This window comes from Cyprinodon tularosa, unplaced genomic scaffold, assembly GCF_016077235.1.
Source record: "Cyprinodon tularosa strain WSP-4 unplaced genomic scaffold, ASM1607723v1 ctg42, whole genome shotgun sequence".
NCBI classification, from domain to species: domain Eukaryota; kingdom Metazoa; phylum Chordata; class Actinopteri; order Cyprinodontiformes; family Cyprinodontidae; genus Cyprinodon; species Cyprinodon tularosa.
In genome coordinates, this window is record NW_024039141.1 from 170,606 (window position 1) to 242,694 (window position 72,089).

At 39.8% G+C, this 72,089-nt stretch overlaps 2 protein-coding genes across 3 annotated transcripts; one reads left to right on the forward strand and one right to left on the reverse strand.

Annotated features, from left to right (window-relative positions):
• The first annotated feature begins 3,430 nt into the window (after positions 1 to 3,430).
• On the forward strand, positions 3,431 to 34,669 carry mapk9 (mitogen-activated protein kinase 9). Of its 2 annotated transcripts, none has more exons than XM_038299095.1 (12): positions 3,431 to 3,658; positions 19,354 to 19,500; positions 23,201 to 23,330; positions 23,604 to 23,662; positions 23,757 to 23,895; positions 24,668 to 24,833; positions 25,037 to 25,108; positions 31,041 to 31,223; positions 31,434 to 31,558; positions 31,643 to 31,706; positions 32,861 to 32,932; positions 33,026 to 33,162. In XM_038299095.1, exons 2-12 carry the CDS (start codon positions 19,385 to 19,387, stop codon positions 33,160 to 33,162), a joined length of 1,263 nt encoding a protein of 420 aa, XP_038155023.1. In that variant the 5' UTR covers positions 3,431 to 3,658; positions 19,354 to 19,384. The 2 variants fall into 2 exon arrangements, with proteins under 2 accessions (XP_038155023.1, XP_038155022.1); XM_038299094.1 differs by lacking the exon at positions 25,037 to 25,108 and adding an exon at positions 27,009 to 27,080 and having other exon boundaries at positions 3,432 to 3,658; positions 33,026 to 34,669.
• Positions 34,670 to 37,848: 3,179 nt separating this feature from the next.
• On the reverse strand, positions 37,849 to 41,741 carry si:ch211-247j9.1 (rho GTPase-activating protein 22). The gene is made up of 2 exons (XM_038299096.1): positions 40,578 to 41,741; positions 37,849 to 38,234 (listed from the first exon to the last, which is right to left on the reverse strand). Exons 1-2 carry the CDS (start codon positions 41,501 to 41,503, stop codon positions 37,997 to 37,999), a joined length of 1,164 nt encoding a protein of 387 aa, XP_038155024.1. The 5' UTR covers positions 41,504 to 41,741; the 3' UTR covers positions 37,849 to 37,996.
• Positions 41,742 to 72,089: the final 30,348 nt, after the last annotated feature.

Below are 72,089 nucleotides of genomic sequence, written 5' to 3' on the forward strand. Positions count from 1 at the left end.
CTTTGTAATGCAGAGGAAAATGTATAGTCACCAATTGATAAATAGTTATTTTGGGTCTTTGCCAAGCAGTTTAAATTTACCCTACTATTGTAGCGACTTTGATCCCCCAACAGAGCCGCTGCTGGCTGTTTTTTTTTTAACTGTGATGCATCTTCAAGAAGCCACCAGGAGCCCCACTTGTGTTTTCGTTCCTATTTGTTGTCCAGTTAGAAAATTACGTCAAAAGAAACGTTTTCCAAAGCTCCTCACACAAGTGCCTGTTGGGTACCCCCCTATTTCTTAAAAATCAAAGGACCACACCCCCTAATCAATCGCCCAAGGTGTAGGGAGATCTGAACACATGTGCTATCAAAGAAATAAACAAAATTTAAACTGTTCTCCTTGCCTTAAAAACGATTTTACTGTTACAAGGGATGTATGTAGAAATTTTAGTCTAGCACTATGACTTGACCCAGTTGGATTAAGGAAATCAACAAAAAACAAAAGTAAAACATCATCATCATCCATCCATCCCGAGTGGGTGCTGGTGCCTATCTCCAGCAGTCAATGGACTAGAGGCAGAGTCCACCCTGGAAAGGTAGCCAGTCCATCGCAGGGCAACACAGAGACAAACAGGACAAACAACCATTCATGCACAGACTCACACCTAAGGAGAATTTAGAGAAGCCAATCAACCTAACAGTCATGTTTTTGGACTGTGGGAGGACGCCGGAGTACCCGGAGAGAACCCACGCATGCTCAGGGAGAACATGCAAACTCCATGCTCGTGTATGAGGTGCCCCCAGGGACATAAATCAGAATTAACTTGCATATACACATATCAAATTATACTCTTCCATATAATATACTGAAAACCTCACACAAACACTAGTAAAAAGCTCTCACATAAACTAGTGAAAACATTGACCTCTTATATAATCTACTCAAAAGCTCTCATACAAAGTAGTGAGAACTGTTCATATAAACTGGTGAAAAGCTTTACTGTACCTTTCATACACACTACTAGAAAGCTTTCATATACACTATTAAAAAGCTCTCATATACACTACTAGAACGCTCTCATATACACTACTAGAACGCTCTCATATACACTATTAGAACGCTCTCATATACACTATTAGAAAGCTCTCATATACACTATTAGAAAGCTCTCATATACACTACTAGAAAGCTTTCTAGTAGTGTATATGAGAGCTTTCTAATAGTGTATATGAGAGCTTTCTAATAGTGTATATGAGAGCGTTCTAGTAGTGTATATGAGAGCTTTCTAATAGTGTATATGAGAGCGTTCTAATAGTGTATATGAGAGCGTTCTAGTAGTGTATATGAGAGCTTTTTAATAGTGTATATGAAAGCTTTCTAGTAGTGTGTATGAAAGGTAAAGCTTTTCACCAGTTTATATGAACAGTTCTCACTACTTTGTATGAGAGCTTTTGAGTAGATTATATAAGAGGTCAATGTTTTCATTAGTTTATGTGAGAGCTTTTTACTAGTGTTTGTGTGAGGTTTTCAGTATATTATATGGAAGAGTGTAATTTAATATGTGTATATGCAAGTTAATTCTGATTTATGTCCCTGGGGGCACCTCATACTCGTGCCACATGATTTCCAATGATGATTCTGCTTAGCAGTGTGATGAACCTCAACGTCTGTTGTTGTTTCCTGCGTCTGTAAGCCCTGATTAGACTATCGTTTGTCGTATCCACTTTGCAAAAGCCGACTCTGTCAGGTAAATTCACCAAAGGCTGGCTTCTTCGCCTGACTCTTCGCAAACAACAAAATATCAGAATTATAATCAAACTTCCTTAATATTACTGGCACTGCCTATTGATTTGCTTGTTTACCTCAAGAGAGCAGTAGTACCGTAGATCGTCACTAGGAGGCCAGAAACCATGCTAGAGAGTGTGTAAACGGTCGTAAGGAACCGCGATCGGCATGGTTAACTGATCTAAGCACGGCACGGAGAGTAGTGTAGATAGGGCTATAGTACGACGGGTCGCAGATGTTGTTGCAACTCCTGAATAACCCAAATTTCTCATCTAAAAATTACCAACTTCCATCAGGTGTGTGAAACAAGAATCGTATTGTAACTTTTAAATTGTAAGTGTTCATGTTGTACTAATGTTTGTAATGTATTGAAAGATTGATAGAAGAGGAGAGTAAGAAGATCAGAAAACTGATAGAAAGAAAATGGTATAAGAGTGGAGAAGGAAGAAAAACAATTTAAAAAAGTTAGGGAGCAGGCAGAAGTCAGAAGAGAGCTAGAAAGAAAAGACGATTGAGAGTGAAGAAGACAGAGAAGACTGAATGACCAGATGCCACTAATTTTATTAATCTTATGAAATACTAGCAATATTTAGAGACACATTCCTGGACTTTACAATTGGTTTTCGTTGTTTAAATATTAATACATTGATAAATGTAAAAGTAGATAAATGCATCACTGTCCCAGTTTCCTAATAAAATTTTGATTTTTATCTACGAGATGGAAATCTGGTCAACTTAGTGTGACTCCAAATCCAGGCCTCCATTGGTTAATGAATTTGATTTCCATTGATAATTTTTGTGTGATTTTTTATTTTTTTTTGTCAGCACATTCAACTTTGTACTGAACTATTTAAGTGTTTCCTTTGTTTGTTTGTTTTTTTATCAGTGTATAATGCTAAACAGGCTCAGTGGCGCAGTGGGTAGCACTGCTGCCTTGCAGCAAGAAGGTTCTGGGTTCCATTATCAGCTCGGGGTCTTTCTGAATGGAGTTTGCATGTTCTCCCTGAGCCTGTGTGGGTTCTCTCCGGGTACTCCGGCTTCCTCCCACAGTGCAAAAACATGACTGTTAGGTTAATTGGCTTCTTTAAATTGTCCTTAGGTGTGAGTGAGTGAGTGGTTGTTTGTCCTGTTTGTCTCTGTGTTGCCCTGTGATGGGCTGGCGTCCTGTCCAGGGTCTACCCTGCGTCTCACCCATAGACAGCTGGAGATAGGCACCAGCGACCCCACTTGGGATTTAGCATGTAAAGAAAATGGATGGATGGTTAATGCTAAACAGAGTGATCACTAATGCTAACCTTTTTTTTTTATTATTGAACAAAAAAAATTATTTACATTTACATTATTTACAAATAGGAATCACTCTTACATAAAAAAGAAGACAACATATATTATAAACTTAAATATTGCAAGGCAACAGAGATAAATGAATTAATAAACAGGCAGTATTATTACAACCAAAGGAAACATACAAAACTTAAGAAAAAAAGGAGAAAATTTGAAAAGAGACAGCTTCATTCTACTACAAGACAGTTCCTTACATCCCGTTAACTTTAGCATTTTGCTGATCAAAAACCAGAAATTTTGACATGTCACTACATAATGCTAATGCTAACCAAACTTTATCAACCAAGTTTTTTGTGTGGACGTGAACTGTACGGGATGACGTCACCTTCCTTCGGCGCTCTGGCTCTGCTGGTTTCGGCTCCTCTGAGCTTCTGCTGCCGCTGCTTAGAGTTTCGCTCGGAACCAGAGCTCTTTCTGCCTCTTACTGGTCGTGACTGTGGTCCTTTTTTTAAACACAATTCTCTGAAATTATTCGTAAAAAGGGGGGAGAGAGTTTGACCCACGTTTTGGATGCATGGGAGCTTCCTGGGAGCGGCGAAAGGAGAAGGTAGGTTGAACTGCTGCAGCTACCGCCTCCTCTCCTCGTCCCTCTTCGGACTGTCAGGGCTTCCAGCTCAGCCCCGGCGGCCCGATTACCGCATTGCTACCCAAGGAATGGCGTCAGACTGCTAGTTTAGGGCCCACTGACCGGTGTGTCCGGTTAAGCTTTGGCTAATTTCAGCTAATTTTGGTGCGACTGTAGTCCTGTGAATCACCCTCTCAGCTGTTACAGCAGCGAATACCACCAGTCTCAAACTATTTATTTTATTGCATGAATATCCTGTTATTGTGTCTCTGCTTAAATGTTATCTGTACCTTTGGTTTGGTTTGGTTGATATAGCTCAACGCCATCAAATCGACATAAACATGCAGACAGCTGTTTAACACAAACACAGCTGCAATGTGATGATCGCATGGACTATTTTCACCCTCATCTGGTTTATTTTCCATGCCAGATACATGTCAACGAATCAGCGTCTGTATATAGTCACTGAATTTACCTGTCATGTGTAGAGGAATCACAGAAGCATTCACTTCCACCTTAAGGTTAATCCTCCCCCCTCCTTAAATTGCCATTTGAAACAGCAGCTGCAGCATCATGGGTGTAGTTGTAGATGCTACATGACAATGACACATACTTTTCAGGTCATGTTAATCTGATATGAGCTCACCGACTCTCCTTATCCACCTCCCCACTGAGAGCCACGTCAGAACCCAAAGCTGGGCTCAGCTCATGAGTTATTGTTGAGGATGCTGAGGATTTTATGAAGGTCACAGCTCTCATCAGTTCTCCTAAACTAGTAAGGTTAAAAAAAGTATATACATATATCATGTCAATCCTATTCGTCACCATCAGGCATGTAATGGTATGAGATTTTTATGATTTCCTTGATGTGGAAAACCCTTTGTTCATATTTGGAGAGCACACAACTAATTCAAAACTAATACATATCAAAACGGCCTGCCATAGTCTGTTCAATTCAATTCAGTTTATTTCTATAGCGCCAATTCACAACACATGTCATCTCAAGGCACTTTACAGTTCACCAGATCATACAGTGAAATTGATTCAAAGTTTTCTATTTAAGGAAAACCATCTGATTGCATTGACTGGTTGAGTCGAATGGAATCCCTCACACTAAGCATGCTTGTAGCGACAGTGGAGAGGAAAAACTACCTTTTAACAGGAAGAAACCTCCAGCAGAACCAGGCTCAGTGTGAGCGGCCATCTGCAGAGGCCGACTGGGGTTCAAGGAGACAGAAGCAGAGATACAAAAAGTAACTGTAAAAGGCAGCCCCGTCCAGGAAACACACAGCCAGGCAGACGAGCTCCGAACCAACTTCCTTGTCAGAGGATGAAGAGAGCACATCCAGCCAGTCACAGTCAGAGAAACAGGATTACACTGGAAAAATAAGCCGATCTCCACCATCCATAAACAAAGGTGTTGGCAACAGCACAGCTGATATTTCTCTCCTTGGTAGAGCTGGATAAAAAAAATTGATTTAATCGATTTTGAATCGATTCCTTTACATTTTTGCAAAATCAATGTCTAGGGAATGAGATCGATTAGTTTCGATTAGTTGTGAAATGCGTGACGTTCACATTCAAATGAGCAGGAAAGATGCACTCAAGCTTACTTCAAGCCAGATAGCTGCAAGTATAGCCAATAGGTTGACTGAAGATTTTTTCAGTTTTCACAAACAAGTTTGCACTTATGAGACAGTTTTGGTCACATCTCAAGTTTAAATTGTCTAATTTACAAGTTTACACTTTTTGTTTAACGTGACAGGAAATATTAAAAAACATGAGTATTTTGAAACACAGTTGAACCACTTTCATTTTTGTAAAAGCAGATTGAATCGAATTTCATCGATTTAGAATTGTATTAATCAAATCGAATCGATTCAGGACTTTGGTGAAAATACCCAGCCCTACTCCTGGGTGTCAAACAGGAACAGATGAGGCAAAGCTACTATGAGAAAAGGCAGAGAGAGCATAACGTTAGAGATTAAACTAACAGATTCTGCAGAGTGGAAGAATAGAGATAGAATGAAGCAAAATCATAAAATAGGGTTCCCTATGTCCTCCAGAAGTCTAAGCCTATAGCAGCATAACTATAGAGATTGCTCAGAATAACCAAGATAAAAGGGGGGGAGGGGGGGCGACTAGTTTATTACTTGAATGGTATTGGATTAATGTATTCTATTTACCTGACAGCAGGTGAATGCGAAGAATAAAAAGGTTCTATCAGGTAGGACGTTTGCATCAACACATGGGGTTCCCCATATTCATTCTGTCTTCCATCATTCAGTACCTAATGGCAATTTGCAGCCGTTTCAGATGTTATCATCCGAACATATGGCCTTTTTTTTAGTGATTAGTCGCAAAGAATGACTTCAGATTGTACCTCTTACCTAGCAGTAGGTTGGTTGTTATCACCAAATTGTAATCCTTATCCTTTCCCTAAGGTTATTCCTTTTTTAGGAATAACCGCATTGAAACCATGTGACTGAAACATGTGGGATTCATTTGAATTAAAGCTTTAAAAAGCAGATAAGAAATAGACTGTAAATAAAGTAGGGCTGAAACTGAGGATTATTTTGCAAATTGATTAATCTGTCAATTCTTTTCTTGAGTAATCAATTAATAATCAGATAGCCAAACATTCCTTAAAGAAGATTTTTTACGAAATTCGACTTTTCCACTCAAGGCATTCTAAATAGAGCATATTGACAGAAGAAAACATTCTTTTTTTTTAATATTAAATGACATTTTTTTATATATTTTTTTACAATCTTGGTGTAATTACTGCTAAAAGGGGGTCAGCTAAAGGCATATTTTACAGTCTCTATACTCCAGTTAACTTATGAATTGATTTCTAAATTAGTTGACGATTATTTCAATTATCGATTAATCATGATTAATCCGATTAATTGTTTCAGCTGTAAAATAAACAAGATAAAGATATAAAGTAGGTATAAAGTAAATAAAACTTGTGGTTTTAGATGTGGCTGTTTTGTTTGTGTTTCTAACACTTAATGTGTCTAACCTAGTAAATTATTTTATTTTGCTCTTTGCACAAAACTATGAAAAAAATCTCTAGTAAATTAGGAAATGAAACGACTTGATTGGCTTTAAGGAGGGCAGAGACAGAGGACACTCTGAGTTTATTTAGGAAAATCTGCTTCTGAACAGCTCTGAGGAGGATGTTACTACGGTAACAGACACAGAAGTCGAGGAAACTCTTTGTAAAACTCAGATTTCAGGTTTAAAAACTTAGTTTTCAGTAAACTTGCTAAGTGAAACCTTAGTTAAACCTCTTTGTGTTCATTAAAAGAAGTTTGATAGTCTGATTTTTTAAAATATTTTTTTATTGTCTGTAAAAATCCCCCCTTGCATAATATTTACATGAATTTGTTTTATTTAAAGCAGGCACTTGGCCTGTTTTAAATCTCATGTCTTTTGTGCTAAACATGAATTGCAGTGGTTCTATGCTGTTTAGCAAAAAGACAAATCTCTCCAGTTTTAATCCTGCTAAGGCAAAAATCTCCATCTAGGTGTTAGTGAGACCTTTTTTCAGAATAATGTTGTTTCGTTAAGGCCTGAACACACTGGTTGCATTCGACTTTTTAATCTCTGATCCAAGTCACACTGACTGTGAAAGAGAGGCTGTGAGCAGATCTGAGCAGAATGTTTTCACTTGTGTCTCTGTGCTATACACAATTTAAAACAATTTCCCATATTTGACTTGGCAAGATTATGAAAAGTATTTAAATAATAAATAAAAAGCTACCAGCGCAGCTATAAAGCAAAGCGCCAATTAACAAGTCTGTGGAGCATCTCAAACCAGATCAGATAGAGAATGTTCCTACGCCTGTATTAAAAACATAATGAGATCTACATCTGAAGAAAAGAAAAAAACAGCAATAAACGCCTTGGGATGATTTATATGCTGACTGAGGCAGACAGAGGTTATTCTCGGAGAGATCTTTAAAGTTCTTCTTTCTTTTTGTCATAGAGAGGTGAGAGATATGCAGTGCTTACCTGCTTTATTTGCACTTCATTATTTTGTTTTTTTGTGAGGCTCAAATAGGATCAGTATTTTACTTTTTTATCCTTTTTTAATCCTGAAGTAATATTTTTGTTCAAAGGGATTGATAAACTGCACTTTCTGTCCCTCGTTGTTTTTTTTGAGGCTCTAAGATGGTCACTACTTTATATTTTCTGTCCTCCTGAACTCCTATCGTGGGTAAAGTATTCTCGTTTTGATTTTTTTATTCCTTGTTTTCTGTTCTGCTTATTATAAACAGAATACGCACCTCCATAAACTGACTGTTTCCCCGTGCGATTAACAGATTTTTTTTGGATTTTCCCTCAAAGCGTGTTTTACTTTGTAACCGCGTCTCTCTTCCTGTCAGACCCATGTAATTGCAGCTGAATTGCTGCCAGTTCTACCTAAAATAGACTATCTCAGTCGCACCTAAGCCCCCCTTGCATGAAATCATGTCGGCGGTGATCATCCCCATTGATTTTAATTGGCGCTAATCGCCACAACCTCGTCTGACACAATTTTCTGTCGGATCGGACACAACGACTTGGTGTTCTGGCCTTTACGACATTGGCATCAGTTATGTGTTCAATCCACCACTGTGTTCATTTTCTCTTTTTTTCACCCACTCTTGCAGATGCATGAATATAGTTTGGAGTTTCTAACTTTGTCATGATGCACTCATCACTAAGGGCTAGAAATATGATCACGATGGAGGCTGTGACTCATCCACCTTGCTAGTCACCTACAGTAGTCCAGATTTCACCTAGGAATATCAGATTTACCCTATTCTAAATAAATTATATTGAAATATGCACACATATCTGAAATTTAATCCAGATTTGTCAAAAACAAGAGAATATAATAAAATATCACACCATTTAGTTTCTGTTATGGAAATATAAGTAGTGTGCTGATCTATCTAGGCTTGATAGAAAACATACTGTAATATTATAATTTAGTACAGTCTTATCAGTCTGCTTTTTTCTACTCCTATTATTCCATCAAGTTCCACAGCAGGGGGGCCATATTCAGAGTCACTTCTAAATTTAAATCAACCAGCATCGCTCTCTGTGGGGAAACCTGGGGGAAATCCAATAAAGACCAAAAGAGTGAGGTGCTGCCATTGCCAAAAAATTACCATGACTAATACCTGACAGAGGGGACTACAAAAAAACTTCTTTCAGGTGAAGCTAAGACGGAAATGTGAGAGAGAATCCAATCGGCTAATGAAGCAGAGGAAAAAAGTGGATAAATATATTTGTTTTTTATCAAGGGATTTTAAAGGTAGGCAGAATGTTATGGAAAGACAGAATAGAATGAATATTCTGAAAGAAACATGAAGTTGTGAAGGGATAATCTAAAACAACAGATAAAAGGTACATACAAACAGTTTTTGAGAAATAAAGAATAAGAAGAAAAAAAACAGCAGCATATATACACTCATTGCTTTTTGGAAAAACGATGTAGGTAACTGTACAGGTGTAAAGCTGTTAGTTTCTTAACAAACAATGCTTGGATTTTCAAGGAACATCATTTTTATGTGCATCCATCTCCAAATGTTAAATTCCTAATAGAGATTTAGGAATAAAATTTTATTAGGCTGTTCATAACTCAAATGACAATACCAAGCAGGATATGTATAAACCCTTTTTTATTACCTTTCCTTTCTTTCTTGTTACGCTTTTATGGACTCACCAGGATCTTTATTCAGAGGGTGCTAAAATGATGTCATCACGCAGTTCTATTTCATCCCTACTGACCGCCAGAGGGCGGTGCTGAAAGCACTGAATGTTCCCTTCGGGCATGCGCAGTTCGAGTAATTATACCAACAGAGTCACACCTGTGACACCGGATGACCACTCAGAAGCTATATAGCCTGGTGTCATCCTTTGCTCTGCTCCTTTTTTCTTCTCGCAAGCGGTTCGCTAACTTCCCCGTTGTCTGAAGCCCCTGTATCTTGACCGGAGTTGCGGTTATTCTCCGCCCTCCCAGGGCTGCAACGGGTCGATTCTGAGGAATACAGAAGGTAAGTGAGTTGTTTGCTGGTGATGGTAGCGTCCGCGCCCCCTCTCCCGGCTCACGACTTTAGCTTTTTACCTACAGCTTCGTGCTGTTTTGTTTTGAACTGGTGACGGCAGCGTTTTCGCCCCTACTCCCAGTGTGAATAACTTCACTGCCGAAGTTATATACGGCTAACGTAGTTAGCTTCTTTAGTTTGTTGGTGTTATACCTGGTGACGGCAGCGGTTTTCGCCCCCTCTCCCAGTATATTCCCTACTTTTGCATCCTTTTTTTCACCGGTCTGCGCTGCTATAATTACTGACGGCCGCGGTTTTCGCCCCCTCTCCCAACCAAGTGTGGTCTACTTCGTTTGCCGAAGTTGGAGACGGCTAACGTTGTTAGCCTTTTTTGGTTTGTTTGCAGCCTTCTTCATCGGTCTGCTTAGTTATGAATGGTGACGGCAGCGTTTTCGCCCCCTCTCCCAAAATCAACCTTTTTTGCAGCCTTTTCGTTGGTCTGCTCTCTTAATTGGTGACGGCAGCGTTGTTCGCTCCTACTCCCAACTTAAGTTTCCATACAGCTAACGTTGTTAGCTTTTTTGGTTTATTGGTTTTATACCTGGTGACGGTAGCGGTTCTCGCCCCCTCTCCCAACCAAGTGTGGTCTACTTCGTTTGCCGAAGTTGGAGACGGCTAACGTTGTTAGCCTTTTTTGGTTTGTTTGCAGCCTTCTTCATCGGTCTGCTTAGTTATGAATGGTGACGGCAGCGTTTTCGCCCCCTCTCCCAAAATCAACCTTTTTTGCAGCCTTTTCGTTGGTCTGCTCTCTTAATTGGTGACGGCAGCGTTGTTCGCTCCTACTCCCAACTTAAGTTTCCATACAGCTAACGTTGTTAGCTTTTTTGGTTTATTGGTTTTATACCTGGTGACGGTAGCGGTTCTCGCCCCCTCTCCCAGTATCGGCTGCCTTGTGCTCGCAGCCTCTTTCGTTTCTCTGCTGTAATTGGTGACGGCTGCGTTTGCGCCCCCTCTCCCGATTTTCGATAACTTTCTGTTCTTTAAGCCTTGTCGGCCTTCGACATGGATGGCTCTCACAGCTGCATGGATTGTGGGGCTGCCCTGCAGGCAGAGGATGGCCACGACCTGTGCCCTACCTGCCTTGGACATGAGCACCTTTTGGAGGCGCTGTCTGAGAACCCCTGTATGAACTGCAGCTTTATGCCCCATGCAGTGAGGGTGGCCCGGTTGGCACAGTTGTGCCCCCAGGAGGGCTCGGACCTTCCGCCCTCTGGGCAGGTGGTTCCCCCCAAGCGTTCTAAGCGCCGTGGTGGGACCACAGCATCTGTGCCCCTCCCCCGGAGGAAGCGGGCCAAACCTGACCAGGGCCTGTCCACAAGGGTGGAGCAGTTGTCAGCAGAGCTGGCAGAGATGAAGTCCTTGTTGCAGACACGGCAATCTGATCCCTCGCTCCCAGTGGTTGGGCTCTCTTCCCCACCAATGCCCGAGCTGGTTGTAGAGGATGACGTTATCTCTCTGGCTGCTTCCGCTTCTCATTTTAGAGATGAGGAGGAGGCAGGGTCCTCTCAAGCCTCTGAGGCTGGTTCATTTTCATCTCAGAGTGCGGTTGGAGAGGCCGGTGACGGTTCCATGCGGGAGGTCATGTCTATGGCCCTGAAGCAGCTGCAGCTGGAACTCCCACAAGGAGAGGCATCCAGCTCCGGCAGTGCCTTTTTCAGACGTGGAAGGGCTCCTACTCCTTTTTCTGTACCTCCATCAGAGGAGTACTTGAAGGAGTTACACGCCTGTTGGCGGGAACCGAGAGCGCTGTCGCGTCTCTCATCGGATGGTCGTGTATTAGCTGCCATGCATGAGTCGGTGAAGGCCGGCCTGGACCGTATGCCAGCAATTGAACCAGCTGTTGCTTCACTGATTGTGTCACCAGATGAAGCCCTGCGTCCTGATGTCCGGTGCCCGCGGACTCAATGTCGGGTTACAGATGACCTCCTCTGTAAGGCGTACAATGCAGGAGCGCGTGCTGGCCGCCTTGGCAATTCTCTGGCGCACCTCATGTTTGCCCTGTCTGCATCTGTTCAGGACACTGGTGGTGCAAGTGCGGCGGTTGGTTATAGTGACGCAGCGCTGCAGGCCTTCGCGTTGATGACCAGAGAGCTTGGACGGGTCATGTCTTTCCTTGTCCAAGCTCGTAGACAGGTCTGGTTGGCACAATCTCCTCTGACTGAAGCATGCCGTAGGACCCTCAGGGGTGTCCCGGTTGTACCAGGGGAGCTGTTTGGATCAGCTGCCTTGGAGGCGCTGGAACGGACTGCTCAGGCACGTCAGACTAGCCAGCAGCTTTCCGGCCTTCGCAGGAGCATACCTGCCTTTCCCCAGCGTTCGGGCCGCCCTGCCACTACCCCCAGCGTTCAGCCACGACCTCAGACTGGTGGCAGACCTATTGGTTCCTACCCCCATGATGTGCGGCAGAGACCGAGGAGGGACTTTCGTGAGCCAGTCTGCCGCCCTGTTAGACAGACCCGGGCCTCAAATCCTGGACGCCCTCCCCCCAGAGCCCCCAGGGGCCGTGGGGATAGAAGATGATGCCACCGGGCCAGCCGTCGGACATTTTTCCCATCAGCAGCTGAATTTCTGGGCTGCTCATGCCGTAGATCCATGGGTGGTTGCCACCTTAACCAATGGCTACAGGCTCCAGTTCCGAAGGCGGCCCCCCCTCTCACACCGGGTCAAGATGACTGTCATCACAGACCCGGTGAAATCTCAGGCACTAGACCAGAAGCTTTCCGCCCTCCTGGGCAAGGGGGCAATCGAGTCTGTAGATCCTCTGCGGCAACCCAGAGGCTACTACTCCACATACTTCCTTGTGGCCAAGAAGACCGGCGGTTTTCGCCCCATTTTAGATCTAAGGGGACTGAATCGGTACCTGAAGGTCCTTCCCTTCCACATGCTCACCATAACGGAGGTCCTTCAGACCATTGTGGCGCGAGATTGGTTTACATCAGTAGATCTGACAGACGCCTACTTTCACGTGCCTATTGCGGCAGAACATCGCCATTTTCTCAGGTTTGCCTATCGGGGGCGCCATTGGCAATTCCGGGTGCTCCCATTCGGGCTCTCCCTTTCCCCAAGGGTGTTTACTCGATGCATGAAAGCAGCCCTCTCTCCTCTACAGGCCTCCGGAGTCAGGATTCTGCCATACCTGGACGATTGGCTTCTTTGTGCTCCCTCTCAGGTAGCTGCCTCTCGGGATACGTCCCAGCTTCTACTTCATGTGTCACTGTTAGGCCTCAAAGTCAACTTGGCAAAGAGTTGTCTTGTTCCATCTCAGACAACCACCTTTCTTGGGATGCATCTGGACTCTGCTACCATGATGGCCCGTCCATCTGTTCACAGGGTGGACGACATACTCCAGCTTGTCCGTCGATTCAGACTGGGCAGGGAGTTTCCCTACATCATCATCCTGCGAATGCTGGGCAAACTGACATCAGTCACTCGTGTCGTGCCCTTAGGGCTGCTCCTTCTGCGTCCTTTGCAGCGATGGCTCAACAGCTTTCGCCTAGACGCCAGGCTGCACAGGCATCGCTGGCTAATGGTGACCAGGAGCTGCCTCCATGCCCTAGCTCCTTGGCGAGACGGGACCCTTTTGTCCAGTGGTGTTCCAATGGGGCTAGTAGTGTGTCGAAGGGAGGTGGTCACCACGGATGCCAGCCTCATGGGCTGGGGTGCCGTGTGGCAACACAGAGCTGTTCGGGGTCTCTGGGACCCAAGGGAGCGCACCGAACACATAAATGTGCTGGAGCTGCGGGCTGTGCACATGGCCCTCAGGTGCCTTCTGCCCCACCTAGAGGGAAGGCACGTGCTGATTCGGACAGACAACACCTCTGTTGTTTATCATATAAACCACCAAGGTGGCACCAGGTCAGCACGTCTCTTGAAGGTGTCGAGGGATCTCCTGGAATGGGCGTTTCCCCGTCTGTGTACCCTGCGCGCAGCGTATCTGCCAAGACGGCAGAACCAGGTTGCGGACTCTCTATCCCGCCAGGCACCTGCTCCGGGAGAGTGGTCTCTTCACCGCGACGTAGTGCGCATAATCTGGAACCTCTTTGGGCAGGCAGAGGTAGATCTGTTCGCCACAGAGGAGTCGACCCATTGCCCCCTATGGTATTCCCTAACCGGGATGGCGGGCGCACTGGGCCAGGATGCACTGGCTCATCCATGGCCGCAGGTTCTCCTGTATGCCTTTCCACCCCTCTCACTGATTTGGCCGACTCTGGAGGGTTCTCGAGCAGGGCCACAGAGTGTTGCTGGTAGCTCCGTTCTGGCCAGCGCGGCCGTGGTTCCCGCTGCTTTGGAGTCTGTGTCACGGTACTCCATGGCGTCTTCCAGCAAAGAGGGATCTGCTGTCTCAGTTGGGGGGACAGATATGGCACCCCAACCCTCAACGTCTCCAGCTGTGGGCATGGCCCCTGGGAGGCTGACTGGGTGTTCAGACACCGTGAGACACACTGTATTGAGTGCTAGGGCTTCCTCCACTCGGCTGCAGTATGCTAACAGATGGCGCCTCTTTTCTCAGTGGTGCTCTGCCCACAATGAGAACCCAGTTTCCTGCTCGGTGCCCACTATTTTGGAGTTCCTCCAGTCTCTCCTTGATAAGGGCCGCTCTCCTTCGACCCTTAAAGTGTATGTTGCAGCAATTTCATGTCTTCACCGAACTGTTGACAACCGTACAGTGGGGCGCCATGAACTGGTTTCACTTTTTCTGCGTGGTGCTCGTAGGTTGTGCCAGCAGCCAGCCCCACGAGCCCCAGATTGGGATCTGCCGTTGGTTCTCACAGCTCTGTGCCACCCTCCATTCGAGCCTTTGGCACAAGCAGAACTCAAGTGGCTTTCCTGCAAGACTGCTTTCCTGATGGCTATCGTCTCAGCTAAGAGGGTCAGCGAGCTGCATGCTCTTTCTGTCAGCCCTAGGTGTATCAGGTGGAATCCAGATGGCTCTGGTGTTACCCTGTGGCCTAATACTGCGTTTGTGCCTAAGGTGTTGTCTCCTTTTCACCGTAACCAGCCATTGCGGCTGGCTCGGTTTCAGCCTCAATCTGGTACAACTGAGAATGAGTCTGAGTTGTGCCCGGTAAGAGCGTTGGAGGCATACATTGCAGCCACCGCCAATCTGAGACGCTCGGACCAGCTTTTCCTCTGTTATGGGGGTCCAAGGTTAGGCTGTCCTCTTTCTAAACAGCGTCTGTCCCATTGGATTGTGAGTGTCATCTGCCACGCCTACGCTGCAGGTCACTGCTCCCTGCCAGTCGGTGTGAGAGCACATTCCACCAGGAGCGTCACCGCTTCCTGGGCTGCTTTGAGAGGGGTTCCGCTGGAAGCTATATGTGCTGCTGCTTCATGGGCTTCCCCAACCACCTTCACCAGGTTCTACAGTGTCAATGTGGCTGCCCCTCATCCCCTGGGTCAGGTCCTTTTACAAGGTTCTGCTGGGCCTCCTCTGTGAGGTATGTGCTCAGGATTCCTTGTGACATCGTTGGCATTAGTCATTCAGTGCTTTCAGCACCGCCCTCTGGCGGTCAGTAGGGATGAAATAGAACGAAAGTTACGTATGTAACTACGGTTCTATGAATCCCGGATGACCGCCAGAGCTTCTCTGTCACTCAGAATCCTTGCTTTTGCGAGAAGATTCTGTAGGAGCAGAGCAAAGGATGACACCAGGCTATATAGCTTCTGAGTGGTCATCCGGTGTCACAGGTGTGACTCTGTTGGTATAATTACTCGAACTGCGCATGCCCGAAGGGAACATTCAGTGCTTTCAGCACCGCCCTCTGGCGGTCATCCGGGATTCATAGAACCGTAGTTACATACGTAACTTTCGTTTGCATGTAACAGCTGAATTAATTAGCAAGACAGGAAGTGATTAAAATACTCCAACTTGGTTTAAAACTCAAGATGAAATCTATAACATAATTTCTAGTGTTAAACAAGGTTATTTTGACCTGTATTTCACATAAATCCATGTTTAGTTATCAAATTTAACTTAAAATAGTGGCACACAGTGGATGAGCCGGTGCACGGATTAAATGAGGGAAGGATCCATTTTACTGCAAAACGGGTTCAAAGAAAAAAATATGCCAAATATTTTGTTTCCACACCACTTTTTAATTCAGTAGGGATTAGGGATGGAATGGTTTATTAAAACCGTCCGAACCGTTCGGTTCCACTGTCTCTGGTTCAGTTCGTGTGTGTTCTGTTCGGTTCATGCGCTGTTCCTTTTTCTCGTGGGTATGGCGAGTGGGAAAGAACAGGAGTTGGAAGACAAGCCAGCAGCATAGGTTATAGGTCTGCTCTATGGGACCACTTTGCATTTAGAGTGACCTACGATGACGATGGAAAGAAAGTTGTGGATAAAAGTGCAACAGTGTGCAAGCATTGTGCAACACGTTTTGTTTATGCTAACAGCAACACGACCAACATGTCAGGCTAACAATCAACATATACCGAACCGAAAACTGTGACCACGAAACCGCGAACCGAACCGTGGATTTTGTGAACCGTTCCATCCTTAGTAGGCATAGGTGGAAGCTTTGCACATGTGTGAGTATCTTTTAATGGGGAAGAGTCGCTATTCTCTCTGTGACTGCAGAAACTGGCTGCAGCTGCTGCGTCCGACTTCCTGTCAGTGTTTTGCTTGGAGGCGCTTTTATTTCACCAAAGTCTTGAATGCGACAGAAAATAGGGGCTAGATTTGCCGTTGCTTTTTTGGGGGAAATTGCAGAATGTTTTGACAAAGGCAATAAGTTTGTGTTGCAGCTTAGTGCTAATGGGTTTTCTTGTCTTGGGGAGCCGAGCCAATGGCAGTCCTAATGGTCCGGGGTTCATGTTTTCACTGCGCTTCACTTGATGGGTGCAAATAACAATTAAATGTATCTAAAAACACAATTTCCACTGCTGCTAAGTGCATTAAGTCAGGGTATCAGCATATTTCCATTGTAACTCAAAAAATTTCAACCTAACCACCATTTGTGCTGAAATATGTGTTAGAAGCCCAGGTGTCAGTCAAAGAGGATATCGGCCTGATTTTCAGTGTAACAGTGACTTTTTCAAGCTCTACTGCCCGTTACGCTGAAATATGCTGATGAGAGCCCTGCTCTCATCAGCATATTACAGCAATCTCCTGTGGAACCAACTACCAGTTTTAGTCCGTGAGGCAGACACCCTGTCTACTTTTAAGGCTAGGCTTAAAACTTTCATTTTTGATAAAGCTTATAGTTAGGGTGGCTCAGGTTATCCTGAGCTATCTCTATAGTTATGCTGCTATAGGCTTAGACTTTTGGAGGACATAGGGACCCCCATTTCATCATTCTGCTTCATTCTCTCTCTGTTCTCCTATTCTGCAGAATCTGTTAGTTCAATCTCTAACCTTCTGCTCTCTCTGCTTTTCCTCAGAGTAGCTTTGCCTCGTCTGTTCCTGTTTGGCTGTGACGTCATCCTGGAAAAAAACATCAGCTGTGCTGCTTCTATCAACACCCTTGTTAATAGATGTTGGAGATCGGCCTGTTTTCCAGTGTGGTCCTGTTTCTCTGACCGTGACTGAGTGGATGTGCTCTCTTCGTCCTCTGGCATGGGAGCTGCCTTGGAGCTCGTCTGCCTGGCTGTGTGTTTCCTGGACGGGGCCGCCTTTTACAGCTGCTTTTTGTATCTCTGCTTCTGTCTCCTTGAACCCCAGTCGGCCTCGGCAGATGGCCGCTCACACTGAGCCTGGTTCTGCTGGAGGTTTCTTCCTGTTAAAAGGGAGTTTTTCCTCTCCACTGTCGCTACAAGCATGCTTAGTGTGGGGGATTGTATTTGAGTCAATGAGTCAATGCAATCAACTGGTTTTCCTTAGATAGAAAACTTTGTATCAATTTGACTGTATGATCTGGTTGAACTGTAAAGTGCCTTGAGATGACATGTGTTGTGAATTTGGCGCTATATAAATAAACTGAATTGAATTGAAATTGAATTGCTCTGTGACCTTTAGGTCATTAACGCCATGTTGATTGTAAGGATCTGCTGCTGTCAAACTGTGAGCTAAATATTAGCAGGAAAAAGGCAAATTCATAACACAAGCAATATTAGCCTACAGTGATTGCACTGATTGCACATAATTATTAAACGCAGTAATATTGATGATAACGCTAATCTTATAATATGCTGAATCAGCCTTAAGTCTAGCACAGGGTCAAGGAAACACCATTCCATAATAAACACATCTGTGGAAAGTTAAATTCTCTGCGTATTTACAATAAAATAATAGGCAGGAAAACTGTGCTTTGTAGAAGAAGGGTTTCTCATCAGACTGTTTTAATGCACTCTGTGCTGCTGTGAGCATTTAGAGATAAGCAACTGAATTTTAGAAGCAAAGATTGTAATAATGGAGGTTAAATCAGATATTTTAGATTTAGAGAAAATGCAACAGATGGGGGTATATTTTGTGACATGCATCTGAAGCAGTGTTATTACAGTTGTACTGTTAAAGTCATGGCTATAATCTTTCTGTGTGAAAATAAGATAATGTTAAAAGGGTTTAAATAGAGTTTGGAAAAATCTAGAATTTGATTTCATTATTTTCCAAATTTGGAAAAGTGGGAAAATAAAATGACTAATTCCTGTATTCTTCCTTCTTTCTCTCCTTGTCTGCTTTGTATCCATTTGGTCTTTGCTTCCTTGCTTTTAGTTTCTGGTGTTTCCAGGATATTCCTGTTCATATCTGCCATATTTTTGCAGTAAACTTTAGTATTTTATATCAGAAAAAAAACGACTCTGGGAAATTATGTCTGGAATAGTTTAGGTTTTTACATCCTTTAAAAATGTTTTTCAGATCATTCTACAGTTACATAAGGTTTCCATAAGGTCTCCTCTGATACTTCTGTGTATGAAGGTTTATCTGTGAGGCATCCAGACCAGTTAATCCTCTCATTCTTATCCTGTCAAAACAAAAAGAGCAGAAAAAAAACAAATAACTCAGTTTTTCTGTTTGTTTTTGTGGCTTTTTTAAATGCATCCATCACTAGTCGCTGTTGCATAGCTACATGACGTTGTGTCTTCGCCCACATACAAGCGCACACAGAAATGACTGCCAAGAAAAATACCCTCTCACTTCCTGCCTTAGGAATCAGAGCTAACCCAGCCGCATATGTCAGAAAACCACAAACACGTGTGTTTTCTTAACATGTACGAACTCATGCTGGCAGAGCTCGACTCTGCACAGTGAAACTGCCTTCAGATCACAAACGCCTTGAAGCTTAATGCTGCCTGTGCTAGTCGTTGAGCTCTGTCTGTGCTTATATAGCAGGAGCGTCTCAGTCTGAGTTTGAAGATGGCAGCGAGAGCCTGAGGAACTCTTTAAGCTTTCTAGCTTCTCTGTTGGCCTTGATTATTCATATCTACACACGCAGAAACGTTACCAGCTTCAGTATCAGCATCTTCTCTCTCATTATGCTATAAGATGAAAAAAATGGGCAGAAAGACATGATTGTTTGCTTCTATACTGATCTGAAAATGAAATGAGTAATCAGGTCTCAGGATAACCAACCCTGTGTGATCTCTGTCCTCCTGTTGAGGTCATAATCCATGTTTTCTTCTGTGTTCGGACAGATTGTGCTGCTGGTCCTCACTGCTCGGCACGATGAGTGAGACGGAGGGTCAGTTCTACAGTGTCCAGGTGGGGGACTCCACCTTCACTGTGCTCAAACGCTACCAGCAGCTCCGTGCCGTTGGCTCCGGGGCCCAAGGCATTGTCTGGTAAGATGTTGCTACTATAGTTTTTATTAATTGATTTGTTTTCAGATAATTTTGAATTCTTTATTAAAAGGGATGCAAAATATTGATGATTGAATTCTTCTAAAGTTAATTGATCTTATGGATGGACAAATGATTAATTGATAGATTGATCAAGTTTTCTCTTGTCAAGAGGATCTGTTGGTAACATGAAGGGCTAAATGCAGTTTTTTACTCTATACGGAGTTTTAAAAGAAAAACGGGTACATCATTATATTTTAACAATTAATTGTGCCTCCTGTGTTACATACTGACTGGATAAATAAAAAATGTTTTCTTACACATTATTAAAGTTATTTATAAAATATTAAAAACATATTTATATAACAACACAGGAACCTGTTATGTTACTAGAAAGAAAAATGAAAAAAAAATATGTGAAACTATCATTAATAGACACCAACCAGAACCATCAGTTTAAAAGCATTGCTTCCTCTCTCTGAACGCTGGATTACACTAAAAACAGAGCTAGTTCACAATTAGGGTCCACAACTTAGACAGATTTATTTTGTTATTTTGAATACACAAGTGTAGACAAAAAGAAATTAGGTTTAGAACAGCTCTCTAGACAATTTCAGTTTTTAAAGTGCAGCCTTGATAAGGTAAGCAGCAGGTGTTGTTATGCTGCTGCTACTTCGTCCAGCTCCTGAAGCACTCGCTTCTCCTGGCTCAGGGGAGGAAGAGGACAATGATGACGATGCTGTGAGGGTGGTAGTCCCCTGGGTTGAAGAGGCTGAAGCAGCAGTGATGCCATCGGCAGGTTTAGCAGCGACAGACGACGCTGGAGAAGGATAAGAAGCCAGTGGGGGCCGGGAGGAGCCAGATGGGGATGTTTCAGCATTTGGCAGGGAAGCATCTAGAGTGCTCTCCTCATTTTCACCTGCAGAGGGCTGGGCTTCCCCTCTAGATGCCGAAGATTTCCTGGGAACAGTTTTAGAGGAGCTGCCATTCACGCAGAGCTCTTTGTTTCTATCGGCGCGGTATAGCATCAGGCCAACAGCTGGATACAGCCAAGACCCCATCAGAATGATGGCGCAGCAGTTACATACCTCCTTTTTTGAAGAGAGTTCGAGTTGGAGATTATCCATTTCGTTTTCCAATGAGTACTCTGGCTTCCTCCCACAGTCCAAAAACATGAATGTTAGGTTAATTGGCTTCTCAAAATTCTCCATAGGTGTGAGTGTGTGCATGAATGGTTGTTTGTCCTGTTTGTCTCTATGTTGCCCTGCGATGGACTGGGGAACTGTCCAGGGTGGACCCCCCCTCTCGCGACCCCGCTTGGGATTAAGCGTGTAAGAAGATGGATGGATGGTTTTCCAGTGAGCGGATGTTAGGGAGCAGGATTGATGGAAGCGGAGGTCTGTGCAGATCTCTCTTTAGCTTCGCAGTTAGCCCCCCACTGCACCGTCTCGCACATCTCTTCCTCCGTCAGTTATTTTCTGCTGTTGTTTTGTTGACACCCATCTATAGCACTTTGCAGCTTTTTAAACAATCAAAAACGTCATTATTTAAAACATTTTGTGGCTGTAGCTCCAGCAGGCGTTGGCGATCATAGATGCGAGTTTGATGTCTAGTTTGTATCTTGTACTTTTTTAAATGGTATATTTTGTGAAATTTAAAACTACTTATGTGTTTTCATTTAATTCAATATTTTAAGTGATGTTTTTATTTATTTATTTTTTCCAACTTTTTAAATACTGCAATGAAACGGGGACATTTTCCCCCTATACGACTACAAGCGTATAACACCGCACCACATGAAGAAGTAGAAACCTCAGCTGTTTCCAACTATTTCAATGCCTCTATCTCATCTGAGAGACAGTAACTGCTTTCCAAGAGTGTTTTTAGTGTGTTGATGGTAGTGATATTTATGGGTCGAAACAGAAGAGGTTTTTAGATGTTTATATTTGCAAAGGCTTGTCGGTAGGAAATGTCACTCCCCCAACATGTTTTTCCTCTCAGAGATGTTTTCATAGTCAAGAGTTTTTCTAGGTGTGCAGTGCGATTAGTGCCTGGAGGGGCGTTGGTGCTAAAATGACATAATTTGGCTGTGTGCAAAAACCAGGCTTAACTCAGTAAAAGTTTCTACACCAGGGGGCGTTGTTTTTCACATAGCATCAGAGCTTTAAAGGAATAGTACACCCAAAACATGATTAGCCTTCATTTTCTACTCACTCCCATGCTGAACAACACTCTGGAGTACTTTTTTGATATCTCAAATGCATCTGGAGATCTGGGAGGCTTCTTGCTGTCTGCTGACATTCAAATAATGGAGGTCTATTGTGCCCGAGACAGAAAGGTCCATAAAGTCCACAAAAACGTGTCAATATTCCTCCATACTGCTCGTCCAATGTATTCAAAGTGTCCTGAGTGGGTAGCGTCCATAATTTACTCGAAACGAAGTCATTTAGAATGTTTTTAGAGCATAAACAGTAGTGTATAGGATTTCCTGAAAGCGCGCGCCTGCGCGTTCACGACGCTACGGAAGCCGGCAGACCAACCAGATGAAAGTGCGCATTCAGCATGTCAGCAGACAGCAAGAAGCCTCCCAGATCTCCAGATGCATTTGAGATATCAAAAAAGTACTCCAGAGTGTTGTTCAGCATGGGGGTGAGTAGAAAATGAAGGCTAATCATGTTTTGGGTGTACTATTCCTTTAAGGTGTGGTGAGTTCACTGGTCAGAAACGTATTGTATCTTTTCTAGACCGACCATTTAGAGCCCAATAAGCTGAAGCAGGTCAGACGACCAGTCTTTCCTTCCTGTTGGACGGAAATGTTTCTGGTTTAGTTTAAATTCTTGACCACTGCTGCAGTTTATAAATGGTAATGTTTGTTTCACTGTTGTGATCTACATGCATAGAAATTCAGTTTTGTACACGCTCTGTGTATTGTAACATTTAGGGTTGCGTTTAAGGAAGATGACAGTCAAAAACTCACAACTCATGAAGAATGAGCAGAGTCCAAACAAACCGTAATATTAAAAATAAAATAGGGAAATCGACATGTCCGTCTGAGTACATGTATTTCTCTGCATCACGTCTCCCGCACTCTCTGCAGAGAAACAGTGGCACCTAGCAATATCTTAAAGAGACAGTACACAATAGCGACTGTTACAGTATACGAAAAGACCATAAACTTAGTCTAAGTCTGATTTTTTTTTTTCCAACAACAGTAAAAATGGTTAAACTGAAAACATTGCCGCTCCTGATGACCTTTTTGAAGCTTTTGTTTCTGATAATGACTAAAAGCCAGCCTAGATGGAAGTGCTTTATTTTAAACGTGAGCTGCATTTTAATAGATCTATAATATTATATTATTAAAATCAAATGTCATTTTGTTGTTTCAATGTTCAGCTTGAACACTTCTGCTGTGTAATCCTGGCCTGGCCAGCCAGACTGACCTATGCCATGTTTACTGTGATTTACTGTGGAAAGGAGCAGAAACTGTTTAGAACCAATCAGATGACTGTGGAGGTGTCCCAGAAACTTAATAATTTTAATATTTACAATAGCTAGATTTTAACAATATAAACTGATAGAAAATTGATCTTGGATTTTTGTTTACCTCGAGGTCAACAGGAGATTCTCTCAGTGAAATACATTTGTTGTTTCTAACCTTTGTTTCTGTTTTTTTTTTTTTCTCTTTAATGTAATCTGTGACCAGCTCTGCCCTGGATACGGTCCTTGGTATACCAGTGGCTGTGAAGAAGCTCTGTCGGCCCTTTCAGAACCAGACCCATGCAAAGCGAGCCTACAGGGAGCTGGTGTTGCTCAAATGTGTCAACCACAAAAATGTAAGATTCTGTGTGAAGCTCCAACCTGCTTAAAACCATGTTTTATTATTTTAAAGGGATTCAAATAAGTCTAAATAAATCATGGAAAGGGATACTGGTTTTATGAGTTGAGCTATTGCTTAAAAACAGAACGCAGCTATATTTGAAGTGTTACAGTTTGACATTATTTGTGTGAGATCAGATGAGTCAACATAACTGAGGGGAGAAAATCAATCTCTCTTTTCAAAGAGGAGAGTAGAGAGTAACAGAGTGAGTCTGTCTTTACCCTCGCAGATCATCCGTCTGATCAATGTTTTCACGCCTCAGAAGTCTCTGGAGGAGTTCCAGGATCTGTGAGTGACCGGCGAGGGTTTCTAGAGCCTTACAAATCTGCTCACACTAAATAACATCCATATGTTTTTCTGTTATTTTTTTCTATTAATTTAGCTATCTAGTGATGGAGCTCATGGATGCCAGTTTATGTCAGGTGATCCACATGGACCTAGACCATGAGAGGATGTCCTACCTGCTCTATCAGATCCTTTGTGGCATCAGGCACCTGCACTCAGCTGGGATCATCCACAGGGTGAGTCCAGGGGTCAGATGTGCTAAAGGTGATAGAAACATGAGCTTATGTAAAAGACAGTTAAGAGAAAATAATATAAATTATTAATTCAAGAGGTTCAGGTCATTACAAGCCCAAATCATGACCAGCCCAAATCATGACCAAATTCGCCCGCCATACTTTGGATTTTTTGAGAGTAAAGCTGTCCTCTGGTAGCTTCTAAACAAGCCTTGTTATTCTGAGTTTTTCTATTTCTGCTTTGATTTATTTTTATAAATAACCTACCGATTCATCTACAGCCTGTATAATTCAATTCAGTTTATTTCTATAGCATCAATTCACAACACGTCATTTCAAGGCACTTTACAGTTCACCAGATTATACAATCAAATTGATTCAAAGTTTTCTATTTAAGGAAAACCAGTTGATTGCATCGAGTCATTGACTCAAAGGCAATCCCTCAGACTAAGCATGCTTGTAGCGACAGTGGAGAGGAAAAACTCCCTTTGAACAGATAGGAACCTCCTGCAGAACCAGGCTCAGTGGGAGCGGCCATCTACCGAGGCCGACTGGGGTTCAAAGAGACAGAAGCAGATATACAAAAAGCAACTGTAAATCAGCTCCACAGGCGGCTCCGTCCAGGAAACACAGCCATGTCAGAGGTTGAAGGAAACACATTCAGCCAGTCACAGTGAAACACTGAAAAACAAGCCGACATCTATAAACAAGGGTGATATAAAATGTTATGATATGATAACATATAAAAATGGTAGATATTTTTCTTCCCCTCCAGGATCTGAAGCCCAGCAACATTGTGGTGAAGTCTGATTGCACTCTGAAAATCCTTGACTTTGGTCTGGCGAGGACGGCTTGCACAAACTTTATGATGACCCCCTATGTAGTTACCAGATATTACCGCGCCCCGGAGGTAATTCTGGGCATGAAGTATAAGGAGAACGGTGAGCATATTTCTCAGAGACAGGAACGGTTTCAGATCTTTTTTTGTTATCCAACGTGTGCTTTCATACAATTACTGAAAAATCCCTAAAAAAAAGATTGTTTAATTTTTCTAATACATTTGATCTCGTTGATCTATTAGTGTTTCTGTTTACTGTTTGTGGATGTCACTGAATGCTTTTAATCTGCCACTACTTTGCTTCAGTGGACCTGTGGTCAGTTGGCTGCATTATGGCTGAAATGATCTGTCATAAAGTCCTCTTTCCTGGAAAGGACTGTATCCTTCCTCATCTTCCTCCTATTAACCTTGTTTCACATCTTACTTTGGTTTTCACTGCATTGAATCCTCAAACACAGAAATCTGTTCATGGTCACTTTTAGGAATATTTTAGTGAATCTCTAGGTCAATATTTTCTACCCAATATTTTTAATCTGTTTTAACAGTTTTAGCTAACAAGAAGACAATTTCTTTGGATATAGAGTTTATTGCAACAAACAGGAATTTGGAGGCTTTTGCAAGTCTTCATTAAAATTAGGCTCTCTTGATGCTCCAGGTATCCTATAGGTCCTGCATGCAACAAGTGACTGAGATGTCCCAGTTTTTATAAGCTGCTCAATATTAGAGAAATCTGATCAAGTTGGTAAACATTCCGATAATTTCTTGTAATAAATTCACAAATAAAAGGTTAAGATCAATGGACACCGATAGAAAAGGATTATATCAACAAGGTTAAATTTAAAGACTTGCCTCTAAACAAAATATCTGTAGTTTTTTATGTAACTTTCACGCCCATTAAACTTCAACGAGGTTTTAAGGCATCAGATGTATTAGAGGCACAGGGAGCCTGAATTTACTGCAGTTCATGCATTCCTTTGCAGTGTGCACCCTGAATAACTTTGCAGCATAATGTGCAGATCAAATTACAATTTACATAAATCTGTAGAAACCACTTTTCCAGGTTCTTCAATCCAGCGCCCAGTAAATCCACCAATTCTCACATGTCATGACACTACTTTTTATATGAGATCCTTTATGATAATTTTTTAGTCGCATATATGTGATGAAGGGTGAATTTACTGATTGGTCCGTTCAATCAGAGCATGGGGCACAATAGCGCATGTAAACTATACTTATCCAACGTCTCTAATCATTTTATGACCCCTTCCTTTTGTACGCTTGGACCTTTTTTTCATACCTAACAGAATACTGTTCTCATCATCCGTTGTTGCTGCAGACGGTTCGTTTCTTTCAGTGTCTGTCTACATGCACATGTATCGTAGTTGTATGCAGTGAGCTGCCAGTTGAAAGCAGCGGTCTCTAGTCGGCTGAAACGGGTGACAGGAAACTTTTAGTCAAATAAAAACAGATGGAAAGACCGGGGATGAGCTTTTAAAGCAGTTCAGGAAGTTTCCGGGCAATCTATTGGGCTGAATGTGTTCATTTGTTGGAAACTATGCCTTTAAAAAGATCTGATTAGTTGTTGTCTTATGTAATCCGCTGCTGCAACATCAAGGAATTGATGCAAAGTGATTGGGGTTGTTTTGGTTCGACACACTTTGTTAGAAAAAGAGATGGATAGGAACTTAAAAAAAAGGTCCCTGGTGTACGCTTTTAAAGTTTGCATTTGTGATTCATGTGATATTTGTGAAGAATCGGCGCCGGATTATATGCAGAGCTCTGGAGATGTTATCAGGGGGAGAGAAAGCTTTCAGCTTGAGTGGATGTGGACTGGAGGAAACTGTAAATGGCCATTTGCCACTTCTTAACCCTCCCAAGTAAACAGGGCAACTCAGAGAGCGAGAGGGAAAGACAAACTTCATGCTCCTCTGTTAAAAACACACTCACATCGATGAACACAAAGAGAAAGCGAGGGAGAGAGCAACAGCTGTGTAAACTGATAAGCGTAGGCGAGAAAAAGGCCTGGAAGGCTGCAGCCGGTTTGAAGCCAGACTGAAGATGTGCGCCGCATGATGAAAGCAGGAGAGCGAAGCTCTGGAAGGGGACGGACCCAAACAATGAGGCGCCGTTTGTTTTACATCTCCGTGTTTGTCTAACCATTCTCTTTCACACCCTGCTCTGCATTTAATGTGTTTGTTTTTTTATTGTCACTTTTTCATGTAATTATTTTGTTTGTTTGTGGGATTTTGTGTCACATTTGTGTGTTTTCTGTTCCCAGTGGACATCTGGTCAGTGGGGTGCATCATGGGAGAGATGGTAAAGGGCAGCGTCATCTTCCAAGGCACTGATCGTATCCTTCGCTCTTCTCATAAACCAGTTTTTGTCTCTCATTGTCGCTCTGTGTAATCCTTCAGACACATCTGTCAGTCGTGATGTTTTTTGATTTTATTGCTGTCGAATAGATTAATGGGTTTAAACTAAGATTCTTCCATGTTCTCTCTTCAATGATTAATAATCAGACGTCTGGATCAGACATCTGCAGCCTCTCTAATTGTCAGATGGAATCAGACTGAAGTCATTCACATCATTAGCATTTATAGTGTCTCTGTTTCTAATTATCGTCTCTCGTTCACCAGCAGCCTGCTTGTGTCGGCAAGTAGCTTGAAATGGTTGAGTGGGAACAGTTCAGGTTATACTGCTTTTCATCCTCTGAGGTCATTTTCTTTTCCTGTTTGTTTTTATTAGATTGATATCTAAATCTAAAAAGATCCACTTGGTGAAATTGGATCTGTCAGTTTAACTGATGAATATGGATTATTGTTTGCCAAGATCTCTTTAATGATAGAGTTCAGTGTGTATTATTGTTTATATTTGCAAGTATTTTAAGCACGGATATCTACACAGGGTTCCCGCGGGTCCTTAAAAACTCTTAAAAGGCATTGAATTTTTCAAAATAAAACTAAGGCCTTAATTGGTATTAAAATGTCCTAAATCAGTCTTTCGTAGGTCTTAATTTTTAAAACATCATAAATAGGATTATTTTTATTACGATTTATTTTTGTAATCTAAATAAAACATTAAAATTGACTATTTTTTTTGTATTTAAAAGAAAATAACAGCTCGCCATTATTGGTTCTGTCCCGATAGCGGAACCTATAAAAGCGTTGTTGCGGCCGGGACATTTGGGAGATGCACCATTTACTTTTTGTCTGGAAAATATGAGCAAGTGTTAATGTTACGAAAATTGTCTATCCAGGCAAGAGTTTTCTCCATGGCTAAAACCAGGGAACATACATGAGGCTCAGTGGATTTTGTGCAAGAAGTCATTCAAGCTCGGAAAGATGGGAATTAAGGGAGTGGAGTAGCACATGCGAAGCGCGAAACACAAAGCATCAAAATCGAGTTACCAAGAAACAGCCGGTATTTCTGTTTTGTTCCACCCTTGTCTCTGCAACGCCTCCACTTGTCACCAAATCAAACATACTAAGAAAACGATACAAAGGAAAATAGCTGCAAAAAAGACTTAGCACTGGTTATGTTGTTGCTTTAAAACTGATTTGTTTTATTACCTGCTAAAACAAAGTTTGTGAATTCAGTTAGATAAAGTTAAAATATATCTGTAATTTGTGTGGGAAGCTTTTCAAAGTTTGAAACATTAGTGCAGTGGTTTATGTTAAAATAAACCTTTGGGTTAAGTTGTCGCAAGCGGGTTTTTCTTGTGTTTCTTGTGAATTTGGTCTTAAATTTTTATTTCAAGTGGCAATAAAAAGTCTTGAATTTAACTTGCCTTATGCTGTAGGAACCCTGCTACACTAATAGGTCTTCAACTAGATGAACCTCGGCACCATGTAGACACACTAAAATCCTGGTGTGAATTATTTTTATGTACTTATTTTCTGCAGAGCCTTGTAATAGTATTTATTCCCCATTTTACGTTTAATCTTTTTATTGGGAATTGTTTATGAAACCAAAACAAGGTTATACATATTTTAAGAGCGATGAAGTCAGATTATTCAGACCTATTGCGTAAATTCTTTAGAAACACATTTTTAGTGCAATCACAGCTACACACGTTTAGTTTTGTGTCCTTAGCTTTGCATATCTTGGAAAGCTAGACTAGTTTTTTCTTTTTATAATTTGCCTCTAATTGGCTCTTTTTTCCAGTCTTCTCCTCCATCTGTTTGTCCATTAGCTTTATCCAGCTTTCCTGCCCCAGATAACAAAAAGTACCCCATACAGGCCTGCTACCGTTACTGTGCCCCATGATAGAAGCGTGGAAGCACTGCGCTGCTGCTGAGTCAGTCAGAATGATTCCACCAGGTGCACTGCCGTGTATTTCTGAAGCATCTCAGTGAAGTTGGCACTCACGTAGCTTTTCCACTTCTATTTTTGCAACTTGCCATACTGACCCTATGTCAATCTGAAGCAGAACAAATCATCCAGACAAGAAAGGAGATAATTGGAGGAAAAAGTTGATCCTGTCGAGTTTTCAAATAGAAAACTGCATGGTGCAGACTGTTCATCGCATTTCCTAGACTTCGGTGTAATAACTAATTCAGTTTAAACTAAAAAGCAAACAAAAATTACTGTTAAATTAAAACAAATATTTGAGTTCACACCAATAATAGATCCAAAGAAAAGAGGGTAAGGTGATTAGATAGAGAGCAGGTGCCTGAGGTGTGGGTATTACTGGCTAAATAGCCACTTTCCTCTTTTATGTTAAGCCTAAAAGTACACTATTATAGCTTCACATGATCAAACCAAACAGAGGCTCTGCTCTGAAACATTCCCGGTCGAATAGGTTGCCTGCCAAAAAGCACTGCACTTCCATATTCAGTGGGACCCCATCTGTCAGTGCTCCTTTTGCACCAAACAGCAGTTTGTCATGAGGAAATGTTGGGTTTTGGCCCGCTACCTGATGGGGGTTTAGAAGCCCATCAGATAGCGTTCCCCCCATGTTAAGCAGGGGGGACACTAACTGATGGGGTTTATAGGCCTTTCAGATAGCGTTTCCCCCCTGATGTCATTTACGTTGAGCAATAAATGCAAAACTCTCTGCAGGTACTTGTCTTTGTCGTCCAGGCTATTCAGCTGGCTTTTGAAACACACGGCAAGAAGGTGGGGGCCGGTTGGTGAGGGTTATGGGGGTGAGAAAAGAAAAGTTACTAGTAAAGGTAACGCAATAGTTACTTTTACTAGCAACTAGTTACTTATATTGTGGAGTAACTCAGTTAGTTACTCAGTTACTTTTTGGGAGAAGCAACTAGTAACTATAATTAATTACTTTTTCAAAGTAATGTGCCCAACACTGCCTACGTGGCTTGTGATACACTGGGAAAAGGACTTCTTCTTGCTTTCTGCCAGAAAGTGTTTTCTTTTTACCATTAATCTATAAAAGCCTGAAATTACAGAACACAGCTTTTGACAAACTCCCATCTGAGCTGTGGACCTGTGTAGCTCCTCCAGATATGCTCTAGGAGTCTTTCTTATAGCTGCTACTTTGAATAATACTCATCCAATCAATGTAGAAGAGCAGCTATGTTTTCATATGTTTGCAGTCAGACTTCAATTTTGAATTAGGGGATAAATAGTTGCCTGTATTTAAAGGTTGTAATATTGTTTCTTAACAAAATCTGCTTTAAACTTTTCTATAACTTAAGAAAATTATGAACTATTTTGTTTTAGCTTAGCCCAAAGCTCTCAAAAAACTTCAAAAGTAAGAATAAATGCTGACATGTTTTTTTTGTAAAGTTATCCTCACTTATTAAGCCTTATGTGACACAAAATTATATTTTTAACCCTTTAAAGCCCGATCCAAGAATAAAACAAAACAGAAAATAACTTTTTTTTTTGGTTCGAAGTCCTTATTTGGCCTTTTAACAAAATATGTAAAAAGAAAAAACAAATACATTTTTGATATTAATAATTTTACTATGCGATAAGTCAAGATTATTTGTTTTGTAGTCTTCTGCTCTCTGTTATCAGGTATATCTGATTGCGTACAATAGGATTTTGAGCAAAGTTTTTACCATTAAATTATGCAAAAGGTGTCAGACGCAAAACATTTCAGAAACAGCATGTATCAAATACGATACATTTGGCATTACAGGGTTAAGCCTTTATCTTGATTTACCACATTACTTTATAATTCTACTGAAATTTCAGCTTCGAGTTAATGTTTTATACATTTATATTGGAGGACTTTGTGCCAATGAAGGTTTCTCTTGTATTATGCTTGTGTTTTTCCCTTTTGCTTCCTCGTGTTCTGCAAAATTCCTTTTAAGTTTCCTTAACTAACGGCTTTGTCCAGACATTGACCAGTGGAATAAAGTGATTGAGATTCTGGGTACGCCAAGTCTAGAGTTTATGAACCGACTCATGGAGACCGTCAGGAACTATGTGATGAACAAGCCGCAGTATCCAGGCGTCAGCTTCACAGACCTGTTTCCAGATTGGGCTTTTCCGTCTGAGTCTGAGCAAGACAAAGTGAAAAGTAAGAGCTTTGGTTACTTAAACTCAGCTTTTATTTGTCATATATTATTCTGTTGATCTGCTCTGTGATGCAGCATATTTTTGGGATGGAAATTAAACTAATTGCTAATCTTATAGATCATGTCCAGTGTTAGTAAAAATGTTGGCCTGCATAGCAGGAGGCCGTTATTAAGCTTTACGCATGGTAACACTTTCCCTGCTGCCTTAACAGCTGCTCAGGCACGAGACCTGCTCTCCAAAATGCTGGTCATTGATCCTGAATGTCGTATATCTGTCGAAGAAGCCCTTCACCACCCCTACATCCATGTGTGGTACGACCCTGCAGAGGCCGACGCGGTGAGGGAACCGTTGGTTCATTTCCTCAGCAGAGTAACCGTGCATGACTTTACCCTGATGGAGCTTGTTCTGTTTGTTTCTCAGCCTCCGCCCCAGATCTCAGATAAACAGCTGGAAGAGAGGGAGCATTCCATCGAGCAGTGGAAAGGTGATGCACCGCCCTCTAGGGACACCAAACAGCATTACACTTTACTCGTTTATATTATTCACTGGGTTTCTGCGGTCCTAAAGTATGGAACTGGACATTTTAGGGTTTTCCTAATCTAGTTAGGTATACATTAAGGGAAAATATTTGTATTTCTAGATCCAGCTAAGCTGCTCTTAACACATCTGCTTTTAATGCTATATAAGAGATGCTAACAGAAAGACTAGGTTAGTTGATCTCTCCCAATCATCATCTATACTGTATATTCTATTCATCTGTACCTACACCCATCATCCAATTTTTCGTTTGTCTGTCCGTCTGTTCATCCGTCCATCCGAGCTTGTATTAATCTCCATCCATCAGTCCAAGCGTCTCTCTGTCCATGTATCTTATCATTATTTCTCTCATTCTTTGGTTTCTAGTTAAAGTCCAAAGTAATAATAAAAAATAAAATATTTTTTGTTTCTTTTTAAGTACATTTACTTCCATTTTCTAATGAAAAAAAAAAATAAATTCTCTGGGTCACCAGCACAAATGTTAGGTGCACCCAACCATTTTTTTGTTTTTTAATCACTGTTTATATAAAGAATATTGACTTATAAAACAATAAGATAACAACCAATCAGCAAAAAGCAAAAACATTTTTATTTGAAGCCTAACTCTAGAAGAACTTAGTGAGAAATAGTAAGTGTTCAAAGTCACTCACTGCGCTGAAATTTAAACTTTAACATTTTAAGGCTAAATGTGTAATGGACAAACCTATCTTCATGGATCTGCCATTGCTATATAGCGTGTTTCATTTTAGGGACAGAGATTTTATTCCCCGGCTCCCTTTGTAAAAACATTACTTCCTGCTGGGGGGCTGACGACACGATCACAGCTACCGATTCTCTGCAGCTTTTTATACAAAAGGATTTTCCTTGCATTTTCACCGAGTGCAGCGCTAACAGAACCTGTGGGTTCAGGAGGACTCGTCTGTCTTCTGAAATCTGAACACAATGGCTCCAGCTGTGACTTTCAGACCGGCAGAGACTTTTTTCAAAAACTGTTCTTCGGAAAGATCATTTTCAGACACCATTTATTTTCCTGCAGCTTCACATTTCTGAACTAATGGAGCCTCAGTCATGTTTTACTAATCCTTACATGTTTCTGTGCAGAACTTATTTATGAAGAAGTAATTGACTGGGAGGAGAGGAACAAGAACGGTCTAATGAAAGAAGACTGCTCAGGTTGGTTCAGCTCTGTGGCAGCTTCTATACCCTGTCTTTACTTGGAGTGTTTAAACATCTGGTTCTGTCCCGTTTACCTGTGTCTTGTCTCAGATGTGCCGTTGGGTTCCGCTTCCCAGTCCTCCTCCGCCAATGACATCTCATCCATGTCCACAGAGCACACGCTGGCGTCAGACACGGACAGCAGCAGCATCGACACGCTGACGGGGCCCCTCGATGAGGCCCAGTGAATCTGTGGCCCCGCAGGCGTCTGACTCATCAAAAAAATATTCAAAATATCGATCTTCTGTTTAGGTTTTATCCGTCTTGCTTGTGTTTCTCTTCTAATGAAAATATATTTTTTTTGTTTGTTTACCATTTGTGATCTGGAGGATCATGTTTGGGACTGTTGCCTTGAGGTCAAAAAAAAAAAAAGAGAGAGAGAACTCTGTTTTCTTTTTCTCTGTGAATGTTAAACCTGATCATCTATACGGTTTGTGGGGTGGGTGGGGAATTAGAGGTTTGCATCGTATGCCTTTGTTTTAGTAGTTTTTATTTTTTGAAAATATCAAAAGTTTTTGTCATCAAATGAGAGCAGACAGACGGAACAGTTGTTTGCCGCTCTCTGTTGCATGCAACGCCAAAAAGAACAAAAAGCTGATCGGCCACCTTAAGTTCCTCTAATGGTCCATGGCGGATTTTATGAATTTGAACCTTTAGCACCCTGATGGTATTGCAGATGTTCACAGTGGTGCTAGCTGTGCTGAAATGTGTCGTGTTTTTCATGAGCCATCACGTGTGTGTGGATTTCCGGCGTTTTACTCCTGACAGCAGGAAGATGCTGTAGTTTCAGTGTTAGTTTTGTTTCTAGCTATATCGTACTGTATGTAGACACAGGATCAGCCCGTATCATTTGAGGTACTGACAGTTCATTTCTTTAAGCAGATCATCATCCTATAAATCTAAAAGAGGCATAGTGATTCATGTATTTATAAATATATATATATTCTTTTTTTTTCTTGCAAAAGTTTGCACACAAGCCACTATATGGTATGTAGGCCTCTTGTTAGAAGCATCTTAAAGTAAAAGCATGGGCTGCTGTTTTTCTAAAGCATTCCTTTAGCATTGGGAGAGGTGAAAAATTAGTGATAATCAGATTATACGTGGAAAGGCAGCACAAAACGAAGAGATGTTTACTTTGCATGATGATCAGACACCTTCAGGATGCTGTGAGTCTAATAGAATCCATCCAGATCTGTTTATTTTGTTTATACCCTAGCGTTATCTTTATGCTAATGATGGAGCATTGTTTGTTTTATTTTTGTTTTTTTCCTTTAAGACTGTATGTGATATAAAAAGTGTGCAGTGCAGCACTGCTTTTATTTCCTATAGATTAATTCTTATAGTCTGAATTTTCCTCATGTTGTCGTGGAAGAGTCTGTTAGGGAAGTTTGCCCAGGAACAAGGGGATAAAAGATCATTTTACATGAGCTGCAGAGCTGCTTTTTGCTTAAATGATTGCACCGTTTGTTGAAGAATCGGTTTTATGACACTATGGAGTCACTTAAGCACCACATTGTTCACCATCATGATTTTTATTCTTTCTGTCATGCCTTATCCTGACGAGCGGCCAACTTATTCTCTAAATCCTTAGTTCTCTATTTGAGCTTTTCCGAGATGTATGACTGCAATGACAATGTTAGCACTTGGCCAACATCTTTACCCAAACTCCAAATAATAAAGTGGACATCAGTGATCCATCTTGTTGGTTGTGATGTTCTTCATAAGACAATCTCAGAAACGGAAATATTAAAACTTTTATTTTCAGTTCATTATTTTGAAAGTATAAAACCTAATCAGATTCACTAGAAATAAAAGCCTTTAGTTTCGTTTCTCTAATTACATGTTTAGGAAAATCTCCAGAATTCTTGAAATGACAATTTATTGTAAACAATCCCTGCGCTGCACAGCTACTCCGTGATTGGTTAGTTTTCTTATTAAATTAATGACTAATAAAGCATGGAGGAGATCAGCGTATGGCTCTGCTGAACTTTGCTTTTCAGCACTAATTTTTCACCAATCAAGGTTGATCGTCATTAAAGCAGGTATTATAATATGCAGACTGGGGTGATTGATTTCTTCACGAGAGGCAACAGAGCAAAAGGAATTTTTATTTTATTATCGGATGGTTCTGACATCACAGATTAACACTGTCATATTAAAACTGTGATAAAAATCAAGTGATATTCTAGTTGTTTCCTGGATACAGATGTCTATGTGTCCCTTGAAGAATATAACTGCAATCCACCTTCTATACTTTACCCAAACTTTTACACAACAGAAACATCTTCAGCAGAGGTGGGTAGCAACTAGTTACATTTACTCAGTTACATTTACTTGAGTTACACTTTGATAAAAAAAAACAAAAAACTTTTAAAACTAGTTTTACTTTGCTGTACGTCTTATTTTTACTTGAGTAATATTCTTGTCAAGTATCTCTAATCCTTCTTGAGTAAAATCTCAGACTACTCTGTCTCTGAGTAATTTGAATGATTCCAAGATCAGGTAAACATATTGATTATTTTTACAGTTTAAAAAAAATAAACTGTATATATTAGTTTGTCCTAAAATATACACTCGCCGGCCACTTTATTAGGTACCCCATGCTAGTAACGGGTTGGAGCCCCTTTTGCCTTCAGAACTGCCTCAATTCTTGATGGCATAGATTCAACAAGGTGCTGGAAGCATTCCTCAGGGAGTTTGGTCCATATTGACATGATGGCATCACACAGTTGCCGCAGATTTGTCGGCTGCACATCCATGATGCAAATCTCTCGTTCCACCACATCCCAAAGATGCTCTATTGGATTGAGATCTGGTGACTGTGGAGGCCATTTGAGTACAGTGAACTCATTGTCATGTTCAAGAAACCAGTCTGAGATGATTCCAGCTTTATGACATGGCGCATCATCCTGCTGAAAGTAGCCATCAGAAGTTGGGTACATTGTGGTCATAAAGGGATGGACATGGTCAGCAACAATACTCAGGTAGGCTGTGGCGTTGCAACAATGCTCAATTGGTACCAAGGGGCCCAAAGAGTGCCAAGAAAATATTCCCCACACCATGACACCACCACCACCAGCCTGAACCGTTGATACAAGGCAGGATGGATCCATGCTTTCATGTTGTAGACGCCAAATTCTGACCCTACCATCCGAATGTCGCAGCAGAAATCGAGACTCATCAGACCAGGCAACGTTTTTCTAATCTTCTATTGTCCAATTTCCATGAGCTTGTGCAAATTGTAGCCTCAGTTTCCTGTTCTTAGCTGAAAGGAGTGGCACCCGGTGTGGTCTTCTGCTGCTGTAGCCCATCTGCCTCAAAGTTCCACGTACTGTGCGTTCAGAGATGCTCTTCTGCCCACCTTGGTTGTTATGGGTGGTTATTTGAGTCACTGTTGCCCGTCTATCAGTTCCAACCAGTCTGGCCATTCTCCTCTGACCTCTGGCATCAACAAGGCATTTCCGCCCACAGAACTGCCGCTCACTGGATGTTTTTTCTTTTTCGGACCATTCTCTGTAAACCCTAGAGATGGTTGTGCGTGAAAATCCCAGTAGATCAGCAGTTTCTGAAATACTCAGACCAGCCCTTCTGGCACCAACAATCATGCCACGTTCAAAGTCACTCAAATCACCTTTCTTCCCCATACTGATGCTCGGTTTGAACTGCAGGAGATTGTCTTGACCATGTCTACATGCCTAAATGCACTGAGTTGCCGCCATGTGATTGGCTGCTTAGTGTTAAGTGTTAACGAGCAGTTGGACAGGTGTACCTAATAAAGTGGCCGGTGAGTGTACACAATTCTCACTATAGGAAAATAGGATAAACAATATTTGGTAAAAGTATTTCCTCTACATGATCTTTTCCTTTATATTCATGACATTTTTTTGTGTTTTTTATGCATTTGAGTTGTTCAAATACCAACCCATGCACATAAAGTGTGTCTACATAATTTCTAAACATTAAATCAGATCTTTGTATCCAACAGTTACTCGGTATTTAAGTAGCTTTTTTAGCAAATTCTTTCTTGATTTTATTGAAGTAATTTCTTAGATGGCAACTGTTTTACTTGAGTAAAAAGATCTTGAAGTAGTTCTACTCTTACTTGAGTATTTGTAATATTTTGGTGCTCTACCCACCTCTCTGATTCTCAGTCATACTAACTGTATTAGATGACGTCTCCCATTTTTTAGGTTTTCTCTCTACTGCACCTTCTCAGCTGCTCCAACATTAATTTCAAGTCTATGTTGTAATGGATTCAATAGTATCTTGTTGAAAGTAATGTGCCTCATCATTAGTTACCTGTGTTCTGAAATCCTCCAGACTAGGGAGGATGGTTGGGGTTCTTTAATTTACCATACATCTGCCTCAACTTAGATACTAATACAAACTATGGTTTCAATCTTGTTCCTATGCTCCGCTCAGCTGATTTGACTGCTGAAGAAAATTGTAGTTTTGGCGGGGATTTGGGCGTTCAGGTGGCGCAGTGGTTAGTGACCCATGAATGGAGGCCTTAGTCTTTGATGCGGCCGACCCTGGTTCAAATCTGACCTGTGTTCCTGCTGCATGTCTCTCCCCCTCTCTCACACCTACTTTCCAAAAAACGAGCCTCTAGTGCCGTAAAAACTTTTTTTTTTTAATATTTTTGGGGGGGATTTATATGTTAGGATCCACATTCTGAACAGCTATTGTCTGCAGCTATGACCTTTTGTGGCTAACCCCCCTCCCCAGCTGTCATGTTAGAGCGGTCCATAATATCTCTATATCAAAAGTCTTTTTCCAATTACTTCAATGCATGTTTCTTTATGTTGACAGAAATTACCTAAATATATCCTACGGTTTACAATAAATCTGTGATCAAAATATCACCCTTTGACTGAAAGTGCAGAAATAAATGTTTAATTACCTACTTTATTGATATGCACATATTACAGTTTGTTCAGCTCGTTCATAAAAGCTCAAACTTAAACTCATATTAAGTCCTTATAGCCTTCTTATGTCCTCAATATGACTCATGAACTCTCTTCAGAAACTCTTGACAATGTATTCTGTCTTCTTTGCCTCACTGTTGAGCTCTCCAAAGGTGTCAAAGAACTGATCCATCTCCCGTTGCAGCGTCGCGTTACGGAGCTCTGCAGCAGCTCGGGCCTTCTCAGACTCCATTATCTTAGCCTGGACCACCTGGTACCAATGGCGCTGCTGTGAGAGATTCGTCTTCAGGCGAATAACCTCCACCTGCAGATCCTCATTTCTTTGTTCCAGGCTGATGGCAGTAAGGAAAAAAAAGAAAAGTTAAAACCATTGATAGACCACACTTTGTAGTATTTTAACTCATTGTAAAGTATCAGCAAAAAGCTTAATAAGCAACAGTTGTTAGCTGATTGGACAAGCTATAAGAGCATTTATAAACGATTCAAAGAGTTAAGAAATGGGACAAAATGTTCATGACAAGAAAACGTTTTAAAATAGATGCCAATCTGCCAAAGAGATCAACATCCCAGCAAACTCAGCTCTGGATCAGATCATAAAAAATCTAAAAACAAGCACAAAAAATGGCACAATGCCAAGAGCTACAGGTAAATATTGAGGTTAATATTTATCAATTTACAGTTGGAAAAACACCAAACATTTAATGTTCTTCTGTAAGGTTTTTCTGTAAGGTTTTCTGCTTTACAAAATGGGAACACCGACTGTTTCACTAACTTCTATCCCTAAAGCATCTCCCTCTTGGAGACTGCTCAGTAAAGCATGGTGGTGGAAACATGATGGTCTGGGCTTCATCTTCAGTGAATCAAACTGGTCAAAAGTTTTTCAGTTCTAAGGCCAATGATCTCAATTGGATTTTTCTAAATAAAATAAATAAATCAATTCATTTATAAATGAATAAATAAGGATCATCAGATGCCTCCAATAAAGAACAAAGATCAAAGAGCTGAAAAGTTTATTTTTAATGCCACAATTTCAGTATAGATTGATTAAAACATCTGAAAATGTCAACCGTAATTTTGTGTTTACTTTATAAAAACAGAAATAATATTCACTATTATTAGTTTGGTGGTTTGTAAAAATACTTCAAATCTGATGCTGCAAAATTTAGTTCTTTCTTTTTTTTAAATCATTTTGCTCACAAATATATCACATATAACTATAAATGATCCATGACTGTTGTTGTCTATTTTTAAACTTGGCCATATCTCCTAGATTCCACCAGATCTGCTTGTTTTGGTGATGTTCTATCTTTAATAGGAGAGGGGGGGATGTATTAAATGTTTCTTAGGGCCCCATATAACCCTTGTGTTCTATGTTCACTGCTGTTGGGTAATCCTGAATAATAAAGCCTGACTCTGTTGTACCTTAGGTTTTTCTAACACTTTTAACAGCTTACGTTTCTTCCACCCTGTGTTCATGCAGACAGTTTGTAGCTATTATATGCGATCAACTTCCTTCTTGCTCATTTTAGACCCGAATAAACACAAACCTTATTTCATCGAACATCAACCTTTATAGTTCAGCTTCTTTTGACCCTTGGAGCTGTCCTCTTATGCTCCCTGTCATATCATGGGAATTGTGATAGCCTCTTGTCTTCACTGGCTGGGTACCAATGCGTGACCTTACACCGACACATGCTCTATCTATATCGGTAATAAATGAGCTATGTGTTGTGTCTAGGTCAGCAGCATGGCCCCTTAAATTAGCTCTCTTTCCAGTGTCATGAGCTGTTTTCTATATGTCAGCAAGTCAAGTTTTTTTTCCACTGTGCACCAACCATCTGTTTAGCCATTAAATTACAAACTTGGATTCAGAGAAGGCAGACCAAGTCAGTTTTATTTGCACTAGTAAAGGCGGGGTTTTTTTGGGATCATACTACGTCACCAGAGACCTGTGGGATCATTTAGCTCTGTAAGCCAAACAGGATGTAGGGGGAAAGTTGAAGTGAACTTGGAAACAGAAACAGCGCAGCTTTTTGTAGAGGCACCGCTTATGGATACAGGAACATTGTGTTACCTTCACTGAAATGCACCATAAATCCATCTTAAATGCATTAGTACCGCTCCAGCGTTTACACAATTTGTTTTCTTTTAAATATCAAATTCTGACTTATAAAGTGAAAATTAATGTCAATTGTAAGGCAAATATATGTAGTTTTTATTTTACAAATAAAAATCTTATTAATTGTGACCATAGTTCCTCACTGAAACCAACTAGCTTCAGAGGTTTTCTAATTAGATGCTCTGTGAAGTATCAGAGGTTTGTTGATAAAAAGCTGATTAATTAGGATCATCGTGGAGACAAAGAACACACTAGATAGATCAGAGATAAACTAAGAGGGACTTTTAGAGCTTGTTTAGATTACGAAACATTTGCATGGATTTGGTTCTTGTAATCTGAAACAGACTATGGCACAACTGCAAACCTACAAGGACATGACCAGCAACCAAAAGTGACAGGTTAGGAATTCATTTATTTGCTCTACTTTATGTTGGTCACAACAAAATACTTATGTAAAGTTATATGAGGCCAAATTAAAGGAGTTTAATTTCTTTCTAAAGTACTGTGAGTGAACTAAATTGGCCAGTTTTAATCCTAGAACCAAATTTCCAATCACCTGATGATTCGCTCCTCATACTCCTCTCTCTGCTTGATGATCTGCTGCTGGAGGCCTGTCAGGATGCTTCTTAGAGCACTAGCAGACGGGTCAGCCAGGGGAACAGGAGGTGGCACCCTCAGAGACACTGGACCCTCCTTTGAACACTTGCTTTCAGCAAGAGGCCACAGATCCTGGCACTTCATGTGGCCTGTCTGGGAAGGCTGTTGAAGGTCCTGTCGATGGCAGGATCCTGAGTCCAGCTCTGGTTCCTGCTTCTCGTCTTGGTCTGGATTCTGCTCCTGTTTACATGAGAAACGGTCACCAATGGAGATGTCACAAGAGGGCCAGATGTTCTTGTCTTTGCTCAGAGGATCACTCTGCATCGCTTCTTCAGTACGCTCAGGGACCCATGGATTGTGCGTGTGCTTGTTGAGATGCTCCTGCAGGTTCATCTCTATGTCGAAGACCTCCTCCAAGCTGCTGGGTATTCCTGTTTCTGTGAGGTTATCATACAGTGACAAAGCGCTTCGATGCTCTTCGCCGTGTGACGGGCAGGGGCTTCGGCTCTGATAAGCCCCATCCTCTGTTTGCCAGTTAACTCCCTGTTGTCCTCCTCTTTTGTATTTGTTTGAAAGAAGCTCTGATTCCCAGGCTTGTCTTCCCAGGCTGCCTCTGCAGCTGCAGTAACTGGGATCTGGCCAAGAGCCAGGCTCTCTTCCTCCAACAACCCCTGTCTGAACCTCAGCCAGAGATGTGACCAAACCAGGCAGAGTGCTGCTGGACCCTGGGAGTCTGGTTACTAAAGGAAACTCAACCCTGCTCTCCATTTCCCTCTCCCTGGCCCTGCCTCGCTGGCCAAAAGGTGGACAGTTGTCATACAGGGGATCCGAGGAGCAGGAGCTGGCAGAGGTGGGGGTCTCAGTTGGAAGACAGGGCAGCTCCATAATCCAAGCAGGCACATGGGATTTCAAAGAGCAGTGGACAACCCTACCCCTTGCAGTAAAACTGGGATTAAAGGCCGGGTTTGTGGATTAGTGTGCGCAGCATGGAGCCTCCCTGTGCCAGGTTCTTGATGCTCTGGGGGTTAGCTGAAGGAAGGTGCAGGAACCCTGCTCCCCTCTCTGCTCTGCCTTTGATGACACTGCTGGACAGGTTCTAGTGTGAGTGTAGCCACCAGGGACTGTGTGTGTATGTCTTTAAGCAGGACTGACATCAGCTGTTACTTTAGCACAGCTCCTGGGGGAGGAACCAGGGTGTAACATAGTCCGGCTCATTCCTGAAGACAGTCACACATAACTGAGACCACAGAAATAGATGCTGTTTGTGGGCTCAAAGTGTGAAAGACAGACAATAAATCTGAATATGGTGCAGCAGTAAGATACAAAAAACATGGATTTGAAATATAAATTTGTGTTACTCTATATTTAAGAGTTGGGGGGATTTTAACATAGACCATGGATTATGATCCTTTTCTGCTAATTATGAGGATATAACCATCTTTCTGTACATTACCGTGATCATCAGAACACTGCTGATTATTCTATTTGTTAATTTTTTAGATAAATACATAGTACTTGAGTATTATGTGAATGCATACGCTTTTGAAATGTTTTATTTTACTTATCTGGAAAAACAATTCATGCATTTCCAATCTACTAATGTCTGATCTGTCAATTGTAGTGTGAGCAGAGGATTTCTGCAGCTCCTCCAGAGGGACCTCACTGTAAAAATCATTTTTTTGTCAAACTTTATTGAGTTGCCAGTAATTCTACCGTTAGGTTGCTGGTTATTTCAAAACTGAAAGTTCAGCTAACTTTCATGCTTTTCTTATGAAATACTGGAATTAAAGGCTCAGTGTTCTTATAATGTTCAATCTCAACAGTTCAAATAGCACATAAAGTATTGCTGCCTATCAAAATAACATTGTATGTTCTGTACAATGACAATAAAACATTTCATTTCATTCTAATTTAAGTAAAAAGTTTACCTATAGTTAAGTGAGCATAGCTTACCAGTAATCAGGCAAAGTCAAGGTCCGAGGTTTGAAACTTAGACTGTTGCTCTCCCTGAAAGAGGACAAGGTTAGGTAAAAATGTAGATGGCAAATTTCCATGCTAAGGGACAATAACCTCTATAACCTCAGGTCTGATTCTTAAGAAATATGTTTAAGATTTGGACTTTATCAGATTTTCTAGGTCACCACTACTTTACAGTTGGAAAAAAAAAAAATTCAAGTTTGACAAACTTAAAATCAAATGAAACTTTATTTCACAGTGTGGCTGCTTCTCTAATTGTGTCACAGTCTTGGTTCTGTTAAGTTTTCTTTTGTGTATTCTGTTTTACTTTTTTCGATGTTTTCTAGTTTTAGTGGTTTAATTTTTATTTTGTTGTGTTTTCTGGTTATTTTCAGTTTTCAGGTTTTTAATTTGTTGCCCTCTGCTGCCCTCTTGTGTTCTCCTTTTTCCCTAGCTCCTTTCCTGTTCTGCTCTCTTCACACCTGCTCCCAATCTGCTTGTTAGTCCTCTCTTTGTTTCAGTCTCCCATAAATACACTCTCTGTCCAGTTCCACAGTGTTGGTTCCTCGTCTAACTTCCTCCAACTCCGTTTCTCTGAGGCCTCCTCCTCGTGATTGTTTCCCCCCAGATGTCTCCATGGTTTCTGGTTTGTTTAACTTTTTTCTTGTTGGATTTTTTGGAATTTTTGATTCCTGCCTCAGTTATTTGTTTACCTTTGATCAATTCATCAAGAAACTAACCTCTGCCTCCCTGACTCTGCATTTGGGTCCGCATACCTCAACCCAATCCTGAGAAATTGATGCTTTCCCGGTATTGGCTATCAGTTTATGTATCCTGGTAGGATTGCTAATCTTTATTATGAGATTACTCCCTGTGGAAAAACATGCTTAAAATATCTGCTTCTAACATAACCCTGCTTTAACCTGTTGTGTTCTTTGGTCATCGTCATGCTGTTTGTTCACAACAGCTGGATTTAAACTGTGATTAAATTACCCGCAGATGTGCTAATAAGGTGTCCTCTAAAACAAACTGATTCCTCTGAACTTTATTTAGAGGTGTAACAGTCCAAGGGGCTTAATAGAAAGGAACAACCTGCTACTCAGGTGTTCCTATTTTATTATTATTTTTTATTACAAACCATTTATCATTTTCCATCTTCTTGTACTAAACCTTAATGTCACAGCGGGCATTTGTATATTTTTTTCTTCTGAGTTTTGTTTAAATTCAATATTTTTTTTTAAATAGTATTGTTTAAAACAGTAGATTGTAAAAGGTGGCTCTGAATCCCTATTTTACTAGTTTGTGTCTTTATCGAGTTATTCTGACACATTATTTTCAATTTGTCATGAATTTTACAAAACAATTTGTCAATGTAACTCTATGGACTGTTACAGTTTTCACATTTAGTGTGTAAAAGACCACAAGAGGGAGCCTTAGACAGCATTTTGAGTGGGTTCTGATACAGTTTTAATGAGCAGTTATTTGATGACTTCTTGAGAATTGAAATCCTGCAGTTCTTTCACTCCTGTTTAATGAGAAGATTCATGTTTTTGCCTTCTAAATATATATATATATATATATATATATATATATATGTGTGGTTTTTTTTCCATTTCATGTTTAATCTAAAGCACAAGTGCATATTTGGTTGCTACTTGTTTAACAAATTAAAATGTTTAATTAAAATTAAAAGAGACTGTGACTATAAAAGCATAATCATTGGGGCTCTTTTTTTTTTTTACATGCAGTGAGGTTGTAAAGTCCACTTTACTACAGGACGTCAGAGTTTTTTAGGCAAGTATTTATTTCTAAGTATTAAATAATTTCTGATTCGTCACTGCTGTGTCTCTAAAATCCCAGATCTATGGCATATTTCACTCTTCTACTCCAGTCTAAGCATTGACACTGTCAGCACTGATAGAACCGCTCCTTTATCTGCCCACATTTAAATCATTCAATGCGTCACAGATTTTTTATTTTTTTTAACCTGCAATGCAAAAAATGTAATTTCCTAAGAATACCAGAAACTATTACTGTATTGCTCAGATAAAAGAACTGAAATACCCGGTCTCCTTATTTGTCATTCAAGAAAGGAAAGGCTCAAATCCCTCCTTCCCTTCGTCACCCTCAGACCCTGAAACTCATCCCCACTTGATCTCCAACCTTGTAGAGGCTGAGCCTCCCTAAAGGACCTCTCATCATCTCTTCCCTCCATCAATCTCTGCTTCCTGTATGTCTGCGTAGTTATTTGTCGTCATGACAACAGAGTCCATGGTAACAAGGTCCCTATGGTGCTAAATAATAAAGGTAGATCTAATGGCAGTACCAGTGGGATCTCTGTGACTACTTATGAAAGTACCTCGATGGAGAGCAATTAAGTAAGGCCTTTGTTAAGAAGAGACAGAGCGTACGTAACAGGCAGAGGCTCCAAAGGCAACAGCCATCTTTTCTTTGAAAAGTGGGAGATTCAGCCCCTGCTAAAGAATCATGACTGTCAAGGAGGCCAAAGAAATATCACAAAAAAAGCACGAGCATGAATAGTGTGAGCACCAGAAAGAGGTCAGGAGTACAGAAAGAATCCTGGAGGGAGATAAGAGCAAATGGATACGCAACATAGACAATAATGGATGTGTGTGTGCAGCAACATCTACAAACAAGCAAATTATCATGGATCTGACTTCATGGACCTCATTCTCTTTGGTTAAAACAGACTTACAGATTATTTCTCTTTGAGTTTTTAGTGTTGCAGCCCAAACAGCAGGTTTCATAGGAATGGGAAAGACATTCAATTACTAACTTTCTTCTGTGTTAAGGTTTAGTTATTAAAATATGATTGAATTAAATCATTATTTACATCTTTGTGGTATTAAAATCACATTTTCACAGAATTATCCAAAAAACTGTATTTGCAACAAAATACCTTGCGTAAGATACGCTTTCAGTTTAGGAAGCAAAGCGCTATTTCACAAAATGTGTGTTCTTTTTGTCAATGCAAAGCACACCTTAAAGTATGATGATAAAATGATTAGAAGCTAAAGAATGAGAAGCTTTTATACTTAGAGGTGAAATTTAGGTGGGACAAGCAGTTCCCCCCTAAACCAGAGGGTGGCAGCAGTGACTACTAAGAGACTCAGCATCAGACTCAAAATGTCTGAAGAATTTTTCTGAAGAGTAAAATACAAGAAAAGGTAACATTGTTTGATTATTAGCAGGATCAATGGAAAACTTATAAATGGATTTTATGGAAGCCTCATTCCAACAAACTAATAATTAAAATTTGCTAATGATGCAGATCGTGTGTGTTATTGTTTTGGCTCTGTTAAGTTTTCTTTGAGTTTTCAGTTTCATGTTGATTCATGTTTTTCTTTTCTAATTTTATTCCTGTTTTTGTGGATGTATTTGAGTTCTCAGATTTTTCTTTGTTACCCTCTGTTGCCCTCTTGCATTGGTTTCCTTTTCCTTAGCTCTTTCTCTAGCCTCTGTTCACACCTGCTCCCAATCAGTTCATTAGTCCTAGCTTTGTTCAGTCAACCTTAAAGTGGAGTGTGTCCGCGCGCCGGACTGGAGTTGTGACAGGCAGCCCAGGACACAGGCGGCTACGCTCTACCCCTTCTATTCATTCGGCGAGCTAATCTGAATCATTCAATTCCATTTTGAGAGCGAGATCATCTGTGGTATTGGCACTAGACATCTTCCAGGCATGTGGGTAAAACTAGCAGCAGTTCAGCAGACAGGACGAATGAATGGTAGCCGGCGCGCGCGGATGACGTCATACACGCACCGCTTTGTTTTCGAAAAATCTAACTATAAAAAATATAACCCCGGATGTCTTGGGGACAGTGACTCCTCTAAATGTTATGAATGCTGGCGTACCATGCAGAATAAAATATGAACAGTTTAGTTAGCGCCTTGAAGTCGTTTGCCCATAGGAAGACGTTACTTGGATATAACCCAACCGAATATCTTCAGAACAGCTCCAAATGACACAAAAATAATATGGGTGAGTAGAACATGATGTAATAATGCAAAATCAAAGGCCCAATGTAAAAAAAAAAAAATGAAGAAAAAAAAAAAACGCTGTTCCCTTTTAAATACTCTCACTGTGCAGTTCCTCAGTGCTGGTTCCTCGTCTTACCTCGTATCTCTTCATCTTTCCTTGGCTCCCTGTGCTTGTTTTTACCCTGACGCCACCATGGCTCTGGTTTGTGTATCATTTTAAGTTGGATCTTTGGATTTCTGCCTCTGTTCAACTGCAAGAACTCATCTCTGCTTCTCTGCCTCTGCATCTGGGTGGGTCCTCAAACCACAACCAAAGCTGACAGTGTGAGTTTTAGCTATAGGTGTAATTCGCAATTTGGGGAAATTTGCTTGGTGGAGGTCAGCACTCTCCGAGTGTTTTTCTAGTTTCAGTAATGTTACAATTTTATTGTCATAATAAAAAAATCTTCCTATAAAGCCTTAAAATTTTTTCATATTTCACATCAACATAACGGGGACAAAAAGAATACAGATGTAAAATGGCTGACTAGTTTTAAAGTTTAAAATATTGTATGAAGAGCTGTATTTTGAACTATGGAGATTAACTAAATGGTCAGCTTAGGGCACAGCAATTTTATAAACCTTTTAACACAATTTTTATCATTTCTCTTCAAAATTTTAAGTGGAATAAACAGTGGGGGAAAAAAAATGCTCTAGAGCAGAGGTCTTCAACGTTTTCCAGGCCAAGGATCCCCAAACTGATAGTGAGATGGTGTGGGGACCCTCTAATTTTATATATATCGATGAAATTGTCTTATATCACTCTGGTCCTATAGTCACTCTATTATAGATAGTTTAATGTAACGAAAGTAATTTCGCCCTGGCATTATTAAAGTATTGAATAATCCCAGTATCTGATTCCTGGTTGATGGGACAGGTGTTGTGAATGAAACGGTGCCCAGCTTGAAAGAGCTTCTGTGTGTCACTGAATGTGTGCATTGATGACTGAAAGACATCTTCTGCCTCCATTTATGTTTACTACAGTTTGTTAAATTCATGTTAATGTGTATTTAAAAGACATTTCAGTTAGTAAAAAAAAATTGCAGGGGCGGAATATTTAAAAAAAGCCAAATCAACCAAAATTTTCACGACCCCCATGCAGTACGTCCGTGGAACCCTTAGGGGTTGCGGACCCCTGTTAAAGACCTCCGCTTTAGAGTATTTAAAATATCTATTTTTTGTGGATTAGAAAATAAATGGTTATTTTAATTTCTAATTATGATTTTTAATAGACATTCATTATTAAACAAGAATATTTATTGAACAGGTTGTTTCAGACACCAGTCAAGGATCTAACTGCACCAGAGAAATGACTCAAGAGAATCATCATCAGAGGCGAAGAACATTGGTCTCAGGATGAAGGAGGTACAGCAGAAACCTCAACGATGTCATGAAGGTTTAAAATACGTACTAGGCTTCTTCCTCCAGGTTGTTTCCCTCCTGGGAAAACATTGAACCCCTCTGCCCCCCTAAAAAAAAAAAAAAAAAGTCTAGCTCCAACACTGTTTAAAAAAGGGACATAGCCACATAATGCCTGAGTGAGCACAAATGTAAGGGTAAGAATAATTGTTCCATTGTTATATATTTAGTCAAGTTTGTAAAATAAACTGTTTACTTTTAACCCACATCACGTGAAGCTGAATTATTTTTAGCTGATGAGATGTATCAAATAAAACACCATTTTATTATATTGTTTTCTTTAAAAATAAAAAAGGATACACACGTATGCATGCCTTTTCTTTATCCGACAAACCCACGTAAAGCTGTATATACTGGTTAGATGCGTCATTGCTATCCGTGTGTGGGAAGGTTTTATTGCTGCTATGCTAAATTGGATTATGTTTCCTTTGAAAAAAAAAACATCTTAACATAGAAGCTCCAATTAAAAATCAATGACAAATTAAGCTTCTTTTATATTTACCCATTTTCATCATTGTATTATTTTAACTTGGAGGTTTAATTATTTTTTTCATTTGATACCTTAACTTGCATCTTGAAAGCAACTGCTTACTGTAAATATCTTTGGGTGAAATGTAATATATTTTTTTAAAATCATGTTGACAATTCAAAGCTTAAAATTAGAGAAACTTATTTTAAAATAGAATAACAAGACTAGAAAGTAGATGCCTTGGCAACACCTACAGTATCTAATTAAAGCTCTCTGTTTTATAAGCATGCAGGAACAAGCTGTTATACAGCAGAGATACTAGAAACATCCACTGAACTCAAACTTAAAATGAAAAAATAAAAATCTTTATTTCTTCATAGATAAAAATGTCCTTACATTGGTTTGCTATTTGTACCAAAAGGACTGGGTATTTGTGCAAAAAAAAAAGAAAAGAAAGAAAGAAAATGGTAAGATATTTTGGTTATAAGAAATGTTAAAATTACAAGTTTAAAATAGATAAAGACAAGAAAACGTGTGTGTGTGTGTGTGTGTGTGTGTGTGTGTGTGTGTGTGTGTGTGTGTGTGTGTGTGTGTGTGTGTGTGTGTGTGTGTGTGTGTGTGTGTGTGTGTGTGTGTGTGTGTGTGTGTGTGTGTGTGTGTGTGTGTGTGTGTGTGTGGAATTTGGTCAGTAGCCATCCTGTGACTGTTCATGGAAAAGAAAATCTCTTGGAGCATTGATCCTCTCTAACATGCAACACAGTTAAATATTGATGTTAGGCAGTGGCTCCCTTTTTTCTTGCATCATTCAGAAATGTAAAAGTTGCAGGAAACCATACCTCACAGACAGAGTTCCCCTTCTCTGGATCCAGGTTCCTTCCTTTAGGAGGCAGTTGCAGTGAAAGCAAAGCATTGTTGAAAATGAATGCTGCTCTTTCGCTGAAGAATAAATAGTTTATTTTATTTAGAATTTATTCAATATCTTTCAGTGAACAAACACAGTCTAATAGATAGACAGACAGACAGATAAAGAGAATATTTTGCAGAAATTGAAAAATACAATAGGGGTGCGCAAAATGAAATAAAAGGCGTAACAATCACAGAGTGGAGCACCAGAGGAACCCCAAAATATTCGGTCAAACAAAGAAATATGGCAGGAGAGAACACTTCAAGGAAGGATGGAAATTGGATGGCTTCATTTTGGCAGCAATGGATACGGTAAGTATGGACCAACATTTGTGAAGGCAGAAAAACAAGCTACTTTGGCAAAAGCAACTGTTAGTCAGATCATTAAAATAGGAGGAGGACCTATTTGTTCTAGATGGGCGAGTGCACAAAAGCGTCAGCTCAAGACTTCACATTCAATGTTGTTTACACAAGTGTAAAACAAAAATAAATTTTGTTTAGATTGAACAGATTGAGCCAAGATGTAAGACAACTTCAAATTATGGTCAGGCAGTCGTTAAGTCTTGGGGGATGGTTAAAATTTTTCGGTTGAATCTCTAAAATCTTTCATTCTATCAGTCAACCAATCTTTATTCTCAACTACAATTTCCATTGTAATCGAGATTTCAGTTTCAGTACAAACCTATCATTAAATACATCAAATAGATTGCGTTGGGGGTGGGCAGGGGAACGATCAAGTGAGGCCATGAGTGCCAAAAGCTGCCGTTATAATACCAATACCAGTATCGGGCGGTATCCAGCACTAAAATGGTGGTATTGGTATCGGCAAGTACCAACAAATAGGGCACCGATACCATTTGGAGAGCAAAACGTTTATTCAACTATTGTCACCCATTCCAGGCAGGCAATAAAAAGTTCTACTGTTCTACTGCTTCACATTGGTAGGCAGCAGCTTAAAAAAACCGTGATGGCATTTGCTTTACTTCCAAGTAGTGTGTAGTTCTTCATATACACACACACATCAATTTCAAACAGATGGTAATGTTATGGTATCGGTATGGGCCAATACTGCACTGCCAGGTATCGGTATGAGGGCCAAAAAATGGCATCGCTGCAACACTAGTTTTTAGGCTAAATCATGCCAGTACGTCATAGTCTTGATTTGGTCCAGAAATTGTTGAAAATTGGGCTGTGTTGGGTCAGTCTGATTTTGTCCCACATTAGTCCAATAACAGACATTGAAAAGACGTTAAAACGGTGGCAGCTGGTCAATAGAGAGTACTAGGATACCGCCCCACCACCCCAATGACCCTGATTGAGACATTTAAGAAAAATTGCTTTTTAATTTAAATTGAAAATATTTCAAAATGTATTGATATTCATTTTTAGATGTGCAAGATGAATATTTATTCTTAAATTGAAGTAAAGCGTCATTTCATTCTTTGTCGGATTGGTGACCTATGATTGTTCTTAAATAAACACTGTACATGAAATCATGTTTTGGTTTTATAAATGGTTTTTATAATGTTTTTTTATTATTGGCATTCATGTGAATATACTATAGTAACTGTAGTATAACTTTAGTATAACTGTAGTATACGGTAGTAAAACAGTATACATTTTTCAATTTCAATAAATAATATCTCCATTGAAAAACAAAAAATAACAAGAATATCTTACTTTAAACAATTTATTGATCTACATACATAAAGTTTTAAATTGAAATTTAAATTGGATCAAACTTAGTACAGAAATGTTGTCCAAACTTTACTTTTATTGCCAAAGTCAGTGTTCAGAATATGTAGATGTTTATTGGGGCAAACATGCTAAACGAAGCCTTTCATGAGGAGAAAAGGAGGAAAAGGGAGAACAAGACACACGTCTGCTGTTACCTTGTTTATACAAACATAACTGTCTTACTGGTGTTAATGATGTTTGATTTCAACATTCAAAAAATTCCGAGAATGACAATTGAAACAACACAGACAGGCTGCACCACTCCCACTGTAAACAAGCCCCTCCTCCCACGATGATGTCATCACCCAATGTTATAAATAGAATGCAGCCCAGTCATAAGCCCATTTGTGGTTTCACAGCAGCTAGTGCCAGACGCAGGAAAACCTCTTTGGAAAAAACATTTTAGAGATTAATTTTAAGTCTTCAAAATGCTTCGTAATTTTTTTGAAGAAGATATGGACTTGGAGAGTAATTTATTTTTGGAGTCTGACTTTAAGAGCAACAGTTCTTATGTTCTTGAGGCGTTGAGAAAGCACACATTTTTGACTAAAGACACGTTGGGACTCATAACCCAGCTCCTAACCCAGCCAACTGATTGTGGGAGATTGTGTGAACAATTATTCTTGGAGAATGATTTGGTTCCGGAATCCGAAACAAACAAATACTGCTTTATAGCAAATCTGGGTAAAGGAGGAACATCAGAAATTTTCGAAGGAGCAAACCAAGAAACTGGAGAGATTGTTGCAATAAAAACAGCAACAGAAGACTGGGAAATCAATACAAATGAGGAAAAAAGGGTCTTACAGAAAATTAAAGCGCTTGGATCGGACAACTACAACATAGTCAAGTTTTATGAAGATTTTTACTACAAAACCAAACAATACCTTGTGTTTGAAAAGCTGGATATCGATTTGGACAGTTTTACAGAAGACATTGTAGGTGGTGGACTACTTTTGTCTGATATTCGAGTTATTGCTCAACAGGTTCTGGTGGCTTTAAATTTTCTACATAGAAATGGAATGGCACATAGAGATCTCAAGCCTAACAACATTATGCTGGTAGACCGCTTGTCAATAAAAGTAAAATTAATCGATATGGGTTTCACTGAGGATATAGAAACAATGGAAAATATTAGGTGTAATCCTCTGCTTTACATGCCTCCAGAGGAAATTATGCTCATAAAGCCAGATGCAAGTGTGGATATGTGGTGTTTAGCCCTCACTTTGATCTTTCTTTACATTGGAGAACACCTGTTCGATTATGACAGCATGGAGGAAACAATGGCAGCAATTGTTAAAATGTTGGGTGAACCACATTGTAGTTATAAATGTTCCTCTTCTTATGGAAATGATTTCAGGGATTATGATCCAGTGTTAAAGCTGAAGTCTTTGGATGACCTGATGACAATCCGACCACCAACAAAAGACCCCATTGAAAGAGAGGATTTATTAAGTTTCATCGATCTTTTAAAACAAATGTTAGTTTCTACACCACAGGAGCGTATTACATCAGCAGCCGCACTTCAACACAGCTTTATTACAACGGACCACTTGTCTGACTTTAACAGCAACAGTTCTTATGTTCTTGAGGCCTATGAGGCGATGAGAAATCACACATTTTTAACCGCAGAACTGATGGGACTCACAGCATTACATCACAATGGAATTATATCCAATTTTGATGAATTTTCAACCAACCCTGAAGCTCAAACCTCCTCTTCTGACAACATTTACAGTGTCACTTCAGGCAATTATGATCCATGCAAAGTTAACTTATTTCATGCTAAGACCGGAGAAATCCCAGAAAGCTTGCCAGTGCACTCATATGACAGGACCTCATCAAGTTGGTCCAGCAAGAACCCCTCTCCTCAAAGATACCCAGACCTTTGGTACAACTTACGCCCAGAACCCCCTACTGTGACACCCCAACTCTGCTCTAAAACCTCTGATCTAGAAGATTATTCAATGACCTTCTTGACTCCTGGTGGTCAACAGCCAACTGATTGTGGGAGATTGTGTGAACAATTATTCTTGGAGAATGATTTGGTTCCGGAATCCGAAACAAACAAATACTGCTTTATAGCAAATTTGGGTAAAGGAGGAACATCAGAAATTTTCGAAGGAGCAAACCAAGAAACTGGAGAGATTGTTGCAATAAAAACAGCAACAGAAGACTGGGAAATCAATACAAATGAGGAAAAAAAGGTCTTACAGAAAATTAAAGCGCTTGGATCGGACAACTACAACATAGTCAAGTTTTATGAAGATTTTTACTACAAAACCAAACAATACCTTGTGTTTGAAAAGCTGGATATCGATTTGGACAATTTTACAGAAGACATTGTAGGTGGTGGACTACTTTTGTCTGATATTCGAGTTATTGCTCAACAGGTTCTGGTGGCTTTAAATTTTCTACATGGAAATGGAATGGCACATAGAGATCTCAAGCCTAACAACATTATGCTGGTAGACCGCTCGTCAATAAAAGTAAAATTAATCGATATGGGTTTCACTGAGGAGATAGAAACAATGGAAAATATTAGGTGTAATTCTCTGCTTTATATGCCTCCAGAGGAAATTATGCTCATAAAGCCAGATGCAAGTGTGGATATGTGGTGTTTAGCCCTCACTTTGATCTTTCTTTACATTGGAGAACACCTGTTCGATTATGACAACATGGAGGAAACAATGGCAGCAATTGTTAAAATGTTGGGTGAACCACATTGTAGTTATAAATGTTCCTCTTCTTATGGAAATGATTTCAGGGATTATGATCCAGTGTTAAAGCTGAAGTCTTTGGATGACCTGATGACAATCCGACCACCAACAAAAGACCCCATTGAAAGAGAGGATTTATTAAGTTTCATCGATCTTTTAAAACAAATGTTAGTTTCTACACCACAGGAGCGTATTACATCAGCAGCCGCACTTCAACACAGCTTTATTACAACGGACCACTTGTCTGACTTTAACAGCAACAGTTCTTATGTTCTTGAGGCCTATGAGGCGATGAGAAATCACACATTTTTAACCGCAGAACTGATGGGACTCACAGCATTACATCACAATGGAATTATATCCAATTGTGATGAATTTTCAACCAACCCTGAAGCTCAAACCTCCTCTTCTGACAACATTTACAGTGTCACTTCAGGCAATTATGATCCATGCAAAGTTAACTTATTTCATGCTAAGACCGGAGAAATCCCAGAAAGCTTGCCAGTGCACTCATATGACAGGACCTCATCAAGTTGGTCCAGCAAGAACCCCTCTCCTCAAAGATACCCAGACCTTTGGTACAACTTACGCCCAGAACCCCCTACTGTGACACCCCAACTCTGCTCTAAAACCTCTGATCTAGAAGATTATTCAATGACCTTCTTGACTCCTGGTGGTCAACAGCCAACTGATTGTGGGAGATTGTGTGAACAATTATTCTTGGAGAATGATTTGGTTCCGGAATCCGAAACAAACAAATACTGCTTTATAGCAAATCTGGGTAAAGGAGGAACATCAGAAATTTTCGAAGGAGCAAACCAAGAAACTGGAGAGATTGTTGCAATAAAAACAGCAACAGAAGACTGGGAAATCAATACAAATGAGGAAAAAAAGGTCTTACAGAAAATTAAAGCGCTTGGATCGGACAACTACAACATAGTCAAGTTTTATGAAGATTTTTACTACAAAACCAAACAATACCTTGTGTTTGAAAAGCTGGATATCGATTTGGACAATTTTACAGAAGACATTGTAGGTGGTGGACTACTTTTGTCTGATATTCGAGTTATTGCTCAACAGGTTCTGGTGGCTTTAAATTTTCTACATAGAAATGGAATGGCACATAGAGATCTCAAGCCTAACAACATTATGCTGGTAGACCGCTCGTCAATAAAAGTAAAATTAATCGATATGGGTTTCACTGAGGAGATAGAAACAATGGAAAATATTAGGTGTAATTCTCTGCTTTATATGCCTCCAGAGGAAATTATGCTCATAAAGCCAGATGCAAGTGTGGATATGTGGTGTTTAGCCCTCACTTTGATCTTTCTTTACATTGGAGAACACCTGTTCGATTATGACAGCATGGAGGAAACAATGGCAGCAATTGTTAAAATGTTGGGTGAACCACATTGTAGTTATAAATGTTCCTCTTCTTTAAGAAATGATTTCAGGGATTATGATCCAGTGTTAATGCTGAAGTCTTTGGATGACCTGATGATAATCCGACCACCAACAAAAGACCCCATTGAAAGAGAGGATTTATTAAGTTTCATCGATCTTTTAAAACAAATGTTAGTTTCTACACCACAGGAGCGTATTACATCAGCAGCCGCACTTCAACACAGCTTTATTACAATGGACCATTTGTCTGACTTTAATAGCAACAGTTCTTATGTTCTTGAGGCCTATGAGGCGATGAGAAATCACACATTTTTAACCGCAGAACTGATGGGACTCACAGCATTACATCACAATGGAATTATATCCAATTTTGATGAATTTTCAACCAACCCTGAAGCTCAAACCTCCTCTTCTGACAACATTTACAGTGTCACTTCAGGCAATTATGATCCATGCAAAGTTAACTTATTTCATGCTAAGACCGGAGAAATCCCAGAAAGCTTGCCAGTGCACTCATATGACAGGACCTCATCAAGTTGGTCCAGCAAGAACCCCTCTCCTCAAAGATACCCAGACCTTTGGTACAACTTATGCCCAGAACCCCCTACTGTGACACCCCAACTCTGCTCTAAAACCTCTGATCTAGAAGATTATTCAATGACCTTCTTGACTCCTGGTGGTCAACAGCCAACTGATTGTGGGAGATTGTGTGAACAATTATTCTTGGAGAATGATTTGGTTCCGGAATCCGAAACAAACAAATACTGCTTTATAGCAAATCTGGGTAAAGGAGGAACATCAGAAATTTTCGAAGGAGCAAACCAAGAAACTGGAGAGATTGTTGCAATAAAAACAGCAACAGAAGACTGGGAAATCAATACAAATGAGGAAAAAAAGGTCTTACAGAAAATTAAAGCGCTTGGATCGGACAACTACAACATAGTCAAGTTTTATGAAGATTTTTACTACAAAACCAAACAATACCTTGTGTTTGAAAAGCTGGATATCGATTTGGACAGTTTTACAGAAGACATTGTAGGTGGTGGACTACTTTTGTCTGATATTCGAGTTATTGCTCAACAGGTTCTGGTGGCTTTAAATTTTCTACATAGAAATGGAATGGCACATAGAGATCTCAAGCCTAACAACATTATGCTGGTAGACCGCTCGTCAATAAAAGTAAAATTAATCGATATGGGTTTCACTGAGGATATAGAAACAATGGAAAATATTAGGTGTAATCCTCTGCTTTATATGCCTCCAGAGGAAATTATGCTCATAAAGCCAGATGCAAGTGTGGATATGTGGTGTTTAGCCCTCACTTTGATCTTTCTTTACATTGGAGAACACCTGTTCGATTATGACAGCATGGAGGAAACAATGCAGCAATTGTTAAAATGTTGGGTGAACCACATTGTAGTTATAATGTTCCTCTTCTTAGGAAATATTTCAGGGATTTGATCCAGTGTTAATGCTGAAGTCTTTGGATGACTGATCAATCCACCACCACAAAAGACCCCATTGAAAGAAGGATTTATTAAGTTTCATCGATCTTTTAAAACAAATGTTAGTTTCTACACCACAGGAGCGTATTACATCAGCAGCCGCACTTCAACACAGCTTTATTACAAGGACCATTTGTCTGACTTTAATAGCAACAGTTCTTATGTTCTTGAGGCCTATGAGGCGATGAGAAATCACACATTTTAACGCAGAACTGATGGACTCACAGCATTACATCACAATGGAATTATATCCAATTTTGATGAATTTTAACCAACCTGAAGCTCAAACTCCTCTTCTGACAACATTAAGTGTCACTTCGGCATTATGACCACAAAGTTATTTTTATGCTAGACCGGAAAATCCCAGAAAGCTTGCCAGTGACTCAAGAAGGACCATCAAGTTGGTCAGCAAGAACCCCCTAAAGATACCAACCTTGTACAACTTACCAGAACCCCTACGTGAAAAGTTAAAACCCTATTGAAGAATAAGACCTTCTACTCTGGTGGCAACAGCAACTGATTGGGAATTTTAAAATTATTCTTGTTATTGTTAATCCAACACTATACTCTTTATCAATCTTTTAAGAGAACATCAAAATTTTCAAGGAGCAACCAGAATGGAGGTTGTTGCATAAAAAAAAAAAACTGAAATCAATCATGAGAAAAAAATTTAAAAAAAAAACGCTATAAATAAATATAATTTTTTTTTTCTACAAAACAAAACAATACCTTGTGTTTAAAATGGATATGATTGGAATTTACGGAATTAGGTATCTGTTAAGATTATGTCAAGTTTTGCTTTAAATTCAAAGATGATACATAAGATAAGCCTAACAAAATTATGCGAGAGTTCATAAACTAATTTCGATATGTTTACTGAGGAATAGAAACAGGAAAATATTAGGTTATCTTGTTTATTGCTCAGAAAATTATCTATAAACCAATAAGTTGATTGTGTTTTAGCCCCATTTCTTCTAAAGAACACCTGTTCGATTATGACAGCATGGAGGAAACAATGGCAGCAATTGTTAAAATGTTGGGTGAACCACATTGTAGTTATAAATGTTCCTCTTCTTTAGGAAATGATTTCAGGGATTATGATTTCCCGTGTTAATGCTGAAGTCTTTGGATGACCTGATGACAATCCGACCACCAACAAAAGACCCCATTGAAAGAGAGGATTTATTAAGTTTCATCGATCTTTTAAAACAAATGTTAGTTTCTACACCACAGGAGCGTATTACATCAGCAGCCGCACTTCAACACAGCTTTATTACAATGGACCATTTGTCTGACTTTAATAGCAACAGTTCTTATGTTCTTGAGGCCTATGAGGCGATGAGAAATCACACATTTTTAACGGCAGAACTGATGGGACTCACAGCATTACATCACAATGGAATTATATCCAATTGTGATGAATTTTCAACCAACAACTGTGAAGCTCAAAGCTCCTCTTCTGACAACATTAAAAGTGTCACTTCTGGCAACTATGACCCACCCAAAGATAATTTCTTTAATGCTAAGACCGGAAAAATCCCAGAAAGCTTGCCAGTGTCATCAGTTGGTGTCTCTGAGCAGAAAAAAGCATCGCCACCCAGTTCCAGATGTATGGTAAACAAAAAATGCAATTCTGAGGAACCACACCTAAAAGGATCTGAAAACACCAAATCATCACTTCAAGATATCAAAACCTTAACAACATTCGATGATCCCTCACAGGTGTTGCAATTTAAAAACAGCAACAGAAGACTGGGACAATCATACAAATGAGGAAAAAAAAGGTCTTACCCGAAAATTAAAGCGCTTGGATTCGGACAACTTTCTACATTAGTCAAGTTTTTATGAAGATTTTTACTACAAAACCATAAAATACTTGTGTTTGAAAAGCTGGATATCGATTTGGACAGTTTTACAGAAAACATTGTAGGTGGTGGACTATTTTGTCTGATATTCGAGTTATTGCCTCAACAAGGTTCTGGTGCTATTAAATTTTCTACCAAGAAATGGAATGGACATAGAGATCTAAGCTAACAACATTATGCTGGTAGACCGCTCGTCAATAAAAGTAAATTAATCGATAGGGTGTTTCACTCGAGGATATAGAAACAATGGAAAATTATTAGGTGTAATCCTCTGCTTTATATGCCTCCAGGAGGACAATTATTGCTCATAAAGCCAGTGCCAAATTGGATATGTGGTGTTTAGCCATCACTTTGATCTATACAGTGTTAAGTTAAAACCCAAAATAATTTTTGGAAGAGAATAAGGACATTTTTCTCCAACCTAAACTGCCTTCGTTCGCCAAAAAGCAGCCTTACTGGAAATTAAATAGCGTTTTTTTTTTTATTTATTTTTTTTTTTATTATTATTTATTTAAATAATTTTTATTACATTTTATTATTATATAAATCCATACTCCGTCTCTTTATCCCCTCATCTCTTCCTCCCTTCATCCCCTTCCCCCTAATCCCTTCCTCCCTCTTCTCTTCCTCCCTTCAGTCCCTCATTCCTTCTTCCCTTCATCCCTTTATCCCTTTCTACTTTCATCCACTCAAACATTTAAACTCATATTAAGTTTAGCCATATCCCTGTACATGTGTGGGTTTTCCCTGGGTACTCCAGTTTCCTTCCCACCTAAAAAAAAAAAAAAAAAATTCTATTTAAATCAAAATTTCCCGCTTTTCTGGTCTGTATGCAAAATATTTATAAACAACAAAAAACGACATATATATATATATATAATTTTTTTCCCTCTTAACTAAATGTAACAGAAATACTAAATTAGTCATACTTTTGTGAATCTAATCCAAAATATTAGGATGGATGATGGGATAATATGATAACTTGGAATCCAGGTATATCCATGTATAAGAAATAAATGTCTAAGTTATCCTGCATTTTAGAATTCAAAAGCTGCACTTTACATTCAAGAAATAAGGATACTACAAAACTTAAATGCAAGAGAAGTTACATAAACCTGCCTTTCCTTGATTATGTCTTGTACTGATGGATTGGCCCATATTGTTAAGAGATCAGGCAACAGTTATGTAGATTAGTCTTAGTTTATTGACCATACAGTCAATAAACCTTTAAACTCATATTAAGTTTAAACTCATATTAAGCCCTATCCCTGTCCATTTGTGGGTTTTCCCTGGGTGCCCCAGTTTCCTTCCCACCTAAAAAAAAACAAACAATTTAAATCAAAAATTTTACTTAAAGCTACAGTGTGTAATTTTCAGCGACATCTAACGTCCAGACTGCAGACCGCAGCAACATGAACATCTCCCCCCCACCGATTCTCCCCCCCAACAGTACGGCGAGCGTTACGGGACAAAATTCCTTCCACAACATCCGCATCACCTACCTTCTCAAGAGATGAGGTTTGTTTAGATAGATAATTTTACAGATAGTATTTCATTAGTCTGTGTGTTCAGTACCGTCTCAGTTCATCGCTCTCAACTTGCCGTAGTTATTTTCGAGCGTAATGGGCGATCTCGCAATCGCTAGTTTGTTGGCTCTGCGCTGCCGTAACGCAAAGATGTCTGCCTCCATGGCTGCGAGACCCGCTCCTATGTAATTATAAATAACAAATTCTAAGGCAACGCAAATATTAAGGTTAAGAGGCTGAGCTCGTAGATGATGATAAATAACATAGTTATGTATCATATATTACATTTCTGACTGTATATCCCTGTAATTATTACACACTGTAGCTTTAACATGTGTTCCTGCTTTTCTAGTCTGTATGAAAGATACTGAGAAACAAACAAACAAAAAAAACCCGACTTCATTTATGGGTGGGTTATCCGTTCAGCGAAAACAAGAGGTCATCATCCGATGTCTTATTGATCATCTAGGAGAAGATGCATGTTCCTTGATGAAGAACTTTGAGGTTAGTTAAATACTTTTTAGGATTTTTAAGTGCTGCTTTGTAAGTTTTAAGTAATTTATTAATTGATGTGAGATAGGGTAAGGCGCTCTATTGATAGTTAACATGGCAATGGCTTCACCTATAGCCCATTTAACTTAAGTTAAAATTATATGCAAGATAACTTTACCTGATGGGCCTTCATCTAATTTTATGTGAAACTCCAAAGTGACAACACTGGCACGGCTTCCTTTAGACGGGCTCTTTATTAAACGCCGTGAAAACTACAGAAATAGAAGACAAAGTTTTAGATATCGATACATTTACAGACAATCAGGTGACACTGGCTTTAACTGAAGTTACCTCGTTACCGCCTGCCACTTCGGAGGTCTTTAACAGTTAAATTCTTCCTCGTCCACTCTAAATTAAAATATTAAGTAATTAAAACACCATAACCAATAACATTGCAAAATAATACAAACATAACTACAAATACTTTGACAGCTACAGTAAACACAAGGCTGCTCCACATAGCTCTGATCTAAGCTTCTGCTCCTTGCTTTTCACATATACACAAATCTCACGATAACTTTCAACAAAAAACAGCTCAACACAAAAAAATAATGCAATAATTTTACGCATTCCCAAAACGTGAACCGAAAACATAAAATACATTGTCCTAACTATTAGAAATAAACATGCATTTTTCCAAGAAATAAATTATTTCACTGACACGTACACAGGGGCTTATCAAAAATAATGACACCACTTGAAATGTAAATAATATTTATTTAGCACATTTAAAAACAATAACAAACAAAATGGTTTAATATGATTAATCAACACACAATTGTGCATAATGTGAAATGAAAAGGATGCATAGTCATAAATGTTACTGAAAAAAAAGACAAAATTGAAAGAACATCTTCCCATTTGCATGTTGCCGCAAGTGATCTAGTTTATAGAGAATGCACATATAGGAAGGCACACTGGTTAGAAGACACCCTAATTGAAACGTGGTGTTGAAAATATTACATTGCAGGGATGATTTTCTTCAACGTAAACCTGGAAACTGATTTTTGAAACTGAATTGGTTAGTTTGGATCTTTTGAAGTGAGGATCTGTGAAGTTATTGGTTTGCTTTAATTGTAGAAAAGAGATATATTGAAATTACTCAATTATGGAAAAAAATAATTCCTTGGAATGACTGGAGCAAACCTGCAGGCCAGATGTATGCTGATTCTGAGACCAGCACTGTTGTTTTTGTTCTTTTTCAGTTTCTCCGTGCATCCACCAGATGGTGCCATTGGTTCTCTGTTGGCCTGGAGGGTCTCTTCCTTCTCTCATCTACTCACACCTGCAGCTCGTTGGTCATCCCTGTCTGAGGAGTATATGAGCAGCAGACTGTCACCATCTCCTCGCCAGAGTGTTTGCCAGTATTGGGTACTCTAGCCCCTCTGAGTTTTGCTGAGTCTATACTTTGAGTTTTCATTTATCTGAGACCTCTATTCTAGCCTAGCTTTTCTCTTGTGAATCTTCGGCAGGATATCTACAGATCCACTGGATAAATCTGGTCCTTCAAGCCTTGGAAGGAATCCTCTCGTCTAGCTGAGAAAGGAAACTAATCACCTAATCGGAACGCCACCCACTTCAGAAAAACTAGTGATTGTCTGCTCCGCTGCTCCTCAGGACAACCAGAAGTCTGCCTGTCCGCCCTCCACCTAAGTAATCTCCAAAACAGTTCAAGCCTCCACAAACAGGAACCCTGGAGCAACCTCTAACCACAACAGTGAGTCCAGTTCAGTCAATATCTCTGTCATCGGCCTGTTTTCCCACCGACTTTGAACTCACCACTTCTGGTCTCTTCCTAGAGCTTCCGCTTCCGGTTTATCTGATCGCTGGATCCCCCCAAGCTGAGAAACCAGAAGCTTTGTCCTTTGTTCTACTGTGTATCAGTAAACTGTTAAACTGCTTTCCCTTCTCTAAAAGTGTTTCTGCATGTGGGCAAAACACATAAGACCCATCATGAGAAGCACTGGGAATTGCCAAACAACTACGAGACCCAAAAAGCATGGTTATGTACACTCTTAGATTCTTTTTCACTGGTAATATTGACACTGTAAATCCAGTTATAAGCAACACAAAACTTTAACTTATACTTGATGAATGGGTTTCAGCAGATTTAAATATGTTGACCCCTGGACTTACCTAGAGCCTTAGAAATGTATTATCAGATTAGGATGCAGTGATGAATCAGACTGTTGACCAAAACTTTAAGCACTGAGAGTTTTAAAACATTTACTTTGACAAGGAAACTGGCAGGAGTAAGCAACCCTCAGTATGACCCAAAAAGAACTGAAAATGACGAGAAAAAGTTAGTGGCTGTTCAAGAGTCTGGCTTTTTATTAACAGTTAGCAAAAAATGATTGGGGTGGAGAACTTGATCCTGTTTGTTGCTCTTAATATTTAGAAAGGCCCTGGGGAGCTTCAGATTAAGGTTATAACTCAGCCGGTTGCAAGACACAGACCAGATAATCCAGGGCACAGAATGTGTATAGCAACTAACAACAGTTTATGGAAATGTCCCACCTTACTTGTTCTAGTAGCTTGATCTAGTGCTGTGTTGAGCTGTGACACCATCCCAAAAGTAGACATGAGCTGTGCGGGTGCCATTAACAGTAAACAGTCAAGAATTGTTCTGGTCTGAGTTAAAGGCAGATGATGAACATAGCTGAGCATATAGCTGTCTGTTCACAAAATTTGGTAAGTGTTTCTATCACTCATCAACCTAATTAGTCAAGCAGTTTCTGCCGTTGGACCTTTAAGCCTGCCTTCCCCTGCCTTGTTCATTTGCCTGCCTGTCTCTGGTCTCCCATTAGATTGTTTTGTAGATTGAACCTGGACCTGCCACTTGACTTCACCCTTTGGCTTATCCTGTGTGCCTTTGTCTGCTTGGATCTCCAGTCAGCTCTGCAGCCTCCCACATCTGGAACTCTGGCAGCTCCCGCTGCTTCTGTTCAGTCGAACTGTCAAACTTGACGTTCCTGTTTCCTGCGCCCTACACTGATAAAAATGACTTTTTGGTGTAGTAAACTCTATTAGAGTATTTGTAATAATTTCTAATTAGAATTTGCAAGCTTCTGTAAGAACTAGAGTTTCTGAAGTAAAATTAAACCTTTTTTTTAATGTAATACATGAATTTTGGAAGAACGTGGTAAACTAGTTTTACAAAGAGTAAATTTAACTTAGATTTTCTTAAAATATTTACCAGTTGTATGAAGTTAAACCTACAAATACTGGTTAAACGTTACTCAAAAAATGTAGCATTTTGAAGCGGTAGCAAGGCGCATGCGCACTGTGTCACAGCAGGACTGATTCTGCTCCGAGTCCAGTCGTCATAGGATCAGAGACGGAGCAAGAGGTAGTCCCGACAACAGTTTGAGGTAAGTTATATTACTTTACATTTGTGATAATAACTAAGTCTGCGTGTAGATTGACGCGAGAAATGTCACTGTTCATAAGTTTATTAACTGACGTAGAATGCGTTTCTGTTCCTTGTAAAACTTTTGGTCGCAACCTGGATGTAGCTAACTAAATGACCAGGAGCTTGAGGTATTTTAGATAAACGAACAATGGTTAGCATTGGGGGAATAGCTGTGTCGTGCTTGCTATTGAGAGGGGGGGGGGGATTATAGCCCGACACCCCGCCATCTTTATAATTGGGGGGTGGGGGGGCGTTTATGGTAGCATATTAAGTTGGGAGCACAGCAACATATTTGAGCACGAAGTGAGCTTTTAGACGTCAAGAATAATTTTTAACTATTTCATTTAACAGTAGATGTTACACAATGTCCCTTTAAATGTTCAAGTTAAGAAGAAAGTAGTCAAACAAACAGAGGTATTCTTGTATTCATTCTTCCATAATAAATAAGTCACTTTGATTAATGCAGCTCTTTTATTTGTTTCTCAAATAAAAGAATAAACATTATTTTAACCGGTGTGACTTCAACAAACATATCCTCAAGATTGTTGTTCTCCATGGTGCTGATGAGGATCCCGTTAATGTCGCCATCCTTGTTGACGGCCAGGAGATTTTACCACCATACCACAGTACTGCAAAAGCCTGCTAGCTGCTCATGGGACTGATATGTGCGCTGAACTTGCCATACCCACTCCCATTGTGCTACAATTTTTAAGTGTTCCAAAAACTTTTCCTGGAGTTAAAGTTGCTTTCATCTTAGAGGAGGCAAATGTGGCAGCAAATGCCAAGAATTCGAAGTGGGTTCCAGTTCATGTTAGTGCAAGGTTGCATTCTCATTAATGTTTTTTTTTTTTTTTTCCAATAAGGTATGTTATTTGGGAAAAAATTATATGTTCAAATATTTAGTAGAGATTTTTATGTTCATTGAGAATGGTTAGAATGATTTTGGTTCATTGTCGAAATTGCATTCTTCAAAATCCACTTGTCTGGACGACTAGTTCAAATGTTGAAATTGCACTTTTTGTGTAGGTTTGTAGGATTTTTATTGCTGATTTGAGTCGTGACTATATTAACTGTTGCTTTCACAACAGTTTCCAGTAACTATAAAAAGTAATTGAGTTCAGATGAGAGATAACTGAAATATAAACGGGGAGGGGGGGGGACTAAAGACATATATATGTAACCTCAAAGAATTTGTCTTAACTGTGTAACGAATCAAAAAGTTTTTGAGACAGAGAAACCCTGAACCTCAGAACAGCATCCTGAGGGATGTCGTACAGATTTTTCCTAAAATCTAGAGCAAGTTACATAAACTGCCCCCATCTCCAAATGCATAACAGTGAGCAGATTTGCAGTTAATTAAAAATTTATCCCAGTCTGTGGAGATCTTTGCCCAAGGTTTATGATGGGATGTTTATTGCAAGATGAAGAGTCAGATTAGTACACATTTTGTCACAATAGAACGACAAACCTCAGTGTGTTTCACAGGGATTTTATGGGATAAGCCAAAAAAAGTGAAGGGAAATCAAGGTGTTCTTTTATTAATAAAAATGTTTTAATTACCAGACCTGTGTTGGTGTATATTTAATACTCTGTATTTGTTGTTTACAAGTCATACCAAACTTCTCTTTTTCTGTACAAGTTCTAATGCAGTACAACAAAATGCACTTAATAATAACGCAATATTTGTACATGCTTTTTTCATTATAGAGGCATACATAATCTATAGTCCACTGCTCAAAATTTAAATGGCTGTTTTAGTTCTGATCCTCGCCCAGAGGTTATTTTGAGCATGTTTGTGTAGGTTAAATATTCTTGATCTTACATGAGTAAATTTCTGAGTTTTAGAGGGTTTTACTTTTTTTATTGAGTATTTGAATAGTATAAATTCCAGTTAGACTGTCAAATTTCTGGCCGGCCCATGAAAGATTGGACAATTTAAAACAATAGTGTATTTACTTTGTTAAACGGTTTAAAATGAAAAATATTTTAATGTATATAAAATGTATAGACTTTTATTTAAATTTATTTGGTAATATTTATCAAAAGAAAAATGGCAATGGTTACCTAATATTAGTGAGTAATGTAACATAATGAAGCAAAGTAAATGTCAATCAGAGAAAATAAATAATATCTACTTAATTACTTCATACGACAAATTCCACAGGGATATAACATGTACTTAAAATTTTGAGTAAAATGCAAGTTCACTTTACTTAATTTTTTTAATAAATCTAACTTACAACTTGGATGTAATTAAGTAAATGTTACCTAATATCTTCACAACTGTTATGTTTAATGGAAAGTAAAATTCACTTGATACTGGCAAGTGAGTGTTACTTGATATTGCAGCACTAAATTTTACTTAAATCATTTGAGTGCAAATACTTACAATATATTTTTTAAGTAAATCTTATGAGCTGTTTTTTTTAGTGTAGCTGGCGCACATCCGCCTGAGTTATCAATAGACACTTTTTAAGTATTCCACTGTATGTCCACTGTGTGTGTGTGTGTGTGTGTGTGTGCGTGTGTGTGTGTGTGTGTGTGTGTGTGTGTGTGTGTGTGTGTGTGTGTGTGTGTGTGTGTGGGTGGGTGTGTGTGTGTATGTGTTTGTGTGTGTGTGTTGGGACTACCTATGGAGAGAGCAAAAAAGAATCTAACTGCACCAGAGAAATTATTCAGGAGAATCATCATCAGAGGCGATGAACAGTGGTCTCAGGATGAAGGAGATACAGCAGAAACCTCAACGATGTCATGAAGGTTTAAAATACATACTAGGCTTCTTCCTCCTTTGCTGCATTGAGGGGATGTGCATGTGAACACTTTGATTTCACTGCCCACTTAAAAGACTGAGTTTATGGGGAATTACAGTAATTTAGAGCCTGCTGTTTATTTATCCAGCAACCCTAACTTGGCTGGAAATAAGACAATTCACCTGAACCCAACTGTCTGATGATCAGCAGAAAAGCATCTCAGTCAAAGATGACCCAATAATAGATGGTGTCTCGTTACCTGTACAAAGGATTTTTCCCCAATTAAAAGTTTTGAAAATGGGAAATAGTTTAGTTATGCTCCAGCCTGAGCAGAGGCTTATTGCAGCCGCTGGACCAAGAACAGACGCCACACAACCTACTCACCGTTTTAGAGATCCTCCTCTTCACCAGAAGGTTTAATGGGAGTGGTTGTCTGGGCAGAAAATATTGATTTAAGATAAAAGATGCTTGTTTATGTGTTTTTCACCTCTGCTAATCTAACTAATTTGTATCAAAGGCCTGCAAACTCCTAATGAATGTGTTGAATTATTTCTACGTAATCTCAGCAGATATTGCTAATTTATAGGCACCATTCCTCTGCTGTCTTTATTTCAGAGCTCTTTTGGTTCACCCTTTGATCAGCCAAAGTACGCTGCAGAGCTCATAAGCTGCATTTATGATACTTTCATGTAGTTAACTAAACTGCTAAATCTGAATGTGAAATCTTTTTTTCAGTCATTTCATGGGTCCATAAATGCAATCTTGGTTGTCTATCACTCCATTTGGCCAATCACTCAGATGGCTTGTTCGAGCAGTAAAAATATTTTTTTGAATTTTCTAATTTAACACATTTTTCTTAAATCTTATTTTTATTAGATTATGGTTTGTTTTCTCCTCTGCTTTGCATTGTGATCTGTTAAAACATTCATATTTACAATAAATTGTGATATAACTGCATATTTTTTTGGTTTCAGTTTATTATTTGTTTCTCTTTTCTGTCTTATTTAAAGGAATAGTACACCCAAAACATGATTAGCCTTCATTTTCTACTCACCCCCATGCTGAACAACACTCTGGAGTACTTTTTTGATATCTCAAATGCATCTGGAGATCTGGGAGGCTTCTTGCTGTCTGCTGACATTCAAATAATGGAGGTCTATTGTGCCCGAGACAGAAAGGTCCATAAAAGTCCACAAAAACGTGTCAATATTCCTCCATACTGCTCGTCCAATGTAATCCAAGTGTCCTGAGTGGGTAGCATCCAGAATTTACTCGAAACGAAGTCATTTAGAATGTTTTTAGAGCATAAACAGTAGTGTATAGGATTTCCTAATAGCGCCCCCATGCGCGCTCACGACGCTACGGAAGCCGGCAGACCAAACCGGAAGAAAGTGCGCATTCAGCGTCTGGTCTGCCGATAATGCAAGCGTAGAAGAAGAAATGTGCTGTTTACCTGTGCAAAGAAAGAAACAACGAAAGAAAAATGTCTGAGGACTTCAGTGTTGAGGAAGAGCATGAGTTCTTTGCCGAGCTGAATGCGCTGGTTTGGTCTGCCGGCTTCCGTAGAATCGCGAGCGCGCATGGGGGCGCTATTAGGAAATCCTATACACTACTGTTTATGCTCTAAAAACATTCTAAATGACTTCGTTTCGAGTAAATTCTGGATGCTACCCACTCAGGACACTTGGATTACATTGGACGAGCAGTATGGAGGAATATTGACACGTTTTTGTGGACTTTTATGGACCTTTCTGTCTCGGGCGCCATGGACCTCCATTATTTGAATGTCAGCAGACAGCAAGAAGCCTCCCAGATCTCCAGATGCATTTGAGATATCAAAAAAGTACTCCAGAGTGTTGTTCAGCATGGAGGTGAGTAGAAAATGAAGGCTAATCATGTTTTGGGTGTACTATTCCTTTAATATTCTATCTTTGTTTACTGGGGCCTTCTACTTTGATCATGAGCTATTCTCATATATCCTCATATTTTGAAATTAAATGTTCTTATGCTTTCATTCTGTTTTCTTGGTAAATGTTTCTTTTACATCTTGTGTCATTCTAGTTGTTTTCTTGTTATTTTTAGGCAGTCTTGTGATTCTGGAGTTACTTCCTGTTGGCCCCTTGTGCCCGTTTCCTTTCCTCTAGCTCCCTTCTAGTTAGTTCTACTCACACCTGCTCCCTATCACCTCATTAGTCCATTCTTTGTTCTGATACCCATAAATGACCCCCACCGCCTCTACAGTTCCTCATTGCTGGTTCCTTGTTGTTTATTTGCTCCCATGTGTTTTGCATGATAGGTCCTACATTTTTGGTTTTTAGTATTTTTTTGTTTTTTGACTTTGCTTCTCTTTGGGGTTTTAATTAAATCTGCAAAAAATCATCTCTGTATTTGGGTCCTCAAGCAACTTCCGCCTAACCTTGACATATGCTATGCACTCTAAACTGCTTTTACTATTTAAAAGCAGCGCTAAAATAACTCCATCTATTGCTCTATAATTTCATACCGCTGCAGGCAGGCATTTAGGCTGAAATGTTTTTGGCCATTATATCCTGATAATCACGTGTTCTCCTGACTTGGAAATTCTGATTAGATTAATCAACTTAATGAGTATTTGGTCTTGTCGCTTATATATAGACTTTATAGTCAAATCAAATCTGTTGTTGCACAACAGTAGAGGTGGATGGAGCAGGGGGAAATGTTTGAGCTCTCAGGTCAGGAGATATAAAGCTACTGGCTTCATGACTCATAGAATTCCTATTCAGCTGTCTTCCAACAATATCTTTAAAAACAAAGATGTTTGAAGAGTTTGTCGATGTGGGAGTCGTGCTTGTTCAAAAGACAGAAAGAAGTGTGTAAGGAGGTGTTTCACCGACACAATATAAGGTAAGATTTACTGGAAAGGGAAGAAAATGAGAAACGATAACAGACACTCACTCTAAAGACAAGGTAACCAGGTGAAATCATGAAGCTTGTACTGGAGAAGAGGAAGACAGATAAAGTAGCGCAATGCAGATGGGAGAAGAGAAAATGATAAAACAAGCAAGAAAAAAAATGCTAAAATAGGATGGAGAAAAAAAAACATTAAAAAAAAACAATAAACTAGATAAGACGTGATGCAGCTCTAAAAATGTTCAACTCAGAATTTGTGGCAAATTTATCCAACTTATTTATTTAAAGCTTTAACCACCAGGCTATTCTAATTCTCTTTAATGACTTAGAAGGCAAAAGGAAAGCAATCTGTATTTCTATAAATGATTCCTGACAGATCATGATTTATTTCTATATAGAGCAGAGGTGAAAACCAGTTCTTATAGAGCCTTTACAATTTAACTTGTTTTTATTTTAAAATAAATATGATAAAATTACAAATGATCAATGTAGTAGACAATAAAAAAACAAAACAAAAATTCTATGTAAGAATTTCCCTGAGAAAAGAGATTCCCTCCTTAATTCTTAGATTTCCACATGGCAGCTGACAGTTTATATCAAGTAGGCTTCAGGGAAATCCTTTGTTCCCCTAAAAATGATAAATCAGAACATCTGTACTCTGCACTGTTCCATTTGTCTTATCCAGTGTAAGAGATGTTGGTTTCTCTGCATACTTTTCTTATTTCCTTCAAGAAGAAAAATGTCATTGTTAAAGCGACTTAAAAGCACCTGGACCTATCCTGAATAGATCAGCATGAGTTTCTAACCAGCCAGAAAGATGGCTGAATACATCTTCCAGAGTTAAAAGCATTTTTCTCGAAAAGAGAGGTTTTTGCTTATCTTTGATTTGAAAGATTGATAAGTGGGAACCAATTTTTAGACGTTGGAGTTTATATAAAGGTTTGGTTCTGATTTCTCCACCATTTTGGTTCTGACTTCTCTGGTCATCTAAAGCTACGTTCACACTGCAGGCGTTGATGCTTAATTCCGATTTTTTTTGTGAAATCTGATTTTTCTGTGTTGCCGTTCACATTTCCAAATATATGCAATGTGTATGTGATCTCCTGTGTAAACTGCATTCATACAGTTTAAGTGTCCCGCATGCGCAATAGAGGATGACGTCACAATCCAGCGTCCTTCGTGTTTGCAACATGAGTGTTGTGTTGCAGCACATCTAGCGATCTTTCCAAACCTTAAAACCTCAATCATTTCAAGATGGTTAAAAAAAATATTGTTCTCCGTGTCATCGTCCATCATGGTGTTTGTTTTTCTTGCTGCTTCTGTGTAGCAAGAAGCAGAATAGTGATCTATGTCTGTTACTAAGGGCGTTCAGGTTGGATGAATGCGATCTGGCTCTTTAGAAACAGTTCGCATTTGAAAAGATCAGATTCGTATCGGATCCAGGACCACATAGCCAAGTGGCCTGGGTCGGATTGGAAAAAATCAGATCTGTGTTGTTCAGACTGCCATGAAAAGATCAGATTCAGGTTGCATCTGGGCAAAAAAATCTGATTTAGGTCACCTCAGGCTGCGGTGTGAACGTAGCCTAAGCTTTGCTGATGAGGTTTTTAGGCAGTGTTGTGATTCTTGAGTGACTCACTGTTGCCCCCTTGTGCCTGCTTCCTTTCTCCTAGCTCCCTTCTAGTCAGTTCTACTCACACCTGCTCCCTATCACCTCATTAGTCCATTATTTGTTCTGTTCCCCATATTTTCCCCCTACCTACAGTTCATTTCTGGTTCATTGTTGTTTATTTGCTCCCATGTGTTTTGCATGAGGTGTCCTGCATTTTTGGTTTTCAGTATTTTCGTTTTTGGACTTTGCTTCTGTTGGCTTGGGGATTTTGATAAAATCTGCAAAAACTCATCTCCTCCTCCTCATCATCATCTCTGCATTTGGGTCCGCCAGCAATTTCCACCCAACCTTGATCCATTTGGTTGAGAGATGTTGGTTTCTCTGCATACTTTTCTTCTTTCCTTCAGGATGAAAAATTTCATTGTTGAAGCGACTTAAAAGAACCTGGACCTCTCAGGAATAGATCAGCATGAGTTCCTAACCAGACATAAAGATGGCTGAATACGTTTTCCAGAGTTAAAAGCATTTTTCTCAAAAAGAGTGTTTTTGCTCATCTTTGATTTGAAAGATTGAAGACCTGGTTGCTAAATTATGAATTTGAATTTATCTGACCCTAACTCTGAAATTACTTGTTTTTTTGAAGATGGACCAAATATTATTTGGGTTTGACTAAAATGTTCTCCAGTTCGAGTGCACACATTAATACTATTACTGTAC

What these genes read in the sequence shown, in the direction of transcription:
- mapk9 (XM_038299095.1), top strand. Translation starts at nt 19,385, where the DNA reads ATGAGTGAGACGGAGGGTCAGTTCTACAGTGTCCAGGTGGGGGACTCC. An exon ending in CCTCTTTCCTGGAAAGGACT is followed by an intron (nt 25,109 to 31,040) that starts GTATCCTTCCTC and finishes GGCTTTGTCCAG; the next exon opens with ACATTGACCAGTGGAATAAA. An exon ending in TGAGCAAGACAAAGTGAAAA is followed by an intron (nt 31,224 to 31,433) that starts GTAAGAGCTTTG and finishes CTGCCTTAACAG; the next exon opens with CTGCTCAGGCACGAGACCTG.
- si:ch211-247j9.1 (XM_038299096.1), bottom strand. Translation starts at nt 41,503, where the DNA reads ATGGAGCTGCCCTGTCTTCCAACTGAGACCCCCACCTCTGCCAGCTCC. An exon ending in TATGAGGAGCGAATCATCAG is followed by an intron (nt 38,235 to 40,577) that starts GTGATTGGAAAT and finishes TACTGCCATCAG; the next exon opens with CCTGGAACAAAGAAATGAGG.